The 72089-nt window shown below is 37.0% G+C and overlaps 3 protein-coding genes across 8 annotated transcripts; 2 read left to right on the top strand and 1 right to left on the bottom strand.

Moving 5' to 3' along the window:
- Positions 1-40407: 40407 nt before the first annotated feature.
- Positions 40408-55806, top strand: LOC105045352 (probable inactive purple acid phosphatase 16). Of its 3 annotated transcripts, none has more exons than XM_010923601.4 (5): positions 40408-40763; positions 49897-50121; positions 50829-51102; positions 51199-51373; positions 55091-55806. In XM_010923601.4, exons 1-5 carry the CDS (start codon positions 40466-40468, stop codon positions 55154-55156), a joined length of 1038 nt encoding a protein of 345 aa, XP_010921903.1. In that variant the 5' UTR covers positions 40408-40465; the 3' UTR covers positions 55157-55806. The 3 variants fall into 3 exon arrangements, with proteins under 3 accessions (XP_010921903.1, XP_019706183.1, XP_010921900.1); XM_019850624.3 differs by lacking the exon at positions 55091-55806 and adding an exon at positions 52244-52413; XM_010923598.4 differs by having other exon boundaries at positions 40409-40763; positions 55107-55806.
- A 1764-nt stretch (positions 55807-57570) lies between these two features.
- LOC105045351 (protein IQ-DOMAIN 3) lies at positions 57571-66262 on the top strand. Of its 4 annotated transcripts, none has more exons than XM_010923596.3 (6): positions 57571-57887; positions 59103-59197; positions 59273-59557; positions 61666-61896; positions 65076-65207; positions 65350-66262. In XM_010923596.3, the coding sequence occupies exons 2-6, from the start codon at positions 59123-59125 to the stop codon at positions 66016-66018; spliced, it is 1392 nt and encodes a 463-aa protein (XP_010921898.1). In that variant the 5' UTR covers positions 57571-57887; positions 59103-59122; the 3' UTR covers positions 66019-66262. The 4 variants fall into 4 exon arrangements, with proteins under 4 accessions (XP_010921898.1, XP_010921897.1, XP_029120476.1 ...); XM_010923595.4 differs by having other exon boundaries at positions 57572-57887; positions 59076-59197; XM_029264643.2 differs by lacking the exon at positions 57571-57887 and adding an exon at positions 58334-58924.
- A 1258-nt stretch (positions 66263-67520) lies between these two features.
- LOC105045349 (glucan endo-1,3-beta-glucosidase) lies at positions 67521-69522 on the bottom strand. The gene is made up of 2 exons (XM_010923593.3): positions 69311-69522; positions 67521-68669 (listed from the first exon to the last, which is right to left on the bottom strand). The coding sequence occupies exons 1-2, from the start codon at positions 69381-69383 to the stop codon at positions 67720-67722; spliced, it is 1023 nt and encodes a 340-aa protein (XP_010921895.1). The 5' UTR covers positions 69384-69522; the 3' UTR covers positions 67521-67719.
- Between the last annotated feature and the right edge of the window lie 2567 nt (positions 69523-72089).

The raw sequence follows: 72089 nt of genomic DNA, 5'->3' as shown, positions 1-72089 counted from the left end.
AAACTCTCTTTGTTGTAGTGCATGCAGGGCCAATTTATAAAGGAGCATGCTTTCTCGAGAGATAGAGATAACAATGCCATCAATATTGAAGATCCTTTGAGTGGTAAGCATACCAAATGAAAGTATGGAAACATTAAATATATAAAAGCACATGGCAGAAGCACATAATTTAGGGGAATCGAAAAGGGCACGAGCAGATTGTCGAGGATAGTAATGCTACTTCGATAAATAAGTAAGATTGGTCATCAAATTGAGACAATAATTACAAGTCTTCACTTTATAACTACTGAGAGGATGCTGACATGAACATCTATTAGCTTCTCGACCATTGGCTGATGAGATATTGGTGGCATTGATTATATGTCATATCTCAACAACAAAGGTGGCAACCATGAACAAGTGCAACGTAGACGTAGTCAAGGGATCAGAGTAGATGAAGGTCATGTGATCCCTACTAAATCTAACTTAATTTCTATGATAGTATAATCAGAATGAGTGTTGGAACATTGGTTGAAGGAACAAGACTCAACTATAATGTATTGAAGGCATAGGCCAAGGGATGTTGATTTTATTTTGGAATAAGATTTAACTTGTGATTATGCTGTACATGAAGTGCATAGAATCCTGGAGCAAACTACCAGAACCATTGAAGATTATGGCAAGCCAACATGGATGATTAGAGAAATTTAGTGGTTATTCTATGGTTTTTGTTATAATTAATGGATTGTAATCCAAATAAAAATCTCTTTTTACCTATCAATGAAAATAGTATATTTTTATCATTATCTTTATCTTTAAATTACTTGCTTTTAGTTCTTCAATAAAACTATAAATAACAAAAGTATTTAAAGAACAGATACTTGAACCCATGCTACTTTCATCGTCACCCTTTAATCATCTTATTTCTAGCTAACTACTGCTAGTGGCATGCCTGTGCATCTATACAATCTACCATTAAACTTATCACCTCTCATCTAAATGAGAAGAAGAGGCCAATAGGCAAGCATGATAAGTTCTAGTTTAGGGCTTGTATTACTTAGATACAGTGAATATTGGCAATTGCAAGATTAAGTGGAGTTAAGTTTAGTTATAGTTAGCTAGTTACTATAGTGGATGGATTTCAAAAAATGATCAAGTTCAATAGATATCGTTATATTATTCTCCAATAACATCAGATTGTTAGTTAGTCTAATTACTCATAGCTATAATAAGTACGAGATATTGAATCTTGATTTGATGTTTACTTCTAATGGATTGGCTTTTGTCATTTGTCTAATTGTCATATATGAGTTATCAGCTAGTAATATATACCAAGACCTATAGCAAGCTAGACATATGAACCTTTACTAGTTATTATATTTAGTGGATATGATTTCACTATATTTGAAAATCTAGCATTATTAGCTAGCTATTATTATAGTTGTTAGGATTGTAATTTTGTTCCCTGATAATCTGGTATTATCAATAAGTATAATTGTTGAGGCTTCATATCTAATTCTTGATAATTAAACCAAGATAAAACCAAGTCCTGCATGCCAAGTTCTAGTATGGGACTTTTGTTACTTGGATGGGGTGGATAACAATAATTATAGGTTTTTGTAACGGTAGAGTTGCTCATATTAGCTAATCATCATGGTACAAAGCAAAATATATGTATTTTGATTAGTTATCACATTTAATAGATATCATCATGTTATTAGTTGATAATCTAGGATTGGCTAGTGTAGTTGTTATGGCGAATACTATGTATGAGATGTGTGTTAGATGAGTGCCCTAGAAGCCAATTGTTGGCTGATACATTTTGTAAATTCAGAGCTTAATTTTATACTTATAATATTTTTATTATTAATAAAAGATATTTTTTTATTTCAATTATGTTTATGTGTCCATGATTTATCTTAAAAATTAATAAAGATGAATTTGTATATTCTCAAAGTGTTAAGAATTTGAGACATACATTATTAGTGGTTAGTTTCTATTGGTGCAGAATTTCGCCGATGCCAGAGAAGCTGGAGTTGAGATGACCGCGGCCGCCATCGGGACCTGCAAGAAAAGTCTAAACCGGAGTTGGGGGTGCTCCGGAAAGATCCTCTGACGCTCAAGTCAGTACTCTGCTTCAACAGAAATGGAGCACTCAAATGGGATTTTGGCAGAGTTTCGAGATAGAGTTTAGAGCTTAGAGAAGAACATATCTGGAGGTCCCTTTTTATAGATGGAGACCATAACTAATTGACAGCGACGTCTGTAACCGCCTGGTAGTGGGCCGTTCGGGGTCACGCGGAGTTTGTTACAGAGAGTAGTGGCGTCAGGGGGCCGTTCACGGCCATGTGGAGTTTGTTATGGAGAGTGGAGCGGTGTCCGTTGTCGTGACTTGCCAGAGAGTAGTGGGAATGCATAGAATCAGAGAGTAGTGGGGCCGCGTGGAATAGTAGGACCGCGTGGAATCTGTTACGGAGAGTGGAGTGGGGTAGTGGCCATTGTCGCGACTTGCCTGAGAGTTCGGGCTCAATGGCTGAAGCTCGGTTGGGACGTCTGATGGAGTGGAATGGCTCTCTATTTCTGCAATCTAAGAGAAGCTCGGACGTCTCTGAGGTTGCCGACGAATCCACTGTTGTCGGGTGCCTTGGGTGCCGATTGGACGCTGATGTTGTAGGCGAAAATCATCCGTTGTAGAAGCTCGGACGGAGACTTTCTATTGGAGAAGTCCGGTAAGAGTCCAGTTGCTAGGAGAGTCCATTTGGAATTTGCTTGATGTAGAAGCTCATCTATAGATTGCCCGTCGGAGAGGTCCGGTTTCATGAGGAATCTGGCAGAGGGTCGTCCGACAGTGGAGTTCGGATGGCACTGTGGAGGTTCGTCTGCTGGAGGAGTCTTGAGGACACTGGGGAAGGTCGAATGTTGGAGGAGTCTGAGATTTCAATTCTATCATAGAAGTTCGGATGGAATCCGGCTCTTGTAGGAGGCTGAAAGGAGGCTGCTTATTGTAGAAGCTCGGTTGAAGATCGGTTGTCATGGAAGCTCGGATGGAGATTTTTTATTGTAGAAGCTCGGAGTAGTGACCTGGCTGGCAGAGCCTATCCCATTGTAGAAGCTCGTCTGGGATCCATCCATTGTAGGAGCTCGACTGGGATCCGACTATGAAGAAGCTCAGCTGAAGTCCGCCTGTAATAGAGTTCGAAAGGAATTCATTTACAGTAGAAGCTCAGATGGAATTCGCTTATAGTAAAGATCCAGAGTAGACCGCCTGCAGTAGAAGTTCGGAGTAGACTGCTTGCGGTAGAAGTTCAGCTGAAATTCAGAAGGCGATCGACCACTGTAGAAACTTGGATGGAGTCTGGTTACTGTAGAAGTTCTGCTGCTGAAGAAGCTCGATCATTGACGAAGCCCGAAGGAAGTTCGGAGTAAAGTCATCCGTGGTCAGGAGAAGTCTGGAAGGGATTCGGAGAATAGTCGATCACTGTAGAGAATCGGCTGAAAGTAAAGTTTAGAGAGCGTTTGGAGCAGTCCGATAGATGAATGGAGAAGCTCATTGTCAGAGAAGTCCGGATGGTATTATGGAAGCTTGGATGGTCGGAGGAGTTCGGAAAGATGCCACACAAGGTCGGAAGCCAGAAAAGCCCTAGAAAGGTCGGCCTTTTACAAACTTCGACTGGGGTTATTTTATACCCAACACCAGTCTCCCTACTTCCGAGTTCGGGTTCCAAATGAAGAAAATACAGAAAATTTTCTCAGTCGAAGTTGTCTCTCTTGATTTCCGCACTCGATTGTTTATAGATATTTTGGCGTTTGGCGTGCTGGTGCTAGAGCCTTTTCAAATCAAGGCGATCCAAAAAGATTTTTTCGAAATTTTCGTCGGAGCGTTGCTCTAGGTACGGTGCAATAATGGTTCTGTCAGCTGTCAGCTGCCTACCATCGTGAGTGGGACATGCGGCGAGTGTAGGTCGGCCAGAGGAGATACGCAATCATTACTGCGTCGGGCCCTGTTGCCTATTTAAACCCGCTCCCCTCCTTCATGGATTTCACTTTACCTGAGAGTCCTGTTGGTGCCCTTCTTCTTCCTGAGAGTTCCGTCCTTCCTCAGTATCTTTTTCGACCTTAGGCATTCTTCGAGTCGTCCCCATCTCTGCATCTCTGCATCCTTCAGACTAGCCTAGGTTAGTTCCAGAACTTCTCTCTTTATTTCTTCTCTTGCTGTTCTTCTTCCGTTTTTCTTCTATTACATTCCGCCTGTTCAGTTTTCCATGAGCTCCCCATCTCTTATTTTTTTTTAATTTTTTTAGGATTTTTAAGGTTTTTGGTCGATTCATAATGTCCTCCAGCACTTCCTCCTCTAGCAGTTCTAAGAGTTCGTCCGTCCCAGCTCCCCAAAACCTTAGTTCTATAGATGAACCTCGTTCGATCTTTGTACCAGACACCATCTCTAGCTCTCTGACTCCAGAGAAACTCTCACTGATTAGGATTCAGTATGGGGTTCCTTCGGAGTATGAGCTGGAGCTTTCCGGACCGACTGGTCGGGCCAGCGCTCCTCCCCCTGGCTGCTTCTGTTTATACCATGAAGCTTTCCGCACCAGGCTTCGACTTCTGCTCCCACCTTTTGTCATCGCTTTCTTCCACTTTTTAAATATTTTTTTAGTTTCTGTAGCACCGAACTCCTTTAGATTTCTGATAGGATTTCTTTCCCTCTGTCGTCTAGCCGAAGTCCAGCCAACCCTTTCTTTGTTTAGAAATTTCTATACCTTCAAGCATCACCCTTCGACAAAAGACTGGTGGTACTTTTTTCCTCAGTTCGATAGAAAGGGATTGTCGAAAGGCGCCCACTCTTCTATCCACAACTGGAAGGAGAGGTACTTCTACGTCCGATGCCCGACCTTGGAGCTGGGATTACCCCCTGGGGCTCTTTGAGGGATTCCATCCGTCGGGCTTCTAGCCTGGGAAGGGATGACCTCGAAGCCTCCAATAAGCTCGAGGCCTATCCAGCCCCCCTTCTCTCTGACCTTCTGAAGGAACAACTCTTATTCAACGTCGGTCTGAGCCCTCTTAACCCTGTCGGTACTATCATTATTATATATATATATATATATATTGCTGCTTTTTCTTTCTCTTATTCTATTTCTGAGCCGTGTCGATCTTCCTTTATTGCAGACATGGACACAGGCGTGGCTCGAAGATTAGCCCAGGGTCTCAAGACCCACAAGAGAAAAGGCACCGCGACTTTAGGGTCGGCGAAGAGAGCCAGGATAGAAGAGACGAGCTTGGCCGCACCTGCTCAGGTGGTTGTTGCCATCGATGCCTCCTCTGACGTCGAGCCCGAAGTCCCCCGAGCCTCTTCACGGAGCCCCCCGGTCGAGGTTTCCGCTCCAGAGGCTCATCCCGAGGGGGCACCGGGGGCCGAAAGGAGGAGGAGGAAGAAGACCCTGGCCCGCAAGCGCCACAGCCGCAAGGCTGCCATCGAGGGGGCCGACGGCTCTGAGGAAGATTTGAGAAAAAATTCCTTCAACAATAGGGATTTAATAAAGAGGCTGGTCGAAATGTGCATTCTGCCCGAGGTCGTCCACAGGATCGTCCTTGCTGATCCTGAGTAGCGGGTCTGGGACTCTCTGGGATCCTTTCTCGAGATAGGTCAATTCACTTTTTTCTTCTTCTTGTTTCTTTACTTAGTTTACTCCTTAGCTTTTATATTGACTCTCCGGTCGCTCTTGCAGATTGGACACCAGCTCATCGCCAACATCGAGGCAATGAAGAACGCCAAGAGGGAGGCAGCCCGGGCGGAGGAAGGTCGCCTGGCTGAGGCCGCCCGCCTCAAGGAGAAGATCGTCGAGGTCACAAGTCTCCAGGAGGCACTGCAGAAGGAGGGACAAACCTCGTCCGATCTGAGGGCCGTCTTGGAAGAGGAAACAAAGAAGGCAGAGGCCGAGATCTCCGAACTGAAGGTGCAGGTCTCCGAGCTGAAGGCACGGATCTCGGCCCTAGTCTCGGAGGCAGGGGCCCAAGCAGTGGAGGAGTTCAAGACCTCCTCTGAGATGGAGGATCTGCAGGTCCAGTTCGGCCAGGATGCCTTCATCAAGGGTTTCGAACTCTGCCAAGAGAAGGTGGTCAGAAAGTTTTTCGAACTGGACCTCGACTTTCTGGATGAGGCATCCGACGATGAAGCCGAACCTTTCAAAGCCGCTGCCGGTCCTCCTCCAGTCGGGACCTCTTCGACTGCCGCAGCTGCCACGACCGACCTTCCGGGGGCACCGAGCTCCTCCACTTCTGTCCCAGAGGTTCGAAACCTCTAATTTTATATTTTTTCTTTGTGGCAATTTTTTTTCGTTCTCTTGTACTTAAAAATTATTTAATCAATGAAATTAGATTCTTCTTTACAAAGAGTTCCTTTTTCTTCTTCTGCATTCTTTTCCTTCTCTTTTGTCTTCTTGCACTAATTTGTGTTGTGGCGCTCTTGTCTCCCAACGACAGTGTCCTGCCGAAGCTCTTCCCCTACCGCAGGAGATTCCTTTGAAGTCGATGATCTGGGACCTCAGAAGGAAAGTTCGTCACTTGACGAAGAAATTCAAGAAGCTGGATGACGAACTTCTCCGACTGAGGAAGAGCCATTCGGAAGTCACTGCAGAGGCTACTCGATTTCAGGACCTTCACAAAAAAGGTTTCATGGAATACATCTTGAGGAAGGCCGACTTCGTGACGAAGCTTGAGGAACTCCAAAAATACGCCAGCGATCGATCTTGGACTCAGGCTTCCAAGATCAGCTCTATTGAAGTTGAGCTGGCGGCTGCACGGGAGAAGATCGGCCAGTTGGAAGGAAGCTCGTCCTGGCTCGCAACTCAGGCCGAACACGACCGAGACTGGTCGAAAAAATTCTTCGACCTTCAAAAGCAGCTGCAAGATGCTGAGGCGAACTACAACACCTACTGAGTCGGCTGGTGCGGGCAAGTAGAGGACTACCGAAGGAAGCTCAAGATGGCGACCGACGAAGTTGCCCGCCTTCAGAGGCAGTTGTCTGAGAGAGTCCAGTCTGCCTCCGCACAAGGCTCCGACGAGCTTCGCTCCTTGAGGGGGACCATGGAAGAACTGTCTATGGCCCTTGGGTAGGAGAAGGCCGAACTGCAGCGGCTGAAAATTCAATTGGCCCACGAGCAGCAGGCGATCAAGGATGCCGAGGTGGAGTCCGAGGTCCTGAGGAAGAGGCTTCGGGAGTCAGAGGGTGAAAGCCGGTGGTTCCACCAGATGTACCGGAAGATACTGCTAAGAAAGATGAAACTGGAAGAAGAAGTCAAAATCTTAAAGCAATCCCTAATAATTACTGGAATCGAGAGCTCGAAGTCGGAAGAAGCCGAGCTTCCTTAGAGCTTCTTTTACCTTTCGTCCTTCTACGTATTCTTTTTTTTTTCTTGTCATTTTTCTTTTTTAGCCTTCAAGGCTTTGTAATGTACACTTCACTAATGAAATGAAAAAGAAATTTTTCATTACCTTGTCCATTCTTGCATTAAGTCATCATTTACCGAACTTCTTTTGTCTTTTATCTTGTTCGATGTCGATGTTGTTTGAAGGTTCCTGATCGTCGCCATGTTGATTTGCCTTTTTTGTTCATGATCGTAGGTCTTTTCGAGGCCATTTGAGTTTGACGCTTCCTCCCGATGCTCGAGCTTGGGGGTCCAAACTTTTCGTTACCTTGAGGAAGTCGATTTTTTCTCGGCCTGTGCTCAGTTTTCTCTTAGAGACTGAGGGTTTTTGATAAGAGTCTCCTTCCTCGTTGAGACGAGGTTCCTTGTATCTTTGATGTAGTTTATTTTTTCCTTATCACTGGTGTAGTTCGTCGCTGTTTCTTTTTATCTCCCCTCCTTTTTTTTTTACATTTGGACGAGGATTTTCCCTCTGCTCTTAACGGGGTCGTGGGAGCGTAGAGGAGCCATTGAGGAGGCTTTCCTCCTTGTCTGATCTTGATCGGTCGGGTCTTCGTTTGTGTCAGGATGAGATTCTCCTCCTATTTCCGACACAGTCAATTTTAGCTCATGTTAGGATGAGGTTCTTCTCCGGTTCCTAATAGGGCTGTGGGGGCATGTAAGGACCATTGCAAGGGCCTCTCCCCTCATCCGGTCTCTAGATAATCGAGCCTTCGACTTTGCTCATGTTAAGACGAGGTTCTCCTCCTGTTTCTAATATGGCTGTGGGGGCACATAAGGGCCGTTGTAAGGGCCTCTCCCTCCATCCGGTCTTTAAATAATCGAGCCTTCGACTTTGCTCATGTTAGGACGAGGTTCTCCTCCTGTTCCTAACATGGCTGTGGGGGCACATAAGAGCTATTGTAAGGGCCTCTCTCTCCATCTGATCTTTAAATAATCGAGCCTTCGACTTTGCTCATGTTAAGACGAGGTTCTCCTCCTGTTCCTAACATGACTGTGGGAGCACATAAGGGTCGTTGTAAGGGCCTCTCCCCCCATCTGATCTTTAAATAACTGGGCCTTCGACTTTGCTCGTGTTAGGATGAGGTCCTCCTCCTATTCCTAACACACTTAGTTTTGATTGTCGGAAGGAGCTACTCCCTGTCATTATGAGCTCATGCCAAAAGAAAAGATATGCAAATATGAAAGAAACTTTTATTTAAGACAAAGTTATTGGTAATACATTCGTAGATTTTTCAAATCCCATAGCCGCGGAAGGTCTGCTCCCCATCGGGGTCCTCCAGAGATGGAGTTGATAATCCCAATTGGAGGCTGATCTTCAGGCTGCTCCTCCCTCCTTGGTGGCTTCGGTTGCGGCAGGACCCTCGATCGATCTTTCCTACTTTCAGGTCGACGTCGAATGAATTTGTCAAGCCAACCTCGTCTGATGAGCTCCTCGATCTCATCTCAGAGCTGAATGCACTCCTCCATGTCATGGCCGTGGTCACGATGATAGAGGCAGAACTTGTTAGGGTTGCGCTTTTCGGGGTGTGTGTGTATCCTTTCCGGTCTCGGTAGCTGCTCCCTAACCTCCATCAGTACTTGAGTTTTTGATGTGTTGAGAGGAGCGTAGCTGTGGAATCTTCTTGGGGGAGAGCCCTCCGAACTCTGCGGTCCGGGCTTCTCTGCCTACGAGCCCAGAGAGGAGTCTGGACACGCTTGTATCTGGAGAAAGTTCGAGAATATAGTCGAGCTTCACTCGGCCCTTTTTCAACTGCGGGCTTGCTGGAGTCTCCCGTTTGCCACTCCTTCGCGGCCTCCTCATCCTTCATCTTGAAGGCTTCTTCTGCTCGGGCATATCCTTCGGCCCGAGCCAGCAAATCAGCAAAGTCCCTGGGATACTTCTTTTTCAGGAAAAATAGAAGATCATTCTTTTGAAGATCACCCTTCAGGGCGGCCATCACGACCGATTGGTCCAAGTTTCGGACCTCCAATGCGGCGATGTTAAAATGGTTGACGTAAGCTCGAATGGATTCTTCCTCCTTTTGCTTGATGTTGATGAGAGACTCCGAACCTCTCTGAGGATGCCGGTTGCTAACGAAATGAGCAACAAACTGGTGGCTCATCTAATCAAAGGAGAAGATAGTATCCGATTTCAATGTCGAGTATCAATTTCTTGCTGCTCCCTTCAAAGTAGACAGGAAAGCTCAGCACAAGATGGCGTCTGGTGTGCCATGGAGCAGCATCATTGTTCGGAAGGCCTCTAGGTGGTCAACCGGATCCGAGATCCCGTCGTAGCTCTCAAATTGGGGGAGCTTGAAGTTCGACGGGATTGGCTCCTGCATGATCATTTGAGAGAAAGGAGGATCAGTGTAGATGTCCTCACCATAAGCAGTGGGAGCATGGCGGAGCTCTTCGATCCGTCGGTTCATCTTCCAGAATCTTTAATCCAGGAGGTCCTCTCGACTACGAGTCTCGAGGGTCTTCTGGTGGAACGGAGGTAGGGACTCTCCGGGGGTAGAATCATGATCGGATGGTGGGCTCTCCATCTTCTGCTTCCGCTTTCCTAGGAAGACGGGGTGACTTGCCCAAGTGGCCCGCCCGTTCGTCGGATTCTGAAACTCCGACGATGCTCTTTCCAGCCGCACTAATACCTGCGGCTGCTGTGGCTGTTGCTGCATGGCCTGCACTGCTTCGGTGAGGCCCCTGACCTGCTGAACCAGCAAGTCGAACTGCTCCATGCCGACTATCGTTGTCGGAGGAGGAGGAGCTTGGAAAACTGGAGATGAGGTCGGAGCTTGCGGAGCTCACTGAGATCTGGCTGCGGAGGCCGTGGATCATCTGGTGGATGCCTTTCGGAGAGGCATCAGGTGGAGATTTGGCAGGAGAAGGAGAAGAAGATGTTGGAGAAGATGATCGAAGACAGTCCCGTTGAGTACTCCTTTAAGAATAAGGGTACTGCGAAGACACAGCCCTTCCTCTAGTGCCAATTTTGTTGGTGCAAAATTTCGCCGACGTCGGAGAAGCTGGAGTTGAGATGACCGCGGCCGCCGTCGGGACCTGCAAGGAAAGTCTTAACCGGAGTTGGGGGTGCTCCGGTAAGACCCTCCGACGCTCAAGTCAGTACTCTGCTTCAACAGAAATGGAGCACTCAAATGAGATTTTGGCAAAGTTTCGAGATAGAGTTTAGAGCTTAGAGAAGAATGTATTTGGAGGTCCCTTTTTATAGATGGAGAGCATAACTAATTGACAACGACGTCTATAACCGCTTGGTAGTTGGCCGTTCAGGGCCATGCAGAGTTTGTTACGGAGAGTAGTGGCATCAGGGGGCCGTTCAGGGCCATGTGGAGTTTGTTATGGAGAGTGGAGTGGTGTCCGTTGTCACGACTTGCCAGAGAGTAGTGGGGCCGTATGGAATCAGAGAGTAGTAGGGCCACATGGAATCTGTTACGGAGAGTGGAGTGGGGTAGTGGCCATTGTCGTGACTTGCCAGAGAGTTCGGGCTCAACGACTGAAGCTCGGTTGGGACGTCTGATGGAGCGGAATGGCTCTCTGTTTTTGCAATCTAAGAGAAGCTCTGTTGCCCAGCTATGCAACCCAAGAGGGGGGGTGAATTGGGTTTTTAAAAATTTTATGCTCAATTAATTGCTTATGAAAAGTATTTGTTAAAAGCTTGATGAATGAGAAGAAAGACTTTAAATCAAGATTAATTACCTAAAGCAAGAATGCAAGGATATAATAAAGAAATAAAGAGAAACAATAAAGCACACCACAAACAAAAGGATTTATAGTGGTTCGGTGCCAACCTTGCACCTACATCCACTCCCCAAGCTCCTACTTGGGAAATCCAATCCACTATACTTGTATTCAACCCGAATACAAACGTCGGAAACTCCGACACTAGCTATCCCAAGCTAGTCCACTTGTTTCCCGGGTACAAGCCAATCCAAAACACTCCGATTTCAGGTTCGGATCAACCTACCCTTATTTTGGAAACCCTCCAAAAATAAGAACAATTACTCACAAAGAGTAAGACAGTTTAGAGCACAAATAAGTACAAGAATAGCTCCTTAAATGAGCGAATATAACAATAAAAACACTTTACTCAAATGAAGAATCCCCTTTTTGGATTTTCTCAAGGTGGATGAACGCTTGAGGAGGAGAAGGTGAACTTTGATTGAAGACTTCTTGAAGGCTTTGAAAGAGCTCTTGATCAAGGTTGAACAGTTGGCTTGAAAAACCCTCTCTTTGAATGCTCTTGAATGCCCTTTTGAATGCTTTTGCTTTTCTCTTTCACAATCTCTCGTGTATATTGTAGATTCCTTGTCTCTCTCGAGTATATTGTGGATCTCCTTTTCTTTTTCTCTCGTGTATCTCGTTGATCACTGTCTCTCTCGTGTAGATTTTTGGATCCTCCTTTTTTCTTTCACCTTTTGAAACCTTTTATAGCCTTAAGAAACAAGAAAAAATATTTTAGGCAGAAAAAGAGCCGTTAGAGCATTTTAAGGGAGCATAAAAGGCAATTAAAACAGGCAAAAAACTAGTCGTTGCGGACGATTTCCATCGCAGGGGTCGACTCATGAGTCGACTCATGCTTCAGGAGTCGACTCATGAGTCGACTTCTGTTGCAACAGCAAAACACTTTGATTTCTGGATTTTTTGGCCCAAATCAGCAGAGGTCGACTCATGAGTCGACTCATGCCTTGTGGGTCGACTCATGAGTCGACTCACAGGTCATGCCAAGCCAAAAATCCAGCATGCCAAGGGAAATTTTTGCGTGCCAATCAGCTCATTGTGCCATGAGTTGACTCATGAGTCGACTCATGCACTTCAAACATTCATAACTTCAAAAATATAAGTCCAAAAATAATGAAATTTTTACCAATAGATTACAAATCATTTGTTCTACCAAATGATACTATCAAATCAGGATTTTAGTAAAATTATGATTTTGCCCCTGAAGAGCATAAAGACTTTTTCAAATAAAAATATTTGTATCCCTTCAATCTGCTTTGTAATCATCACAATCAATCTAGGAGCAACAATCTTCCCCTTTTTGATGATGACAAAACACTTGAACAAAAGCATTTATGTGAATGCATTATAGATGCTTGAAAAGAGTATGATTCTTTTGGCATGTAATATAAATGGTCATATACAAAAATAGTTTGTCCATTTTCTTAAAGATTTGAAGATATACTCATTGAATTATGTGATTTTGGTGTTAGAACAGAAAACTTGTTTTTGTTATCAGATCAAGTTGTATTTTGAAAATTTGCTCATTCTCATTTGATTTTAGTTTTAGCATCAGAGCAAAAAATACTTATGTGCTTTAATTGCTTTTGATACAAAAGAAATAATTATGTGTGCCAAAGCATGTTTAAGAGTTGATTTGGAAAGTGTATTAAATCATTTTGAGTTTAAGATGTATCAGAGCAAGAGAAAAATAAATTTTGCAATGTATCAGAGCAAGAAAAATAATTTTACAATGTTATCAGAAAAAAATTTACAATGTATCAGAGAAAATTTTGCAATGTATCAGAGCAAGTTAAAAAAAAATTTTAAGATGTATCAGAGTAAGTTAAATTTCTTAAGATGTATCAAGGTAAATAAAATTTAAAAAAAAATGTATCTGAGCAAGTTGGAATTTTAAAGTATATCAGAGCATATTTAAATTTTTTTTTTAAAGCAAATCAGAGCATATGTAAAGAAGTAATTTAAAAGTTACTTATTTGCATTATATTTAGCATTGTACTTTTGATATTGTTCTTTAAATTTTCCAATTCATTCATTAATTTCTCATAATTTGTAGTTTTGCTTTTGATGGATTGCTTTTTCTTTAATTGCTCATAATTTATGGTTTTGCTTTTGTTGGATTGCTTTTTGTTTAATTTTTGTTTAATTTCTCCCCCTTTTTGACATCATCAAACATGGTTAACTCCTCCTTTTTCTGAAACATTCTTTAATTTCTCCCCCTTTAGAGTTTATCACTGATGTTTGCTCCCCCTTAATACAGCAATTATTAACAGCAAATAACAACAAAGAGAAGACAATATTTCAACAAGGAGAATATATATATAACCAAAATATGATCGTCATCATTACAAAAGGTAGAAATATAAGTAAAAAATGATACCATAAAATCATAATTGTTTCAATACATAGTTCATAATATAAAAGTCAACCAGCTAATTGTCAATAGATGGCCCCAAAATACAGATCCTAGAACAAGACACTGACACCTAGGATCTAGTAATGATCATGAGAAGTCATGGATCGGAGTCATCAGATATGGGTGAGAAGCTGATGGATCAGAAGTGCGTCCTCTACCCCGTCTGCCTCTGGCACGAGCAGGAGAGCGAGATGAACTGGGAGGCTGAGAACGCTGAGAGGCTAAGGACTGAACAGAAAGGGTGAGTCTGATGGAATCAAGTACGTTCAGTGCTCTGGAAACAGACTGAAGTAGAGCAGTGAACTGAGTGGTTGCATGCTCACTCGATCCTCGGATCTCTTTCCTCAGTAACTCATATCCACCCTCTAGTGCTCCTCTGAGCCTGCCAGCCTCTGCAGTGAGGTCTGTGACCTCAATAGTGGACTCCTGTGGCTGAGGATGGGCCAAAGCAAGGACTTGCCCCTGCAAGTCAAGAACTCTGCCAGTCAGTCTCCAGACTGTGTCCTCAAGCTGCTGAATCCGGATGGACTGATCTGATATCATCTGAAACATAGTGGATATATGGGGAGTCATGGTCTGATCAGAAGAAGTGGCTCCAGGTGCAAAAGTAGTACTACTCCACTGACTAGATAGCAAAGAAGCCACACGCTGTGATATCTGTTCGATCTGATCGTCAGCCAGTCTGAACTCTGATTGAGGTGCTCTGCTCTCTGGCTGATACACTGGTGTGGGCATCCTAGTAAACTCTGAAGGGCCAGCCTCTGTATCAGGAATGAACTGGATATTTGGTGATGCTGCCCTGAAGTCATGGACAGGAGATGATGGACCTTCTTCTTCAGCTCTGTCTTCAGTTCTGTCTTCAGCTCTATCTTCAGTTCTCTCCCCAGCTCTCTCCTTAGCTCTCTCCTCAGATCCCTTGATCCAACCACCATCTATCTTTGTAAATCCCATTTGGTGCAGGGTGTGTTGGTTGAAAGTGTCCACATGAGAGAGCTTAGTAGAAGCCTCCCCCTCACAGCTAACTCCAAACCTCCTAAAAACTCGAGTAAGGGCCATACCAAAAGGCAAGTGTGCCTTGGATCTGTTCAAAGTCTTTCTCATGGCCTCTATCATAAGTGCAGGGAGGTTCAGGGGGGTCTGAGTGATGACATGAAACATGATACATACATCTCTGCTGGAAAGTAAATCATGCCTACCACTCCTAGGAAAGAAGAGCTTCGTTACCATCTGATGCAGGATCCTCATCTCAATGGACAAAATCTTTGCTTTCAATTTCTTTAAACTCCCTGAATAAGTTCTCCCTAGAATAACACTGATCCTCTCTTCTTTTACTGGGAGTTCCATATAAGAGTAACCCTCACTAGGCAAATGAAGTATTTCTCCCAATATACTAGAATTCAAGCAAATATCAATACCCTTGACTGTTGAAGTCACTGACCCATTTCCATAATGTAGATTCTGGTAGAATTCTCTAACTAGGTCAACATAGGTGACTTCCTTAAGGGAGCAGTAGAAACCCCATCCTTAGTTTTTAATCTTAGTTGCAAATGTAAAACCCTCTTTTTCAAAGAACCGAAAATCTATATTTTTCCCGGTTTCAACTTTTCTATCAGATAGAGGATTCTTACTGGGGCTTAGGGAGGATTGAGGGGGACCTTGAGTAGATACTGAAGCTGGAGTGGGAGCAGTGGAAGACTGACCAGCTTGCCTTTTCTTTCGGACAATTTTTTCAGGCTCACGGACTGACTTTCTTCTTTGGAGAAGCTTCATCTTCGAAGCCATATTCACTACAGTAGCAGGCAAGGAGACTTGGAGGAACAAGTGAATGAGTGGAGGAGGGATCACAAGAGAGTGAAGAGGGATTTTGGTGAAGAAAAGAAGTGGATTTGGGAAGAACGGTGGAGTGCTAGGGCACGCTCCAACCGTGCCAAACAATGGGAGAAAGCACAAAAAATCCCTTTCCAAGGTGGCGATTTTTGGTGGAGAGGAGGAGGGAGAAGTGCCTCAAATTAGATCCTTGGATTTGGAGCAAAAGGAATTGGAGAAGTCGGCTTTTGGAAGGAGGAAGATGAGAGGATGAGTCGTCTCACGAACAGAATCCCGTATAAAAACAATGAGCCCGTGGGAAGTTTGAGAAAATAACAAGTTTGCCATTGAGTCGACTCATGGGGGTCGACTCATGAAGTTCAGAAATTCAAAAAAAATATGAATAAATTCCAGAAAAATTTGAAATTTTGGGAGAAGGAGTTTTGCTCAAAGATAAGTTTTTAAAATGATAAATTTGAGCTTTTGGGATCAGGATAGATGTTGGAAATTGAGCTCTAAGAATTTTTGACATCAGTTCTTAGAAATTGAGAAAAATTTAGGCATATTGATCTAGAATTCCTAGATTTCTCCTAATTTCACAGAATTTATCCTCACTAAGGGCCTTTGTAAAGATATCAGCTAATTGATTTTCAGTACAAATATATTCAAGAATTATATTTTTATTTTGAACATGTTCTCTTATAAAATGATGTCTTATTTCAATATGTTTGGATCTTGAGTGTTGAATTAGATTTTTAGATAGATTTATGGCACTTGTGTTGTCACATCTTATTGGTATTTCATTAAGTTTGATTCCAAAGTCTTCGAGTTGTTGCTTAATCCACAAGATTTGAGCACAACAACTTCCGGCTGTAATGTATTCGGCCTCAGCCGTAGATAGTGCCACCGAATTTTGTTTCTTGCTAAACCATGAGATTAGGTTAACTCCAAGAAATTGGCAAGTTCCACTTGTGCTTTTTCTATCTAATTTACATCCAGCAAAATCAGCATCTGAATATCCTAATAAATCAATTTGTGAGTCCTTAGAGTACCATAACCCTAGAGTTTGAGTACCATTTAAGTATCTAAGGATTCTTTTAACAGCATTCAAATGAGATTCTTTAGGATTAGATTGATATCTAGCACATAAACAAACACTAAACATGATATCAGGCCTACTTGCAGTTAAATATAATAATGAACCAATCATACCTCTATAGTATTTTAAGTCTACACATTTACCTTCATCATCCTTGTCAAGCTTACATGAGGGACTTATTGGTGTGCCAATTGGTTTGCAGTTCTCCATTCCAAATCTTTTGAGTAGTTCCTTGGTGTACTTGCTTTGGGTGATGGAGATTCCCTCTTTTGATTGTTTGATTTGGAATCCGAGGAAGAAGGTGAGTTCTCCCATCATGCTCATCTCGAACTCTCCCTGTATAAGCTTAGCAAAGTCTTGACAAAGGGATTCATTAGTAGACCCAAAAATTATGTCATCAACATAAATTTGTATAACTAGCATATCATTTTGATTTCTTTTAATAAAGAGGGTTGTATCTACATTACCTCTTGAAAAACCATTATTTAGTAAAAATTTGCTTAGCCTATCATACCATGCTCTAGGTGCTTGTTTTAATCCATATAAAGCTTTATTTAATCTAAAGACATGATTAGGAAAAGCATGATTTTCAAATCCAGGGGGTTGTTCTACATATACTTCTTCAGCAATATATCCATTTAAAAATACACTTTTAACATCCATTTGAAATAATTTGAATTTCATAAAGCAAGCATATGCAAGTAGAAGTCTAATAGCTTCTAATCTAGCAACAGGTGCAAAGGTTTCATCAAAATCAATTCCTTCTTCTTGATTATATCCCTTAGCAACCAGTCTTGCTTTATTTCTAATTACATTTCCATGCTCATCTAATTTGTTTCTAAAGACCCATTTTGTGCCAATTATTGAATAATTTTTAGGTCTTGATACTAAGGTCCAAACATTATTTCTTTCAAATTGATTAAGTTCCTCTTACATTGCATTAATCCAATTATGATCATTTTCAGCTTCCTCAAAAGTTTTAGGTTCAAGATGAGATACAAAAGCACAATGATTAACTACATCTCTAAGTGAAGAACGGGTTTTTACCCCATGCATAGGATCACCAATAATTAACTCCTTAGGGTGGTTGTGAACATACCTCCATTCCTTGGGTAGGTCATTTGTACCTTGAGATTGTTCTTGAATTTCTTCACCTCTCTCATCTTGTTTGTCTTCTTGATCTTTGTCTTCTGAAGTTGCTGAATCTTTCAGAGTGATCTCCTTCATACCTTCTATTAGTGGATCTGCATCATCAACACCCTCATTCTTCCTTGAAGGAAGATCGTTAGATTTATCAAAAACAACATGTATGGACTCCTCAACTACTAAAGTTCTTTTGTTGAAAACTCTAAATGCTTTACTAGTGGAGGAGTAACCTAGAAAGATTGCTTCATCTGATTTTGCATCAAATTTACCAAGTTTTTCTTTGCCATTATTTAATACAAAACATCGGCAACCAAAAATATGAAAATATGCAATATTTGGTTTTCTTCCTTTCCAAAGTTCATAGGGGGTTTTCTTTAAAAATTGTCTAATCAAAGCACGATTTAAAATGTAACATGCTGTGTTAATTGCTTCCACCCAAAAATATCTTGGAAGGTTGCTTTCACAAAGCATGGTACGGGTCATTTCTTCTAAGGTTCTGTTTTTCCTTTCAACTACCCCATTCTGTTGGGGTGTCCTAGGAGCAGAGAAGTTATGGCCAATTCCATTTTCATCACAAAAATTTTCAAAGTCTTGATTTTTAAATTCAGTTCCATGATCACTTCTAATATTTTGAATTGAAAACCCTTTTTCATTAGTGACTTTTCGGTGAAATTTAGTGAAAATATGAAAAGTTTCATCTTTGTGTGCCAAAAAGAAAACCCAAGTAAAACGAGAGTAATCATCTATAATTACAAAACCATATCGTTTTCCTCCTAGACTAGTGGTTCTAGATGATCCAAACAAGTCCATATGCAAGAGCTCTAAAGGTCTAGAAGTTGAAACAATATTTTTGGATTTAAATGAAACTCTAGTTTGTTTACCTAATTGGCATGCATCACAAATTCTATCCTTTTCAAAATTCAGTTTTGGCAAATCAAGAACTAATTCTTTCTTAATTAATTTTGAAAGAGAATGCATGCTAATATGTGCAAGTCTACGATGCCACAGCCAACTAGTCTCATTAACTTTAGCATTCAAGGATACTAGGCATTGCATGTCTAATTTGGCTAAATCATTCAAATCTACCATATAAACATTGCCATGCCTATGTCCTATAAATTTAATACCATCGTTAATAGGACTAGTCACAATGCAAACAGATGATTCAAAAATAACTTTATACCCTTTATCATAAAATTGACTAATGCTAAGTAAGTTATGCTTTAAACCTTTAACTAACAAAACATTTTCAATGTATTTGGAGGGAGTGATACCAATGTTACCTATCCCGATGATCTTTTCTTTGCCATTATCTCCAAAGGTGACCATCCCTCCATCCTTAGCATCAAGCGTGATGAATTGTGATTCATCACCAGTCATGTGTCTCGAGCATCCACTGTCAAGATACCATTTCCTGTTTCCTCCTTGGGATGCTAGACACACCTCATTTTCGTGTGCCATAAGGCACAGGTTGGCTTGTTCTGTTGAGGTTTCCTCATCGGAGCTTGAGTCATCACTCGCACTCCAAGTCGCCATCATTGCTTTCTTTTTGAACTTTTTGGGACCTTTCTTCAGTTGTGGACATTCGGATCTGAAATGTCCCGGCTTCTTGCACTCGTAGCATATAAGGGGTTGATCTTTCTCTTTTTCTTTGCTTTGTTCCCCTTTTGTGAATGACTTCTTTCTCATCCCCTGTTTTCTTTTTCTTAGAAACTTCTTAAATCTCCGGGTGATGAGTGCCATCTCTTCATCCTGTTCTTCATCTTCAGTGTCATCCGTTTCATCATCAGGTAAAGCTGTGGATTTGAGGGCAATGGTTCTTTTCTTTTTGACTTCATCCTCTTGATGTTGCTTCATGCTAAGTTCATGAGTCATCAAGGATCCAAGAAGCTCTTCTAGAGGTAGAGTGTTCAAGTCCTTTGCTTCTTGGATGGCAGTCACCTTGGCTTCCCAAGTTCTTGGCAATGACCTGAGAATCTTCCTTACAAGCTCACTGTTAGTATAAGATTTGCCAAGACTCTTCAAACCATTAATTATATCAGTAAAACGAGTAAACATAGCAGTTATGGACTCATCATGCTCCATTTTAAACAATTCATATTTATGCACAAGCATGTTTATTTTAGACTCTTTTACTTGATTTGTTCCCTCATGGGTTACTTCTAACCTATCCCATATTTCTTTAGCAGATGCACAAGTAGAAATGCGATTAAATTCATTTGCATCAAGTGCACAATAAAGAACATTCATAGCTTTAGCATTTAATTGTGCCAATTTCTTATCAACCTCATCCCATTCTTTCTCGGGTTTGGTTGACTCCTCACCATCTATAATCTTGGTGGGTGTGTGAGGACCGTTCACTATGATACTCCACATATCATAGTCGAGTGCTTGTATGAATATCTTCATCCGAGCTTTCCAATAGGTATAATTAGACCCATTGAAAAGTAGAGGTCGGTTGGTAGATTGCCCCTCGGCTAGAGAAGTTCCGACATGGGTTGCCATAGATCTTTGGCTCTTTGATTGTTAGATCAAAGAAGGGCTAGAGCACCGGGCTCTGATACCACTTGTTGCCCAGCTATGCAACCCAAAAGGGGGGGTGAATTGGGTTTTTAAAAATTTTATGCTCAATTAATTGCTTATGAAAAGTATTTGTTAAAAGCTTGATGAATGAGAAGAAAGACTTTAAATCAAGATTAATTACCTAAAGCAAGAATGCAAGGATATAATAAAGAAATAAAGAGAAACAATAAAGCACACTACAAACACAAGGATTTATAGTGGTTCGGTGCCAACCTTGCACCTACATCCACTCCCCAAGCTCCTACTTGGGAAATCCAATCCACTATACTTGTATTCAACCCGAATACAAACGTCGGAAACTCCGACACTAGCTATCCCAAGCTAGTCCACTTGTTTTCCGGGTACAAGCCAACCCAAAATACTCCAATTTCAGGTTCGGATCAACCTACCCTTGTTTTAGAAACCCTCCAAAAATAAGAACAATTACTCACAAAGAGTAAGACAGTTTAGAGCACAAATAAGTACAAGAATAGCTCCTTAAATGAGCGAATATAATAATAAAAATACTTTACTCAAATGAAGAATTTCCTTTTTGGATTTTCTCAAGGTGGATGAATGCTTGAGGAGGAGAAGGTGAACTTTGATTGAAGACTTCTTGAAGGCTTTGAAAGAGCTCTTGATCAAGGTTGAACAGTTGGCTTGAAAAACCCTCTCTTTGAATGCTCTTGAATGCCCTTTTGAACGCTCTTGCTTTTCTCTTTCACAATCTCTCGTGTATATTGTAGATTCCTTGTCTCTCTCGAGTATATTGTGGATCCCCTTTTCTTTTTCTCTCGTGTATCTCGTTGATCACTGTCTCTCTCGTGTAGATTTTTGGATCCTCCTTTTTTCTTTCACCTTTTGAAACCTTTTATAGCCTTAAGAAACAAGGGAAAATATTTTAGGCAGAAAAAGAGCCGTTAGAGCATTTTAAGGGAGCATAAAAGGCAATTAAAATCGGCAAAAAACTAGCCGTTGCAGATGATTTTCGTCGCAGGGGTCGACTCATGAGTCGACTCATGCTTCAGGAGTCGACTCATGAGTCGACTTCTGTTGCAACAGCCAGATACTTTGATTTCTGGATTTTTTGGCCCAAATCAGCAGAGGTCGACTCATGAGTCGACTCATGCCTTGTGGGTCGACTCATGAGTTGACTCACAGGTCGTGCCAAGCCAAAAATCCAGCGTGCCAAGGGAAATTTTTGCATGCCAATCAGCTCATTGTGCCATGAGTTGACTCATGAGTCGACTCATGCACTTCAAACATTCATAACTTCAAAAATATAAGTCCAAAAATAATGAAATTTTTATCAATAGATTACAAATCATTTGTTCTACCAAATGATACTATCAAATCAGGATTTTAGTAAAATTATGATTTTGCCCCTGAAGAGCATAAAAACTTTTTCAAATAAAAATATTTGTATCCCTTCAATCTGCTTTGTAATTATCAAAATTAATCTAGGAGCAACAAGCTCGGACATCTCTGAGGTTGCCGACGAATCCACTGTTGTCGGGTGCCTTGGGCGCCGATTGGACGCTGATGTTGCAGGTGGAAATCTTCCGCTGTAGAAGCTCGGATGGAGACTTTCTGTTGGAGAAGTCCGGTAAGAGTCCAGTTGCTAGGAGAGTCCGTCTGAAATTTGCCTGATGTAGAAGCTCGTCTGTAGATTGCCCGTCGGAGAGGTTCGGTTTCATGAGGAATCTGGCAGAGGGTCGTCCGACAGTGGAGTTCGGATGGCGCTGTGGAGGTTCGTCCGCTGGAGGAGTCTTGAGGACACTGGGGAAGGTCGAACGTTGGAGGAGTCTGAGATTTCAATTCTATCGTAGAAGTTTGGACAGAGTTCGGCTCTTGTAGGAGGCTGAAAGGAGGCCGCTTATTGTAGAAGCTCGATCGAAGATCGGTTATCGTGGAAGCTCGGATGAAGATTTCTTATTGTAGAAGCTCGGAGTAGTGACCTGGCTGGCGGAGCCTGTCCCGTTGTAGAAGCTCGTTTGGGATCCATCCACTGTAGGAGCTCGGCTGGGATCCGGCTATGAAGAAGCTCAGCTGAAGTCCGTCTGTAATAAAAGTTCGAAAGGAATTCATTTACAGTAGAAGCTCGGATGGAATTCGCTTACAGTAGAGATCCGGAGTAGACCGCCTACAGTAGAAGTTCGGAGTAGACTGCTTGCGGTAGAAGTTCGGCTGAAATTCGAAAGGCGATCTACCATCGTAGAAACTTGGATGGAGTCTGGTTACTATAGAAGTCCTACTGTTGAAGAAGCTCGATCATTGACGAAGCTCGGAGGAAGTTTGGAGTAAAGTCATCCGTGGCCGGGAGAAGTCTGGAAGGGATTCAAAGAATAGTCGACCACTGTAGAGAATCAGCTGAAAGTGAAGTTTAGAGAGCGTTTGGAGCAGTCTGGTAGATGAATGGAGAAGCTCATTGTCGGAGAAGTCCGGATGGTATTATGGAAGCTCGGACGGTCGGGAGAGTTCGAAAAGATGCCACATAAGGTCGGAAGCCAGAAAAGCCCTAGAAAGGTCGGCCTTTTACAAACTTCGGCTGGGGTCATTTTATACCCAACAGTTTCTAAATACTTTCGATCAATGGATCGTCACAGAGGACAGTGATCAATCTATTTAAGATTGATCAGATTACCTCTCTTCTGGATAGATGAGTCTTGGATCTGTAGTGTAAGGATACTAGGGTGAGAGTGACAGTGGTTGTTAGAGAATAACTTGCACTGAGGTGACCAACACGAAAAATTACTTGGATGTCTACTTACTAGTAAGTGGTTATCTCGATGCTGTAGTGGTATGAGTGGTCCTTTGACCTATGGTGTTGTCGGTTATTCACAGCGATGCTACTGAGTTTGACTGCATATTCTCTTAGTCTTTAGCCATTCGGATCCTTACGTGTATGTTGGCTACAGTATGTTAAGATTTACTATTAGGAGTAGGATACACCTAGATGAATCTATCAACCTTGGTAAAAAAGGAGAAGTCCTATGTGATTTGCGAGATTGAGTTCAGAAAATTTTTGGTCAAAGCAAGTGTGAATACTGAAAAAAAGTTTTCACTGGATTCATAAGTGAACTCGAGTCGAGCCAATCTAGCATATGACTGACGATGAGATCTGACGAGTTCTTCATGACCTTCGTCAAGTCAGAACTCATGATAAAAAGACTGAATCATATGTTAACTGCACCTAGGGGTTCATACTTTCATTCTATTGGATTACCATTACATATTGCTAGGTATCACTGATGGATTGTGGGACTCATCATATGTCATCTTGATGATCGACGACCCTTGAAGGGCAAAGTTAAAATTATTCCAATCCATCGAAAGTAGTTTTGATGATATTATGATAAAGATCACAATATATCTCACTATCAGATAGAATGAAATCTATGGGGTCACATATTAAGAAATTTAATCTTGAATTAACTAATTGGACTTGTGAAGTTACAATTGGATTAGAATTTAGTGAAATCCTATTGAATTTAGGAGAACCATGCTAGTATATGATTAAACCTAATTTTTTTCTAGACTTGCATTCCTTACTAGATAAAGATTGGATCAAGTCCATAGTCTTGAACTAAATTTAGATCCACTTTGATTTGGATTTAGAGGGACACCTATTTTAGGATCCAAAAGTATTAGATCAAGCCAATTAGTTGGCAAATAAATCTCCTTATTTTCTTTCTTAAATTTTTTTTTTTTGGCATGAATCATTTTTTAGAAAGAGACGAGGAGAGGAGGCACATGCCTCCTTTTTTTTTTTGGAATGTCCAATGGGTGCACGCCCCTTTGGGGTTGGCGTGGAGAGAAAGAGAGAGGGACTACACCCCCTCTCTTGTGCGCACAAAAATCCTAAGGGGTGCCAAAGGTTGGCACCCCCTCTACTTACCTTATAGGATAAGGGGTGCCCTCTCATCTTGCCTTATAAGATGTGGGCACCCTCTTTACTTATCATATAAGGTGTGGCCCTTTCTAATTGGGTTTGATTTTTTTTAGAAGAAAATCAAATTAAAAGACAAGGGACCTTATGAGATAAGGATAAATCTTTTTAGCCTGATTGGAGATTGATTTGAAATCAAAAAAATATCTATTTAAAAGATGGTCTCCTAGGGTTTGTGAAATTATTGAATTATGAATTCAGATCTAAACCTCCTCCCATCTCCATGCCATCCTCTCCTTCTCCTCTCTCTTCAACAACCAAGGGTTGAGAATCCCATCTTCCCATATGTCTAAGTGTTGGGCGATCTCTTCTACATAAAAAAAAAAGAGATAGGCTACAATTCAAGTGTTGACATCATGGACAAAGATCAATGGTTGATCAAAGATCCAAAAGGCTGAGATTCATCTTGGAGAAAATGGATCAAAAATAAGAAGAAAAGTTCAAGATTGATCCCGATGGATACCTGTAGAGGTCGGATGCATGTGCGGCTCAAGAACCTTCAAATCTACGATCATCAGTTATGGTGTATTTCAACCCATACAAGGTATTGAGATATGATCTCGATTATTTTATTTTATTTTCAGATTATATGCACGACGTAGATTCAAGACTCGAGTAGATATAAATTAGATCTATTGCATGTGGGTTAAAAATTTAATCTAGATCCGTTTTCACTACTATTTCAAAATTATTTGAAATCTATGCATGCTAGTGTATCCATTTTCTAACAATGTGAATCTTGATCAATGTTGCTTCATATTGGATGTGATTTGTAATATTTAATTATTGTACATGCACAATCAACAAATAATATTCATTACATGCAGCTAACAATAAATTAGGCATGTGAATCGAATTATCATAGTAGGTTGATATGATTATGTTAGTATTCGATAATCAAGTATTGGTCACTAATACTGGTTTGTCAGTGCTAGTAATAGGTGGAATATGGGATCTTTAATCAGCTATCATATTAGTAACAACTAGTGAAGGTCTTTTGGGGCTATAAAAAGTATGTTAGGTGAACCTTGGTTTGTCATTTTTAAGGATGCTATTCTTTTTTTATTTGATAGTTAGACATCATTGACTAATAAAGGTTTGTTGAGGTGAATAATAGGCATGAGTGGAGAATCTTGATTTATTGTTATAGTTATTGCTGAGTAGTAAAGGTTTGTTAAGGTCTATAATAAGGAAAACACTGAACGTTGATTGATTGCCATATTTAATAGATGTGATTCTACTATATTACTTGATAATTTGATGTGTTATTGTCAAGTAAAAATTTGTTGATAATAATACTAAGCATAATAGTTTAGTATTATTATGACATAGTAATAATACTAAACTATTATTAAGATATGATGCAATATTTTATCAATTGGAAATCCATGTTTGAAAAAATAGTCCTACATTATATAATAAAAGAAAGGTGAAGAGGTTGATATACTAGTTAGGTCCAAAAACCTAATGATATAAGCTTTTGGATCAACTTAGGTTCCAACATATATGTCAAAGTTTCTTAGATGTTATACTTAGTGAAACTCTCACTACTTTTTTTAATCCAACAACTATATGGTATTAGTTGATGAGGGTTTATCAAGAAATAACAAGCTTAAATAATGTTGTTTTATCTTTATTGATCACTTTAATATATATCGTGTTATTATTACGCAATAGTTAGGCAATGTTAAATATTAAACATTCGTTAGACTTATACTGGTGCAACAAGGGGACCTAAACTAGATATGGTTGTCCAGAAACATTCATTGAGGCACATCATGAATATTGACTAATAATTATATTTGATATTGTTGTATGATTACAATATATTTTGACTAGCTAGAAATGGTTATGTGCTACGAATAACAAACAATGTGATAAGTGATTTTTTATGGAATGTTGCTAATAATGGATATAATTTAATCATTGTATGGACAAGTAAATACCATTAAGTGGTGAAGATTCATTAGTGACATAAGTTAGAGATAGATTTTTTTTTTTTTTATAAAAAGAGATGGATTAATTAAAGGTTCATGCAACCTTGGCAAAAAATTAAGTGGATGGATATGCCAACATGAAAATTAAAGGATTTTTGGCTAGTATTACTTCTATTAAAGGAAAAGTAAGATTGGATCTAGATCAAAATTTTGTTCATTGTCAGTATTATTTCTAACATATCAAATAGTCAAAAACAAAAAATTGTTTCTCCCATTACTTACTTCCTCGTAAATTCACTTTCTAAGTTTCTATACTTCTTACACTTAAAAATATAACAAAATGAAAACAAAAACAATAATAAAAGAAACCTTTTATTCAATCACATGATCCACCAATTATCATAACCAAAATTATTAGGACTTTGTCAAAACCCTTATATCATTCCATTTTGAATTTATAACTCATAAATGAATTTTCATTTTAGGACCCCTTATTGAATGTTAGTTTGAACCAATTAATTACATAAAGAAATCAAAAGAGTGATTGCTTGTACCGAGTTCTCTTATATCTCTCACATGCACTAGATGAGTATGGCTAAAAAAGAAAAGCGCAAAAATAAAGTGCATTAAAGAAGTACTATTAACATTCAACCACCTCCATTATTTTTGTAATGCATATTATTATAACTCATCATCTCTTGTCCCTAATTCTCGATCACTCACAAAATGTAATTATCTATCTATGAGATGCTCTATACATTTTGCTTTCCTAGTGAAATATACTCCATGATTTTCTATAAGAGAGAGCAAAAAAGAGTGGACTAATTACATATGAAAGTGTATCAATGTTCCACTTGTATGATGAGAACTAAAATGTGCCTCTAATGCACCATGAGCAAGACAGAAAAAGAAAAAAATTCTAGAATTGAAAATAAATGAAAAAAGAGAAAAGTATAAACATAAATTTTTAATGTTAAAAATCATATATTATAAACAAGTTGATAAGTAGAATTTTAAGCAAAAATCCTTAAAGCCAAAACAAGAATTTCAAAAAGTGATGAAAGATTCTAATAAATTAACGTGATAATCTATATTTACATACATTGATATATAACAGAGACAGTTGTGGTGAATTTATATGGTCATGGTGTTTTGCTTGGCTTGCAATCTTTTTCATAATTTAATAATCCATGTATTACCTATCCTTTATTTCTATGTCATTGATTAAAGTATTGTAAAGAGCTATGAAGTTACATAAAGGATTTGACACTAAATATATGAGATAGTTGCAAAAAATATATGGGACTTGTGTGAGAGTGTATCAACCTATTTTCATGCCAAATTGGATTGTGATTGAAGGATTAGGTGACTTGAAGTGACCATTTCATTGGAGTGACCTCAACTCCCATCGGCCAAAGTCACTTTGAGTCATTTTTCCTAATTATGGGTCATTTTGAAACTATCTCCAACACACATTAGGCTAATCAAAACTCTCGAAGTGGGTTCTTGCTGATGCTAACTTTATATGCTTAGTTAGGGCAACCAAATAGTTCTTATGATGGGGCTTTCAAACAACATAAGACAAGTGAGTTTGTTATATTTCAAATCTTTAGCAGACCTAATTCTTGTTTAGATTATACTTTCAAAGTTTCTAACATTACATGATTTGAAACCTAAAATGCCTTATTGGCCATCAAATTCCTTGCTAAGGTGGGAAGGATGAGTGGCATGCACATCCTTTGGCATGCATAAGCATGCCACATATGTGAATAATCGAAAAGAAGATAAGGTGTAGGATTGGCAAAGCAGATCTTGGTGCATTGACCTTTAAAGATTTTTAATGTTATGATATCACCTACCCGAAGGAAGAGGTAGGATGTGGCTAGGTCTACGATTCTATACTGATAGCCATGAATAAACTAGTCTAAAATAAGGTAAGTAAAGTAAGAAAATTAGAAATGAATGCAATGATAAAATAAAGGTAAAGATAAAAAGAAGTATTTGATTGGCCACAGGATTTTTGCTTCAAATTACATCTCCTTATTTATACAATATGAATCTAAACCATCGAGTAGCCACTTGTTTCCAATAGTTATAATTGCCCATATCGGTTCACCACATATCTCCGATAGTTCTGGTAGTTACATTCCATGATGTTATTTATTCAAATACTTAATTACATACTTCTCACACTATGTAACCATAAGCCAAAGATTAGTTTTTAGTCATTATTAGAATCAGTTAGCTCATCAAAGTCATAGCGTCACTCAATCTATGCTTCTATGCCTCTCATGGTCATTTGGCCTACCATAGCTGAGCTCCATTGGCCTAACAAAAATCATGGGGCAACTCTACTCTAACTTGTCTTAGTCCTTAGATTTGTCCATATGGCAGCCACTCGAGGCAATTGCTCAAGTTATTGGGATGAGATGAAAATATGTATTTTATAAAATACGAACTCCTTTAGCCTTCCAAGTTTTAATTTCATTTGAACTTGACCTAATTCAGCTTAGTTTGAATATTGTATAGATTCAAAATTTGGGACATGGTTTGGGTTCTGGCTTTTTGAGTCAAGTTGGTGGTTAGGTCATTTATTGTTATATTGCATATTTTATTGATCTAGCTAGGTTAGGCTAGCCTTGATTTGCTTAAGTCCCAAATAACACCTCTAGAAAGAACAAAACTCTAGTTTGAATAAGAGGAATATTTTTTCTCAATTATTTTCTCTAGATTGTTGTTGGATCTCAGATAGATGCTCTTGAACAAGAAAAAGGAGGAATTATATATTTTCTAAAAAAAATTAATTTATTCTAACTCAGGGAATAAGGAGGTGTTTCTCTCATACTTTTGTTAAAAATAGTATCTCTCATACATAAATAGTATGCTTGATTTTGGACTTACGTTTGGCCTTACAAGGATTTTCAAGTTTATGGATTAGATTAGATTAATAAATTTTATAAGCTTATATAGGGGTTTTGTATTCTTGTATGCTTGAAATCAGATTAGATACTAGTATATCCATATCCATATTTATTTTATTTGATAAATATAGATACGGACATAGATGTTATTCATATGCAAAACTTCATCGATATCCATTTTAAATGGATATGAATACAAATCCCATATAAGAAGTGTGGATATAAATTAGATAATTAAATTATATGACTATAGAATTCAATATATTACTAAGTAGATGATAAATCAAATTAATAACATATTAAAGTGGTCATTTATTTTTTTTAAAAGTTTATGAGTGCTATATAAAATTAAATAGGTTTACAAATGGAATCGGATATTTAGATATGAATAAGATAATTATCTATCCATATGTGTATTTATTTTTAATTGATAGATATGGATACAGATATGGATATTAATTAGATGCTTAAATTTCTATCCATATCTCGATAAGTTTAGATACGAAAATATATCTAAATACATATTACACTATAAGAAAAGAATATTTTAGCAATGAAATTATTTATGATGAAAATATTTTCATCATAAAAATATATATTAATGACATAATAAAATTTACATTGCAAATAATGAATTATTTAGAACAAAAAATCTTTTTCATCATAAATAATTTATTATTTATTATGCAAAAGAAATTTACATCATAAATATTAAATTATTTATAACATAAAATTTATGTCATAAATAATTGATAAAAAATTAAAAATTAAAAAAAAATAATAGATTATTTATGATAAAAATTTTTCATCATAAATAATTTTATTTATAATGTAAATTAAATTTGCATCATGAATAATCAATTATTTATGATGTAAAATTTTTATCATAAATAATTGATAAAAAATTAAAAATTTTAAAAAAAATGAATGATAAATTATTTGTGATGAAAATTTTACATCATAAATAATTGATTATTTATGATAAAAATTAAATTTGCATCATAAATAATTACTATTTACAATATAAAATTTTTGTTGCAAACAATCGATGAAAAATAAAAAAAATTTTTAAAAATAAATGACAGATTATTTATGATGAAAACTTTGCATTGCAAATAATCAATAATTTATGACACAAATTGAATTTTTATCATAAATAATTTTTTATTTGCGATGTAAAATGTTCATCCTAAATAATTGATAAAAAATTAAAAATTTTTTAAAAAATAAATAGTAGATTATTTATGATAAAAATAATTTATAAATTTAAAAAATAATTTAAATATTTTATGATCAATTTTTTGATCATAAATTTTTTAATATTTTATAATCAAAAAATTGATCACAAATATATTTTACTAACGAATATAATTTTTTTTTTATTTTTTTGAATATGATATAATTTTAAAATTTAAAGTCTATCTTCACTGTTCATTATCTAAATAATTATCATTAGAGTATCGTTACAAAAGACTACCTCGATCTAATAGCCCTAGCTATGTTGATCAATAAAATTTAATTTCGATGGTCACAAATGGTCGCATGATGATCTAATAGATAGAGATCACCGATGGATTCAAAAACTTATAATGATGATCTCAGTGATATTTGTAGTATACTATCAAAATTTTATTTCAATCGGACATTATTATCATGATGAATTTAGTATGAAATTATGTAGATCGTTAAATAAAAAATGAATGATCAAAAGATCAAACGACGTCTGATTATAAGATAATTTTTTAGATAAATGATCTTTGTTACTACTTTAATCATCTATATAATGATGATCATAAAATTTAAACTACGCATATATGAACCATCCATGCTAAGTAGAACTTACAAAAGTATTTAAGTATAATTACTTAAGGACATTAAGAATGAGTATCAAGAGACATATAGTTTTGGATAGTTCATATATGTGCGGTTTGAATTTTATGATCACCACCATATAAATGATCAAAATAGTAGTAAAGATTATTGATCTAAAAAAATTACCTTATAATCAAACGTCGTTTGGCCATTTGATCATTCATTTTTTATTTAACGGCTCAAATTATCTTATGCTAAATTGATCGTGATAATGATATCTGATTAAAATAAAATTTTGATATTATATTATAAATATCATCAAGATCATTATTACAAGTTTTCAGATCCATCCATGGTCTCTATCTATCAGATCATCATATGATCGTTTGTGATCATCGAAATCAAATTTTATTGATCGACATAGCTAGACCTATCGAAATGAGGTGGTCCTTTATGAAGATATTCTAACGATAATTATTTAGATAATAAATAGTGAAGATGAGATTTAAATTTTAAAATTATATCATATTCAGAGAAAAATAAAAAAAAAATATACTATAAAAAAATAAGATTTTTGCGACGGAAGTATTTGTTATGAAAATTACCATCACAAATAATTCATATTTATGATGGAAACAAATCTTGCATCATGAATATTAAATTATTTGTGACGCAAAATTTTCATCATAAAATAATCGATGAAAAATCAAAAAAAAATTTAAAAAATAAATGAGTCAATTATTATCAATGCAAAAATTACATCGCAAATAAGTATTATTTACAATGCAAATATGTTTTACCTCATAAATATTAAATTATTTGTAATGCAAAATTTTTATCATAAATAATTAATAAAAAATTTAAAAAATAAAGAACAAATTATTTACGATGTAAATTTTATCTGCATTGTGAATAACTATTATTAGTAATGAAAATTCTAATTTTCATTACAAATTATTTTTTGAGAATTTTTTTTTGGTTAAATTTTTTTAGAGGAAAAAATTTTTAGGGAAAAAAATTTGACAAGAATTATTAGTGACAGAAAAAAAATTTTCAACACTGATAATTATTTTAGCGATGGAAATATTACATCGCTAAAAGTTCTATTAAAATTGTGCCCGCCACTTCTGTTTGTCCGTCACTTCCCGCGAAACCCTCTCCCTCTCTCGTGCGAAACCCTCTCCCCCTCGGGCTTCCATCGACCGATGAGCGAGCCCTCATCATCACCACCATCACTGTCATCACCATTGGTCTTTCTCTCGGTCGCCACTACTGCCATCACTGCGAGGTAAACCCTTTTTTTTTGCTCCTTGGGAAATGGAAGAGCAGGGGGTGGGGGGCACGAGTGAAGCGGGCCAGGGGGTGGTGGTGACGTGGGGTGGGGCGAAGGATGGGGGTTGGGGTGGGGGCCGCAGGGGGTGGGGGGCACGAGTAGAGCAGGCCACGGGGTGGGGTTGATGCAGGTGGGGTGGAGGATGGGGGGGTGGGGGCCACGAGCGATGGGGGGTGCTAGAGGAGCGAGCCAAGGGTGAGGGTGATACGGGGTGGGGCGGAGGATGGGGGTGGGGGCTGCGAGGGGTGGGGGGTGTGAGCGGAGTGGGCTAGGGGGTGGGGGTGATGCAGCATGGGGTAGAGGATGGAGGGGTAAGGGCCACGAGTGGAGTGGGCCATGGGGTGAGGTGGAGGATGGGGGGTTGTGGGGGCTGCGAGTGGGGTGGGACAGGGGGTGGGGGTGATGTGGGGTGGGCGGAGGACAGGGGGGGCCACAGTGGGTGGGGGGTGGAGGGGCACCGTGGCGTGTGGGGGGCAGTGGTGACGGGCCAGGGAGCTGCGATGGTGGGGGGCATTGTGGCGTGCGGGAGAAGAAAAGGGAAAAAATAAAAAAATTATTTTTAAAAAAATAATAATTTATTAATAATAATAATAAGTATTAAAAATTAATAATGATAAATAAAATAGAATATTTAAAAATATTTAAAAATATATATTATTTTTTGTAATAAAAATAGTTATATTTTTTAAATAATGATAAAATATTATTTTTTAAAAAATAATTTAATACTTTTGCTTGTTATAATTTAATACTTTTGCTTATTTAGTCTCTGTGTTTCATTGTGATTATGATTTAATATTTTAACTAGGATTAGTTGAATACAGGATTCAGTCCGAGATCCAATCCAGATTCGATCTGATTCAACTCAGATCCGGTCCAAGATTCGAATCGGATCCAGATTGAGATCTGGGTCAGGATTCAATCCAGGATCTGGGTCACGATCCAGATTGGATCGAGGTTAGGATCCAGATCAAAAATCAGTTCAGATCCGGATTGAGATTCAAGTCGGATCCAGGTACATCTCTCTATTTTTATAGAGATATATATGGTAGTGATTTAATGTATGCATTGATGTAATCTTAGACTCCCGTTCAAGAGTTAGTCTCAAAGTCTCCAAAATGGGCTTTGTGAACGGCTCTTGAATGTCCTAATTTGGACAGTTCAGAAATACATCAACTTTTTATTGTTGTCATGACGTTTTTTGTTCTATTGTCGGAAATTCCACTACATGTATGAAGACCCAGCATATCAGGTTAAGCATCTAATTTTTTTTTTAGAGTTTAATAATTGAATCATTTATTCTTAAATTTAGTTAGTTACTTACTAATTTGACTGCTAACTGTACAGGATCGATGTTCTTAAAATATCGCGAATCGGGCGAGACAGACCATCTCGCACTGTGGGGGATCGAGGCCATTCACTCGCCATATGGAGTAGATAGTAAGTAATTTTTATTTAGCATATTTTAACTCTTTAACTATTTAAAATTTTTTTTATAAATTATTCTTAAATTACAGAGAGATATAGAGAGTGACGAGCTTCCTGGTAGGATCGAGATCTACCGTGGATCCACCAGTGATGGTCAGGGAAGTGGTGTTAGATGTATGTTTTAGAAGCCAATTATTGACTGACATATTGTTGATTCTATGACACAAATTTATACTTAAAACTATTGATTTGATCAATAAAAGATAATTTTTTTTTTCATTCAAGTGTTATATGTCCTTGAATCATCCTTGAAATTGATGTTATGATACATATTCTTAACTATTGAGAATTAGAGCCATGTATGATCGATTCTTAAATTGCTCTCCATCATAGGATAGTCATGGGGATGATGATCCATTCAAATAGATCAGTGCACGATTCGCTTCCTTCAGGATAGATGAGTCTCTAATCTACAGGATAGAGATATTGAGCGGCAAGTACGGATAGTTGTTAGAGAATAACTAGTACTGAGCATGACCATACGAGAGATCACATAAATTTCTATTCAATCATTAGTAATCATCTCGATACTGTAATTGTGTGACTGATCCTTTAACCTACCGTGTCACAGTTGCTCACAATAAGACAGCTGTAGTTTGACAACACATAAGCATTGACTCAATTTTAAATTTTTATAGTAGATATTGGCTTCAGTTGGTTGAGCTGTGGGAGCAAAGTATGCATCTAGATAGGATCTATCGATCTTGATAGAGAGTAGTCTTATGAGATTTGAAAAGCTGAGTCCACAAGTCTATGGCCATAGCAGTGTCTTAATGAAAAAGAGTTTCTATTTGAAATCATTATTGGACTTGAGTTGATCGGATCTATCATACGACTGATGTTGAAGTTTGACGATTTATCCACTTTCTTGGTGTCAAGGGTTGGTGCCAAGGTTCTTGGTTTCTTCTTCCTCCTTTCAAGTTTGTCGGGAGGTTGTTACAACCACTTCTTGATAGTAGTTCTTCTTGGTTAGTTGAGGAAACAAGAAAGGTTCTTGGTTTCTTCAATAATCAAGAAAGAAAGATCAAAAAGAGTTCAAGGGTTGATCCCTATCCAGGCTTGGTTCAAGTCTATTTAGGCCTTCGGTTCAAGCAAGCAGGATTCAATAGAAAATAATTCAGATTGATCCTGTGGATATCCGTAGAGGTAGGATATCTGTGCTACTGATTCAGAACCTGCCCAACCTCAGATTCAGAGATTGAATTGGATTCAACCTCAATTACAGATTTGAGGTAAAAGAAAAGCGATTCAAGTATGCAACTTGATCACAGGTTTTTATTTCTTTCTACTAAAATCAGTTTATGTTAATTTCGGTATATGAACTAGATCTATAAGTGATTTTATATGATGAATGCATGCTTAGATTAAAATTATTTTAATTTAATTTTTTACTATATTTTAGATTTAAAAAATTATTTTTGAAATCCACATGCACTAGTACCTGTAGAAATCCAACAAGTAGATGGTCGGGAGTTAGGAGCTTTATGTAAGTTTTTTCAACTACTTTTTTTATTAGCATTTTGATTTTCAGTACAAACTTAGAATAGCTATAACTTTAACTTTCAGGATCGTATGATAGAGATGCGATCTCAGTCTACTCTTGAGGGCTCGACCGCATCCATAGATGACGAGATCTGTGATCAGGTATTTAGTATGAGATCCTATTATGTTAGGAGGTTAGGATATGGAATCGGAGCTCTCCTATCCTCACACTCATCCAAGGCTGACGTCCATATTGCCTGCGATGTCTGACTGATGGACATACAGAGACAGGCTGTTGAGGATCAACAGTGGTCTGCTAAGGATCGACAGCGAGCTGATGAGGTGGCTGCATGCGTCGATTCTTACCAATCATTTCAGAGACAGATGATGGAGCGGATGGCACAGATGGTGCAAATGATGGAGTTGATGAGGCAGCAGCAGGCCGATCCATCGTGCTCCGCCCATTTTTCTTCTCTAGATGCTGATACTTGATTGTCAGCAGTTTGTTTCTGTATTTTTTATTTTTATTTTGGATCTCTTGTAATTATTAAATTTATTTTTTTATAATTATATTTTAATATAATCAAATGATTAAATTTATTTATGGATTTATTGTGTAAATTTTTTATTTTAATTTTATAGATTATAAATATAAAATATCAAAAATATAAATTAAAAAGTATATTTATAAATTATTTTTTTAAAAATATTATATTTTAATTAGCTATGGAATTACTTGTGATGGAATATCTGTTGCAAATAAACTTATTTGCGATGAAAATCTTCTATCGTAAATAATTTATTTTTTAATTTAAAAATTATTTTTAAAATTATTTGTGATGGAATATTTTCATGACAAATTTATCTATTGACAACATAATTGTTCCATCATAAATAATTTAAAAAATAAAAAAAATTATGACTAAAAAATTTATTGTAAAAAAATAATTATTAGCGATGAAATTATTTTTTCATCACAAAATATTATCTGTGATCCCATTTTTAGTGATGAATTATTAGCAATGGAAGTTCGATCATAAATAATTATTTACGATAAAAATTTATTATTTGCGATGCTTTGTTTGCATCGCAAATACCCTTTTCTATTGTAGTGTTATCTTATCCATTTTTTACTCTTAAAAATGTTGCTAATCACACAAGGTTTGGGTTGCTTTTAGCATCATTCCTAGTTTTTAGTTCTTATAAAAATTAAAATCAATTCTTTTTTTTTTGAAAATAAAATACAGAGCTTTTCTGATAGCTATTTGGATTTTATTTGACAATGATGATAGTGTTAAAGGAGGTATGGTGAAGGTAACAGCAACTATAGTAGTGATGATGGTGGTGGAGAATATAGTAGTTAATGTCAACTAGTGATGATTAACAAGGATGGTAGCAATAAAGATAGTCACGGTGATAATAGAAGGTTTTGATTTTCAAAAAATATAAAAATCAGATTTTTTAATTTCCACAGATTCTATAAACCAAGGTTTTTCCAAAAAAAAAATGAAATTAGATTTCAAGATGCCTAATTTTGTCTTGAATTTTGTATTTTCAAAAGAAAAACTAAAGTATAGAATAGGCCTAGTAAATTGAATATACACAATCCAATATGATATATTTATCAAAAAAAATGTCATGCCTCAGGCATATCACCTATGCTAACACATGATATAGTCGTATGTTCCTCAAAGTATAGTTCTACGAAATATGCAAGGTTTGCTAAATGAATAAAAATTTTTACAAATAACTCATCATATTCATAATAGAATAATTCAAATACAATTTAAGAGCATCCAGTGGTGTAGAAATATTTATTTCCTTCCACCACTCTCTAGTGTACCTCAACTTCAGTCGAATATTATATCTTGTAATTTTAAAAAGAGAATTAGAAAGCTGACACATGCTAAAGAAGCTTTGTGAAAATCTCTAGACACATATACCAATATAAGTGATGAAGCAATATATAATGATAAATATAATTGTTAAAATCTTTATCCAAGAGAATATAGTAGCCATAACATGCATATTCTACAATAGTATTTAAAATTTGGTCTTAATACATCGATTGTATGCCATCAATAAAAATTTATCTCAATAATGATTAATATAAGTATCTTATTAGCATCCCATTAGCAATATTTGATGTTTTCGAGCTTGCATAACCAAAACTTTGAATTATCTTATAAATTTGGGCTAACCACATGCTTGCTTCAACCTGTGACTAGCAAATTATGATACCATATTCTTATCTATAATGAATTATCAAAAATAGGGTCACATTCCAGTCCATGACAAAGTTATCTATAATATCACATTTCTACCAGTGATGAGGCTATCTATAATGTCACACTCCTACTTGTGATGAGGCTATCCATATTAACTTGGCTAGCTTAGTAACCCCATTATTAATCACTTGATGTTATGCCATATTTTAATTCACTTCAACCAATTGCACTCATTATGCTTGTCACATTAAAATATAATCATGTTATGATCCATAAAAAATCAAAACAATTAATATCATCATAATACATGTGGTTAAAATAATTTATACAGAATATATTCATGTATATCAATAATTACAACTAATTGGTGCACATAGAAAGGGATTTTATCCTAATCGACAACAAGTCCTATAGGGCACCTACTAATCCAAGTACACTGCTAACAACTTTGAATCAATTCAATCTTAATACTTAACATGATTAAAGAAACTAACTATCCAATGAAATTGACTCTAACCCATGTGTTTCCCTAATCTTCCCTAATTCTAATTAATTAATCCAAAATTAGTTAAATAAAGAGATTAGAATTTTACCATAATTCAAGGGTTCAAGTGTCAAACCCATGCTTTATTATTTTTTGTTCAGACATTTGCACCTCTACAAAGACTAAAGTCATTGGACAAGGAAGGAAATAAAATAGAGGAGAAGAAGAAGGGATGAGACTGGCTAGGCGCCAGTGTGGGGCATCCTAAAATATATTTAGATATGAGTGACAATTAACTAGATTAAGGATGTGGGTTCAATTTGAGCACGGATAGCATGGATAGGGCTATCAATGGCTAATCTATTAAGGCTAGATGGTTATTTGGTAGAATGGCCATAAGTAATAGAAGTGACATCAGAGGGAGTAGAGAGAGGGAGAAAGAGAGAGCCATCAATTGTGTTTTAGGAGGGAGGAAGATAATATCAAAGAGAAACATAAGGAGGTCAGAGAAGCCCATTGTAAGGGATTTGATGAGATTATTGGAACTCGGCAACTGAGTAGCGATGATGTGACTGAGTGGTGCATGGTGAAGAGAATAAAGAGAGAAGTGCTAGGATCTTGGCATTGGATGGTCTTGGGTTGACAAATCAATGACTAAGCTTGGTGTTTGGTCTCCTAAGAAGTGTATTAAGGCTCGATACCCAATTAAAGAGAGGAGGAAGAGATAGGGGAATAGAAGAAGAAGGTTCAATGGTTAAGACTCAATCGATCAACAACCTAGTGGAAGGATTTGGCTACCACACTAATGAGCAACTAAGGAGAAGGGAAAGCAGCCTGTGAGAGACTAAATGTTGAAATAAGCACTTGATCTCAAAAATAAGGGAGACAATTCTTGTAGAAATAGGGCTCAATCGACTATTTGGTAGGGAGGTGAGGCTGGTAAGGTGTCAATAGTTCAAGTGGTAGTAAAGGGAGAAAGAAAGATCAGAGAAAGAGGTCGATTAGGCTCATACTTTTAAAACAAGAGATGCCCTATCTTCAAGTAGGATTATTAAGCTCAACTTAGGATACATTGCTAGCTAAGTAGAAGGATCTAGTGAGCATATCAGCACCTCAACCAACCTTAAGGAGGGAAAAAGAGGCTAAAGGGATAAGAGAGGTGAGGAATTCGACAAGATTACTTAGCCTTTGAAATAGGTTTGAGGTAGGTTCATCTTGATCATTGCTTGCCCTACAAGATTAGCAACAAGAAAGTTTCAATGCACACTTGGAAGCTTAGGAGGAGCAAAGGGGATAGTGGATTGGAGGATGGTCCTAGTGATGGAGGACAATTGAGAGAGGGAATGAGAGGAAAACAAAGAAAAGGGAGATGAGAGTTTTAGGCATTTTCATATGCCATTGTCGACTGTCACGCATGGTGGCTCACTTAAGATCCTCCTGAAGATTGTAGATACAGCTACTTCATATAAGTGAGGCTTCGGCCTACCTAGCCTGATGAAGCATTGATCTCGCTCAGTTAAGCATCCAAGCTCTAGCTAAGTGAGTTTGCTGGTCTAACTCAACCAATCTAATTGAGTTGGGGCCTAGTTGGACCAAATCTCACATCTCTAATATGAGAACTCATGTGGGTGTATATTTAATTTCATATGGACTATATATTGAATAGATCTTGAGCCCTTTTATAGGATCAAAAAAATTCAAATAACACCTTTTAGTTAACTTTTTGAGAGATCTCAGCTGTACAAATGGAATTAAAGTAGACTTGACCTATGATTCATATGAATTAGAGGATACTATAGCATGAGCCTATTCATGTTGACCACGGATCGATCGTAGTATTTGTAATTAAACTTGTACTACTTATAATTGGATTTGAATGGATGTAGATCATTTGCTTGATGAGAAAGTCAGAGCGTAAAAGGAAAAAGCATGTGAGGATCAATATATATGTTTAATCTCATATTGATTATACATTGAATATTTCTTGGATACTTAAACAAGATCTAGAGATCCAAATAATACCTTCTAATTAGTCTTTTTTGATAAGACCCTTGATTGTTACAAAATACTTACATAAAATAGGAGAAAGGGTGATTTTTTAAGTTAAGAAATCTCTTTCGTGAATTATAACATCTCTCCTGTCCATTTCATAAATAAGAAACTAGAGATGCATAGATAATAGATAAGAATATATAAAAAAATGACTGTAAGATTAGACAAATAGATAGAGCAATAGCTTGGTTTTTTTCAGTAAACATAAAGCAATAGCTTGTTAACATAGGAAGCCAAGCTCTTCCTAGATTCGGATTCCATGAAATATTCTTACCCACAGTCTCGGAAGAGTCTCCGAAAATGGAACGCTGGCATATCCTCCGACTATTCAATCAGGTGCCTAAAGAATATCCCATATTCTTTACCAAAAAGACAAAAAGAATATCCCATACTTTATACTAAAACAATATCCGGCAAAAAAAGTATTTTACTAGAAAAACACATATCTTATACTAAATCTAGCAAAAAAGTATTTTACTAGAAAAACACTGCACTAGTTACGCTTCCACATTTATTTTATTTTTTTAAGAGAGGAATCGTTAATTAGAAATGTCCGTACCGCCGAAGTCAGACAACTAACCACCAACTAATCCTCACCTCACCTCTCCTTCAGCCATGGCGGGGACTCCTCTTTTTCCATCGTCAGTCTCCTTCCGTCCAAGACTGATGTCCCCAATTACTCGCCTCCTCCTTTTCCTCCAGCTCATCACTCTAATCTTTACTTCGAATTGCCGAGACTACGACCCCATGCTTCTCCGTGAAAAAACCCTCTTCTTCTCCAATAAGTCGGCGTTCAAGATCGCACTGTTCGCCGATCTCCACTACGGCGAGAACGCCTGGACCGACTGGGGTCCCGCACAGGACGTCAATTCCGATCGGGTCATGTCAACGGTGCTCGATCAAGAGACGCCAGGTATTGCTTCATTGCATCAATCAATCTTGTAGCCAAAGATATATTTTTTTGTACAGAAGATCATGATCATGAGTAAATAGTTGAGCAATTGTATATGAATATTGGAGAGTTGATAAGAATTATAAACTGGAAATGAATTCATTCATACAACTTGATTTAATGGCATCTGATATAAGCGGATGCCAATTGTGGGCACTTGCATTTGTTTTGTTAATTAAAGATTGGATTGGTAAATATTTTCTTGGTTTGGCTCCGGTGGTATAGATTTGACACTTGCATTTGTTTTTAATTAATTGCAGACTCTTGGAAGTCCTAAGCGGGTATTGGATTGCTGACATTTGCATTTGTGTTTCGTAATCTAGTCCATTTTTATCAGACATGCATTAAATCTAGTCCATTTGTTCTGCTGATATTATTAGGTTTGCTTTTAGAAAGAATACTGGGAGATTCATGATTCTTTTGGTTATTAACTTCTTTACTGAGGAGCATTATAATCATTTTGTTTATACTCTTTTCATGCTTGAATTTGGAGGGGGATTTGATCTATGCTATTTGTAGAAGATATAGTGTTAAGGTTATTTAGAATTTGATAGAATGGTTTGGAGAGTAAGGATCTAGAATTAACTGATTTGAAGCAAAAGAACAACGATATACGGAATGCAGTTTTATCAGAATTCTTAGGTAGTACCTAAATTTAAGTACTGATGAGAAGGGATAATAAGAATCTAATGATGAGGAGGTGGGTTTAGGAAATAGAAGACCTATAGTGAATGATCAAGCATGTGAATAGAAGACCTATATCAAATAGAAGACCTATGTGAAAATGTAATACTATAGTTTAGGAGATGATCAAGCATGTACAACTTGAATGATGTAAATAAATTTGTGAAGTACACAAAAGAAGCAGAAAATCCACACTCATCAATCACTATCAAGGCTACAAGAATCTGAAAGACTATTATCACGAGGATATCATGTCCGGTAAAACCCTCACAGGGGGAGGAGATATTTGTAACAAAGCAATGTATAACTCTAAATTTGCAATGCCTGTGAACCCAATTAAGACTGCCATAGAAACTCATCCCAGTGCAGGGGGTTGAAGGGGCAAGGTTGATGAAACATGTAAGGCAGTGGGATACTCATTCTGGTTCAGGACCAGCAAGAGATGGATTGATGCCTCTGTGGGGGCTCGATGATAAGATTGAAGGGGCTCTTTGATTACCGTAATTAAAGGAGAATGGAAAAATTGAAATTAATTCTGTAGTAATATGCTTGTTTTGGAAGTTTACTCTTGATGGATACTTATAAGGCTGGTTTGGACTTTTTGAGCATTTTAAACATCACTTGCACCCAATTTGAGTTCTCAAGACTACTCTTTATATGTTAGAATGTTTTGTAGGGTATAAATTGACTAATGCAGATATAATTATTTTGTTTGGTGTTGCTTTTGTTTTCTATCTTTGTTTTAAAAATCGAAGAAGAAAATTGAACTAGACTGAACAAGTATATAAGAAGAAACCCTTTTTAAAAAAAAAAAAAAAAAATTTGTTGGTACAATCTTTAGAGCTTTTGGCAGCAAAGACTTGTTATTCTCAGAAAGTGTGAAAACAAAAGCAAGGACTGGTAGAAGTTCCATGCAAATGCTACCTCCAGCATTAAGTTTCATGTGGTATTTCACTTGTAGGGAAACAAAAACACAAAAACAACAAATATACCAAACAGGCCTGAAATATTTTGTTTTTAGTTTCTAAGTTGCAGGGGAAACTTTGAATCATGCTCTCCATCAATATAATTTTAAGTAGAACAACTAGTTGTTTCTATTTTCTTAGCAAACTTTTAGTAGATTTATGAGTATGAGAATAGAAGAGAAATTGATGGGGTTTCACATGTAAAGAATGAAGCAATGGAGCATTGATTAAGATTCTAAGAGAGTGTACAATGGAGATATTAAGGGGCTTAAGGATTGTCACTTCATGTGGAAGGATGCAGGAAAAGATGGAGAAGACCTAACTGACATGGATGGGGTTTGTGAGAAAAAGGTATGAAAAAGCTTGAAATAACATAAGTGATGGTCCCAAATAGAAATGTTTGGCGAACAAGGGTCAATGAAGCTGAACCCATAGTGGGGTTGGTTCATTTTTTATTGTTATGATAATGAGGAAGCTTTAAATACTATTTGAGGAAAAATATAATCTTGTTTTATTTCCTCTAAGTATGAGTCAATATTTAAATACAATGAGCCACAAAAAATGGTAAGTATGACTATACAAAAATGGTAAATGTGGCTATACAAAAATAATAAATAAATATAGAATATATACAATAAGATAAGAGAAATCAGAGGAGAATATTCAAAGATAGTACCGCTGGTTATGACAAATTCTCTTGATAGATTTTTTTGTTTGTTGAGATCATAATTGAGCCTTGATTGTCGAGATCTTGGCTTGATTCTATCCTTCTTGGATTGATTCTATGAGATCAATATGATTTTAGCTTATTTTATCAGATTTGCTTGAAATTCGTGGGATTCTAACACTACCCTTTAAACTGGTGAATAGATGTCTTCCATTCCTAGGTTGTTAGTAATTTTCTAAAATCTTGTCGTAGGTGGTCTCTTAGTTAAAACATCGGTCAGCTGACTATCTGATGGCATATAAGGAGTACTAATCAAGCCACTCTCCAACTTCTCTTTTATGAAATATTTGTCTATTTCAATGTGCTTAGTTCTATCATATTGAACAGGATTATGTGCAATGTTGATAGCAGATTTATTGTCACAATACAATCTCATAGTTCCTTCTCTCTTATTTCTGAGATCATCCAGAATTATCTTCAACCATAAAAGTTCACAAATTCTATGAGAAATAGCTCTAAATTTGGCTTCAGCATTGGACCTTGCAACTACATTCTGTTTTTTACTTCTCCATATCATTAAATTATCTCTTAGAAAAGTGTAATAGTCGGATGTCGATCTTCTATCCATTTGAGATCCTGTATAGTCTGCATCTGTGTAGGCTTCTAAAGTCAGTTTTTTTTTTCTGAAATAAAATCTCCTTTCTTGGTATGGCTTTGAGACTGTGAAGAATTTTATAAATTGCTTGCAAATGATCCTCCTTCAAATCATACATGAATTGACTTACCATACTCACTGAGTAAGCTATATCCAGTCTTGTATGGGAGAGATAAATTAATCTTCCAAAAAGTCTTTGATATCTTCTTTTATCAACCACACTGCTTCCTTCTGTCCCACCTATTCTATGGTTCGGATCAATAGGAGTGCTTGCTGCCTTGCTGCCGAGATTTTCTGTTTCTTTAAGAAGGTCTAGCACATATTTTCTTTGATATATGAAAATGTCCTTTCTAGAGTATGCCACTTCAATACCTAGAAAGTACTTCAGCTTCTCTAGTTTTTTGATTTCAAACTCTTGAGTCAGATGTTTTCGAAGAATTTTTTTTCCAGCTACATCATTTTCGATTGCAATGATATCATCTACATACACCAATAGAACTATAACTTCACCTTTAATTGAATGTTTGATAAATAATGTGTGGCCTCCTTGGCTTTGTTTGTATTTCATTCTTAACATAGCCTTTGTAAATCTTTCAAACCATGATCTAGGAGACTGTTTCAAGCCATACAGTGCTTTTTTCAACCGATATAACTTATCTGCTCCAAAATTTCTATTAAATCCGGATGGTGGCTCCATGAAAACCTCCTCCTCCAAGTCTCCATGTAGAAATGTATTTTTAATATCAAATTATTGTAGACACTAACCAAATATAGCAGCAAGGGATAGTAATATCCGTACAGTATTCATCTTTGCCACAGGGGCAAAGATTTCTTGATAATTCACCCCATAGATTTGAGTATATCCTTTTGTCATTAATCTAGCTTTGTACCTCTCAAGAGACCTATCGGCTTTATATTTCAATGTGTAAACCCAGTTGCATCCTACTAATTGTTTTCCTTTAGGTAGAGTAATAACCTCACACGTCTTTTTCTTCTCTAATGCATTCATTTCCTCTTTCATAGCTTGTACCTAATTTCTATCCTTTAATGCCTCTCGTATGGTCTTAGGGATGTCAATCAAATTTAGGATAGTGAGGAAGCTTCTGTGCTATGGGGATAGTCTATGGAAGGACATAAATTGTGAAATTGGATGTTGGATGCATTTTCTAATGGCTTTTCTTAAAGCAATTGATGGATCCAAATCTTGAGAGGTAGATTCCTTAGGATTAGACTCGTTGATAAAGGAAGAAGGGGGAATAGTTTCTTTACCTGATTCTAGTTCAAACTCATAGACTTGTATCAATTCTGGAATGGGCTTCTTCCTTCTTGAATACGATAGTAGTTCAAAGGTTTGGTTGCTGCTAGTGCCCTTCCTGGATAGTGATGTCAGATTTTGATGCAGGTTGGCAAGAAACAGAGGACGGCTAAGATGATGTAGGTTGGCAAGAAATAGAGGACGGTTGAGATGATGTCTGAGGCAAAAAAGAAGAAGGCAACTGAGCACCACCAAAATCACCAAGGAGAAATCCTTCGCATTCCATATCTTCTTTTGAACTCTCTCCCTAAAGATAGAAATGTAGAGGTTGACAAAATGATTTAGTTCCACTAAAGGTGACATCCATGAAGATAAACATCTTTTGGATTGAAGAATGATAACATTTGTAGCCCTTTTTGGTATTTGAGTACCCATAAACATACACTTTCAAGCTCTAGGATGGAGTTTGCCCCTATTTTGTTGGTGAACATGGATATAGGAGACACATTTGAAAATTTTAAGTGGTATGTTATTGAAAAAATAAAACTCAAGATGAAGTTCTGATAATATCTGAATAGGACTTTTATTGCCTAGGAGGCGAGAGGATACCCTATTTATCAAGCAAGTTGCTGTTAGGACTGTCTGTCCCAAATTTTTTTTTGAAATATTAGACTGAAATAGAAGTGTTCAGGTAACATTGAGCAAGTGTCTATTTTTCTGCTCAGCCATCCTATTTTATTGGGATGTGTCAACATAAGTCTCATGGATAATTTCTTCTTTCTGAAAGAAAGTAGAGAGAGTGTGATTAAAGTAATCCTTTGCATTATCAGATCTAACTCGTTTTATAAAGACCTCGAATTGAGTTTTTATCATATTGTGAAAAATGAAAAAGATATTGCTTACTTTAGACTTCTTCATTGGATATAGCCATGTAGTTTTAGTGCAATCATCAATTAAAGATACAAACCACTTAGCCCCAGTGAAGTTAAAAATTTTACACGGGCCCCAAATATCAGTATGCACTAAGAAAAAAGGTTGAAAGATTTTTGTATTACTCAAAGAAAATGGCACACAATTGTGTTTAGCAATTTTATAAGTGTCACAATGGAAACTTTCAATAGCAACATTTTTAAGAAGTAAAAAAAAATGATCTTGAGCAGCTAAAAAGGTGGATGACGGAGACGAAAGTGATGAAGCTAAATTTCAGATTTGTTTGAGGAGCTAGAATTAATGGAAGAAGCACTTCGTGAAGAGTAGGAGAGGGTTAACCAAGTACCTTTATCTATAGAACTACTGACTTCTTCAAGATAGTAGAGCCCATTCTGTTCTTTAACAAATCCAATCATCTTCTCTATAACCTGATCCTGAAAGACACAATGAGTGGGGAAAAAGGTTATTCGGTAGTTTAAGTCTTTGGTAAGTTGATGAATGAAAATAAGATTGGTAGATAGTATAGGAACATGTAGCACATATTGTAGAGAGAGGAAAAGAGTCAAATTTATGGTGCCTTGGCCCGCAATAGTTATAGGAGAACCATCAGCAACAGTAATTTTCTTGTTCCCTGGACATAGTTTATAAATTTCAAATTTAGTGGAGTTATGTGTCATATGATTGGTGGCTCTGGAGTCTATGACCCAAGAGTCAAAGTGGGTGGAGTTCTCAGCATTAAAGATTTCAGAAATAAGGTACTTATCAAATTGAGCCAATGAACATGAGCTAGATGAATTAGAGTGGGATTTAAGAAAACCTCATAGTTTTTCAATCTCTTCCTTGTTGAATTCATTACCATCAGGGATTGGTTTTTCTTGAGAGATATCTTCTTTGTTCGTGAAGTTGGCCAGACTTCTCTACTGTCCTTTAAATTTTCTTGAGAGATATCTTCTTTGTTCGTGAAGTTGGCCAGACTTCTCTACTGTCCTTTAAATCCTTCATTCCTGCTAAGAACTTGTGTTTTCCTATGAAGCTTGAAATAGTTTTCTTTTGTATGTCGGGGCTTTTTACAATATATGCACTAGAGTCCATCTCGATTGGACTGTTTAGAGGAATTATCAATTGTTTTGTCATCCTATTCTTATCCAAAGTTATTAGACTTCCTCCATCGCAGCCTTCATAAAAACCATAGCTGAGCCTTCGAAAGTTTGTGATTCCAGCATGACAGTCTGCTGAATTTCCTCAGCACGTATGATGGAGAATGCTTCATTCAGTGATGGCAGCCATTTTTTCCCAAGAATCTGAACCCTAACTTGATCAAACTCCAAATTAAGTCCTGTAAGAAATTCAGAAATCTGATCTCGTTCCACCAAACTCAAAAGGGCTTTGGTATCCTCACTGCATAGCATCTTAATATCTTGATAATGGTCTAATTCAAGCCAAAAACTATTTATTAAGTTATAATATTCTGTAACCGAAAAAGTATCTTGCTTGATGATTGAAATCTTCATTTTGATCTCATAGATTACAGCAACATCCTACATCTTGGAGTATGTTTGATGAATTGTTTTCCATATATCTCTAGTAGTAGGAAAAAACATACAATTCTTATTGATAGCGGGTTGCATTGAATTCCATAGCCAGGACATGATCGTCGAGTCTTCCTCATCCCATGTGGGAAACTTTGGATCATCATCATTAGGTCCAGCCCCATTCAAATGACAAAATTTTCCTCTCCCCTTGAGGAATGTCTTAACAATCTGTGATCATTGGAGATAATTCTTCTCATCAAGTCGATAGGAAGGATTCATGTTTTGAAGCTCTCCATTTGGTCCATACGGTAAAGATCCAAAAGTTGGTCTAATAGAATTACTGGCCACAGTTTCAAAGATTTTCGATATTTTCAGAAGATTGAAGAAACAAAAAAATTAAGAGAAAAAACAACCGGATGTGAATAGCAAAGGTAGAGGTAACTGAGGAAGATTTGATCGGCAATAAACACTTGACTAGGAACAATCAGTGATGAAGACCGATAACTTAGCAATGAAGGTCGATAAAGAAGAAAAGGCCCAGGGATGAGAGCTCTAATACCATGAGGAAAAATATAATCTTGTTTTATTTTCTCCAAGTATGGGTCAATATTTAAATGCAATGGGCCACAAAAAATAGTAAGTATAACTATACAAAAGTAGTAAGTGTGGCTGTACAAAAATAATAAACAACTATAGAATATATACAATAAGAGGAGAGAAATCAGAGGAGAATATTTAAAGATAGTATTGCTAGTTGTGACAAATTCTTTTGATAGATTTTTTTGTTTGCCAAGATCATAGTTGACCTATGATTATCGAGATCTTGGCTTGATTCTATCCTTCTTGAATTGATTCTATGAGACCAATATAGTTTTGGCTTATTCTATCAGATTTGCTTGAGATTCGTGGGATTCTAACACATTGATCTTTATACATCAGATATTTGCAATCTTAATCAACTTGGTTAGTGAGATTGTACAATTTGAGATGCAAACTAGTGGGTGTAAGAAAAATTAGAGTTGCAAATGGTTATTTTGATAGAGTAAAGTAAATTTTAGCTCTGATGAGATTAATGTGTCTTCTTTTGTGTTAGCTTTAAATATTAGCCTTAAGATCTTCAAAGAAAGCATTGTCAGATTTTCTATATAATTGTGGATGATGAAATTATTATTTGGTTGGATTACAAGAAAAAAACTGGTATTTAAGTCTGAAGAAAGACTTTTGACAATTGGGGTTTAGAATGAATTGGATGGAAACCAAGCACATGGCATCCCATGATAATGGCTGCAAAATGAGAATAAATGGCAATGAAGCATTTGCTGAAACTATAGGAGAAAGAATTTCAAAGGTTATATGCATATTTTTTGAGGATTTTTTTTCAGTGAAATGAAGATATTTAGTGACATTATGACCTGTGGATGCAACGAAGGATATATTTTAGAACATTTTTTGATTATTGCGTGCTATTCAAGGGTGTTTAGATGATGGAAGCACGATACCATTTCTTAGACATAATTACCTCAAAACCAACCAAGGAAAAGAATGCCTCATCTCCAAGATTTGCTGAAAATTTGATATAGAAGTACGAGACCAGTTGTATATGACTTGTATTCATTCACCCCTTTTTAATCAACAAAGAACATGTGCCAAATCATCAGGGGAGCCTGAAGTATTTGAATAAGTCCATACATGTACAATTTCCATTGATAAGGAATGTAATTATGGTTAGTAAGTAGATTTCATCCTAAGAATGTCAGGAAATTAAGAGGCTTCAGAAGCATCTTACTTGTATTGCTAAGATTAGACCAGTGTGGTGCAGAATTGAATGAGGTGGTAGGGTCTTCTATAATAAGAACCAAAGGGCATTGTTGATGGAGGGCAATTGTACTTTGAGGGTAGGAAAAGATCTAAATGAAATAATTTGTGTAAAGGATCTTTTTAAGATTTTCTTTTACAAATCATGCTACTTTCTAATATGTTTCTGAACTTGCTTTTTGAAAGTTTTTCCTTGTGCTTGTCTAAGGAATTTGGCAGCATGATGAATATGTGGGAATTCTCTGTGCAGACTAGTGTTTTTACCTTGCATGAGCATGAAGACGTCACATAGTTACTGTATTGTAAATTGAACGATCGGTACTGCATTTTGTAGTCAAAAGTATGGTGAATATTTATTCTTTTATAGTTTGTATGGTACTATTTTTTGGTTTTGTTGGTGAGTCATGTTTGTACTAATGACCACAAAGTTGTACTTTAAGATATGGAAGTTTTATTTAATCGCTAAAAAAAAAAATTCATGATCTTTAAATTTATATGTGAAAAAGTAGGCCAACTTCATTAATGTTTTTGTCTAACTTAAAGATATTTTGGTTGATGACTTTTACTGTTAGTCGAAATTTGTTATTGCAGATTTTGTGGTCTATCTTGGCGACGTTATTACTGCAAACAATCTTCCAATTCCTAATGCAAGCTTATACTGGGACCGGGCTATTTCTCCTACAAAAAGCCGAGGAATTCCTTGGGCTACAGTATTTGGAAACCATGATGACGCACAATTTGAGTGGCCATCTGAATGGTTTTCTGCCACTGGAATTCCAGAGGTGCAATGTCCACAAGAAAACATCTCAATTTCAGGTAAAAACGGAAAGAAATAGTAAAACTAAATTTATGTATATTTTCATTTAAAAAGTGTGCCATAATATGTTGGGGCTAATTTCATATTTATGTTGTAATTTTTTATTTTCTAGTTGACTGAATCAAAATACAATCTCGAGGAATATTAACCTTGGTAAAAATTTAGGTGGTGTTGTGAAGCTATTCATTGATGTTTATTGATACACTGCAAGTGTCTTTCTGTATGATTACTGCAAATCTTGATCTGTTGTTGTCCCTGTCTAAAGAATACTTTCATAAATAGCTTTAGCGGTATAAGTGTTATGATTTCTTAACTTCTATTGTCAGATAAAGGAAATTTTTTTTTTGAGAAACTGACATCAAACCTTTTTCCTAAAGTTTCTATGTTATTGTAAAATATTTCTCTTGAAAAGTTCTGGAACAATCTATTGGTGTTTTCTTCATAGCTAATCTTGTGTTTTCCTCTTATATATGGGTGCAAATTAGTAAATGATGTAGACTTTGAATTATTCTTTAGCATTTATGCTGCTCACTGATTTACCTAATTTATAGTCTTTTTCAATAGTATCTGTATAATTTATTACTTTAGATGTTCTTGTGCATGTATGTCCTTTCTGAAGTGGTACTGGTAATGTAAAGTATATAAGTCAATGAAACATGTCTATTTCATCAAGCATCTTAGGGATATATAATCATATCCATGGCAGGAGAAGAATGTACTTTTAGAGGGACAACACGTGTTGAATTGATGAAGAAGGAAATTAGCAGCAATAGGCTATCTTATTCAATGAATGGTCCTAGGGAACTTTGGCCTGGTGTTTCCAACTATGTATTGCAACTATCTTCATCCAAGGACCCAGATTCACCAGGTGTATTTCTGTATTTCCTTGATTCTGGTGGTGGTTCCTATCCAGAAGTCATATCTAGTGCTCAGGCTAAATGGTTCCAGAAGCAATCACAGGCGATTAACCCTGATGCAAGGTTGAAAGTCTACAAATATTGTTATTCCTTGTCTTTTAATTTTACTTCCATTCCAGAGAACACAATTTCAATTATGGAATTTCTTTGGTTCCACAGGATCCATGAGATTATCTTTTGGCATATACCAAGTACAGCATACAAGAAAATAGCTCCTCTTCCTATTTTTGGAATACACAAACCATGTGTTGGTTCTATCAACAAAGAAAGAGTAGCTTCCCAAGAACATGAATGGGGGATTATGGACATTCTTGTACATAGGCCTTCTGTTAAGGTAAGGAAAAATTTATAACTGATGCAGACCTTTTTTTAGTTTACATACAACTGCATATTTCATGATAGATAGATGTCTATGCTGTAAACTAGCTTTCTGATAGATCTCCATTATAGTTCCTTTTTTTTTTTTTTTTTTTTGTCTTTTTCTTTTTTGTGCTGGTCTCAAGAAGTAGTGATTTTGTGGCAAAAGAACAAAAGGCAAGGCAAGTGGATGAGGGCAACTTATCTGTATCTTGATACCTTTCTTGCCCATCTCACGATTCATTAACTTAACAAGATTCTTGATTTTATTTTCTTCCTTCTGTATGGTTTCGTTTTGTTCTTCTGAACAGCCAAATAGAGCCTTATTGGAGCATCCTTGAGATCCTATTCTTTTATTTCATATCCTTAAATTATTTCTGAAGGTCCCATATAAAAAAGTGGACCATTTATGTGTCTGTGTGTGATTGAGGGAGGGTGCTACTATTTTGCAAATGTCTTGCAACCTCTCCCAAGTCTATGTAATAGTCTCAGTGGAATAGAAAATGCCTTGAATTTCAAATGGAACCAGCATAGTGTTCTCTCCCAAAAGTGGATGCATATAAGTATCGATGTGCCAACTTCTATAGGAGTTCATGGAATCAACTTTCTTCATCTGTCTCTGAGAACATTTGTACTTTTCCTCTCTATTAATGAAATGACAACAAAATTGTATGCTTCATTTTGTCATGCTGAAGTAGATATGTGGCTATGTTCTTGTCACAATTGAGATTTCTGGACCTAATACAGCCAATTGTAAACTGAAGGAAAACAAATTCTAGAGTAGTGCATATTACTCTTTCTGACATGTATATCTACTAATTTATGCATTTCCTCTTGTCACTGCAAGCTGCTTATTGCCCTTAAGAGTCAAGGAGCAGGGTGAGCAGGAACCATGCAATCAAGTCTAGAACTGCCGAGGCTCTATTGTATGTTATGTGCATACGATATGTGTACAATAATGTTTATTTTTTGTTGAGAAAGTACATATACAACAATGTATAAAATGGAGATGAGGCAAAGGGAGACCTGGAGAGGGGTGGGATGGGGAAAAGAAGAGGAGAGAAAGACGAGGAAGAGGAGTGAAGGGAAGGTAAGGGAATGGGGTGGGGGTAGGGAGGGATGGAGGGGTAGGGAGGGAGGGAGGGAGAAGTATGAACTAGGCCTGGTGGGTTAGGTTTCGGACAAGTACCTGAACTTAGCTTGAAAATTAATTAGGCCCTGTTTAAATGGCCCAAGCCCAGTCTGAACCAAAGCTGGCCCTGGCCTAAAGCCCGACCCAAAGCTGGCCTGGCTGGGGCCTAGTTCCAACACTATGTTTTGATGATTCCAGTGGTCATGACCTCTCATTGTATTTGTCAATTGTCCTAGCTTATTTTTCAGATTTGAGCATATCCCATTTCTTATATAGTCCTTCCATATATTTATTATTATCATACCTCTCTTCCTTGTTTCTTGTTGTCAGTTCTCTAATATGGCTTGTGTAAAGCAACTACTGGCGTATGATCACCCTTCAAATCTTAGAAGTGCATTAGAAAGTACCATAGCATTGTATATATATGGATACAAACATATTTAGTAGGATGCAATCTTTCTATGCATTTCAGAACACAGATTGAAGATTATAATACATCAGTTTTGACTGCGCAACCTCATTGTCATGCCCTACAAATATGGTTGTCTTTTGTAATCAAATATTTTCCATTTAAAATGTATAAGCAAATAAAAGATACTTTGTGAAACTTATGATCCTATTCTCAAAACTTGCAAACCTCTCATGCATTCCTAGCTGATCTTTTTTGATTTGATGGTTATTTCTGCTCTGACACATGAAAAGCATATTTGGATCTGTCGCCCACCTTGAACATATAGACCAATGTGATGGATAACTTGGTTCAAGATTTTTGATCATACAACAAAATACTAGGTCCAGGAAAAGCCTTCATCCTACAAAGATGCAGCCTTTTGTTAAGCCTACAATTGAAGTCTAAACAGTGTCATTGATATTTCCAAGTTCTATGGAGCCACAAATACTTGATGATGCAAACAAGATTCATCATGAAGGACTAGAATTCTTTGAAACCCACACTGGTATCAAGTGTAATGCAGTCAGAATTATTAGATATGACTAGTAGCTGATTTTGACTTCCTTGAAGGTTCAATCCTTTGGTGAACAGCCTTTCTAGAAGTAGGAGAGCACATGCCCACCATGAGCCTGGCAGCCTTTCAAGGTGCAATCAGAACAACAAGTCATGTTCTAGATAGATATAGAACCATTAAAGTCTGTGCTCTAGTACAAATCTATTTGACAGGTTAAAATTAGTACATGAAAACAAAACTAGAATGGCACAAACCAACTGATCTTGATGGAAAAATGAGTTGGTGGATCTCGTGCCTGGTCCATATGATCACAGGTCAGGTTTTGGTCCATATGTCCTGACATAATCCAGGGTAACTTTATATGGCCACTTTGGAATCCAGCCCATGTGCACCGCCCTGTGGATTTAACTTTGGAAGTCCTTAGTGAGTATGGTTGAAAGTGACATGTCAGTCTGTCTCCATCTCTTGTCCAAGATGTATCAGCTCTCTTTTATTGAGTTCACAGCTAACTATGAGGCACTAATTAGTGCTTCAAAAACTTGGATAAAATGATAAACATTGTTACATTGCCTTGGCCACGACACCAAGGACTTGTTTGATTTGTGGGAAGAATTTTTATCTCACTAAAATGTATTTTCTAGAAGCTAATATTTGAATATATCATATCTCAAGAAGTGGTTTTCACATATTTGGTTGATTATACGAAAGTGGCATAGGAAGCATACTTTTCAAAGTGATTTATATTTGATTAAACATCTATTTTTTTTAAAAAAATTGTGTAAAATACCTGATATATCTTTAATAAATTGGGTACATATACAAGATTTAAAAAAAAAAAAAAAAAAAAAAAAAAAAAAAAAAAAAAAAAAAAAAAAAAGGACATAAGCTACTCGGATCAAGGGTATATTTTGAAAAAAAAAAAGGACTTTATCTTGATTCCTAGCCCATGAAAAAGTGAGTTTCCGTGTCCCACATAGGTTTCTATTTCCCATGACAGGGGGGAAACCTATTGCCGTAGGAAGGCTACTTTCCCATCTCTTTCATTTTCCCACGGACAACACTTTTCCCTCCTCTTTCCACGGACAAAACGAGTCCCGAGGATTGTTACTTTTCCCTACCATGCATAATATTCAGCACAGCCTTTATGAGGCGGACACAAAGGGACAATTAATTGATCTACAAGCTTGCATTTCGTAATTAAATATCCTTATTAGTTCCTTTTTGCTTGGTACTAAAAAGGATACTGACTGATTCCAACTTTCCATTACGTACAAAACCAACAATCTAGTAGATCCAACATGTAGCTAGTGAATTCTTTTAGCAGACATAAATATAATAAGTCCAATCCCATCAGTCTGTTGCCTATATGAAGATTGATGGTCAAAGTTTGGAATGATTAATCATGGTAGTACAGTCAACAACTTTCCAATTTGCTTTGAATCCCAAAGAGCTTGCACAGTCTATCACATGGATCTTAATCATTAAGTGATATAACTATTATTTGTGCATTATAGATGGTAGTCATTGGTGAGAATAGTACATCCATGTGCTTTACATGGATCCATGGAAAAGTGACTTTTCCTTTTTGTCATCCTAGTATGTAATTTTTGCAGGCAGTCTTTGTTGGCCACAACCATGGGTTAGATTGGTGCTGCCCCTATAAGAATCTTTGGCTGTGCTTTGCTCGCCATACCGGCTATGGTGGTTATGGAGACTGGCCCCGAGGTGCAAGAATTATTCAGATGACCGAACAGCCATTTACACTCAAGTCTTGGATAAGGATGGAGGATGGGTCTGAGCATAGCGAGGTCATCTTGAGCTCAGAAAGCACCTGCAGCTGTTAAATAAAAGAGAGAAAATAATGTAAATTAATTGTATAGCAGAATTTCATTAGTCTCTCATGTGTCACATATACATATTTTACATTACCATATCATCATTCTTATGTTTGCTGCTGAGTGAAAAGTTCTGAATTCTCACATGAGGTCCATGTGATTGGGACCATCAAATTAGTATGTTTCCCAAGGTGAAAATAGCAGAAGGGACAGTCTCTGATCTTCTTCTATTGTGGAATAGATATTGACAAGTGGTGCAGTGAGTGAATTATGGTGGGATGTGAAGAGAAGGTACGGGAATGTGGGCATGGGGGGGCAAAAAATGGAATGAATTGAGTCCAATGTGGATTCATGGCTGTAAACACCGCGGAGACAGTTGTTAAGAGTCCCCACTGGGTTACACAGGTTACGACAGCTCTCCACTGCCCAAAACTCAAATCCTTGTAATTTTCTACGAAGTTGACCACTCTTTCACTCTTGTCCTCGAGCACCCTCCTCGGAAGCACATGTCCTTGTCTACGATTGCTCCCCTTCCTGATGCTACTTCTGACGTAAAACAGTCACAGACTACCGACTTGTGAATGTCCGTAAAAATTACGGATTTCATGTGAATCACACCCTTCCCCACGTAACATGGGTGTGTGCCCCTTACTTTGGGTACAAATGCATGTGGATCCGGCACATTCTTTTTGGTTGGGTGCCATCATGATTGAGTGTGATTTGATAGGGGTGAAGGATGAAAAATCTGCTCTCTATGATTTTAGATGTGATGGATTGGTCAAATTTAGCTTGCGTTTTATCTCTTTTTGGGAAATGGACCTACTAGTTTTCTATCTTGGGTTTGGTCATCTTTCGGCCCTAAATGCCCTTGGAATAGGTTATTTCCTTTTTGATCTTCTCTATTCTTGAGCTAGAGTGATTAGTCTTCTTAATTTCTATCAGAGCAAGTTGCAAAGTCCAATTTTGCATGGAAAATTAATCCTCAAGATAAAATGGGCCGTCTTCTTCCATCTAATTTTTGTTTGGATAAATTGAATCCTTTGCAACTAAATTTTATTACTAATCAAATTGATTATAAACTATCGGGTATAAGCCCATCGACGCATGAAGATTAGACCAAAGTTAGTAATATCCAATCCATGGTAATTCTACCAACTAAGAATTTGTTTGGATGTTTCTACAATATTGGACTGAAAATCATGTAGAATTCATGAATTGGAATGCTCACTTAACCATGACCCCATATCAACTAAACACTATCCAGATTAAATCTTATGGGGAAAAAAAAAAATCTATAGGAATCTTTTTTTTTTTTTCTTTCGACTGTTAAAAAAAGGTTAGGATCTAAGTTGGATTTCATCATGCTCTTAGAAAGTACAAGTTAGATAGACCGGTATTTCTATACATTTTTCAACCTATCTAGGCTCCAAATCTGATGGGCAATCTCAAAAGACTGATCAGCTCTTCAACTTTGCAAATGATTCAAAAGGAATCTATGATGCACAAATGAGAGAGAAATCATTCTCCCAAAACAAAAGGTTTATATAGAGCTGAATTTAGATCAGACACTAGCATATCAATATCTATATTTGATTTGTCTGAGAATATAAATATGAAAATAAATATTATTCGGATGCAAAAATTCATATCCATATTTATTTTAAATGGATATGAATACAATTTGGATATTAGAACTATCGATATAATGATGGATATAACTTAGATAATTAAACTTTATGACTGAAAAGTCAAGAATATTACTAAATAGATAATAAATCAACTTAATAACATGTTTATATAGTTAAATATTTTTCTTAAAAATTAATAAGTATTATATAAAATTATATAGGATTATATATAGATTCGAATATTCGGATATAAATCGGATAGTTGTCTATTCATATTTATATCTATTTTTGTTAATAGATATAAATATGAATATAGATATTAATTAAATTTTTAAATTTTTATTTATATTTAAATTGATTCAAATATAAAAATAAATTTGAACGAATAACATTCATATTATTTTTATCTCTGAGCCTACGTTCCTAGCCTTCAGACCCGCAATCAGTATTACCAAATAGGAACGAGGGTGTATGGGTAAATTTCCGATTGGATGTTTGCCGTTTGGCCTCCCCTGCCTGCCCTCTTAACAGTCGTTTCTGTGAAAGCGGCTTGGCTTGTTTTCGAGGATGAAAAGTAAAGTGCGCTAACCGGCATGTGAATAGTAGCACTGTGGCCAAAACATGGACCTCAAAACAGGCAGCCTGGCCTTTTCCTGTCAGTCTTTCCCCCACCCTCTCCACCTGCCGAAGTGAAGCAACCAGAAGAAAAGCAAGGGGAAAAAAAGTAACGTAAGGACAAAAGTAAAGCAAGGGGAGGTCGGTGAATAGCTTTTCTCCCTTCAATGGTCAAGTTCTGGAGTTGGACTCTCAAATGGCAATCTTGGTTGCTATTATTAGATCAGGCTCTTTGAGGACTATGTGAAGAGATCCTTCAAATATATCCCTTGAGAAGTTAAAGGGCCTTGAACCATTGCGGTCAAATTGTGGAAAGGTATACAATAATCCCTTGTTTATTAGATATAAATTCACAGTATCTTCTTCTAAGAGATCTGTCAAGGAGATTTATTGGGTTTTAAGCAATTCAGGCACCTCTGCCTTTAGATTTGATGGTAGGTAAACTGGTGTCACCTTATATGAGCTATTGTTGGTCGGTTCTGAACTCTGTACAACTGTCCATGGGAAGGGAAAAGGAATGAGCTGTAGCTCTTTAGCCATGATTTCCAATTCGAGGCGATTTTTACTTGGTCATGCACTGTCGTTATAGGTGGCTGCAGGAAAAATCATGATTCATCATCCAATTGGCATGATAAATGTTATGATGTCAGTCCTTTGGTTGGCTAATCCAGAAAGAAATTGTAATAACTTCCATAAACATATTATTATCACTGTTTCCTTTTCCCTATATTTTATTTCTCTCTTTTCATTTTGGTTATGTGTGGGGAGTCAATTATTTAGGCATTGCTTAGATTTCAGTACTATTTTGATTTGATGTAAATTTGACTAGATATCTGTATTTGGGTATGATTGTTTGCGAACAGTTTGTGTTTTTACCGATTGTGTTTCTGCAAGAAGATGTTTGAAGATTTCTTGCGTTTTAGTTGATAAAACAACCCCAATGTGTCGAAACTTTTCTTCTGTGGGTTTGATGGCAAACATAATGGATTTCCTCCAAGTAGTTGTAGGTCCATCATTTTGGTTGGACATTGCCGACTGAATCACCTTTGAAAGTGAATTGACAAGAGATATGTCTGTAAATATCTCATCACAGTTTCCAAAGAAAGGCATTTAATCTGTAGATAAAGCCAGACTGTGCTTGTCGGAGACCTCTTTCTCGGCACAAGCTGTGATAATGCTAAGTTGAATATATCAATGCATGTTATATCCTTCCTAAACTATAAAATTTGGAATATTTCTCCTCAAAAAATCCAAACTTCAATTTTGTTATAGGCTTCCATAATATCTCCTTCACTCCCGAACAGATGGCAATCACAGAATTTATGTGCTTTTTTCTTTTCCTCAGTGGACATGGTATGAAGTTCTAATAAACTATGTAATGTTATGATCTATCTCTTTTTTCTTCTCTTAATTTATTATCAAACTTTTCTGTATATGTTTTGATTGTATTACTAGTTCCCCCTTCTATGGTAGGATCTAATAAGTTACTTGTAATGCAAATAAGGTGGCATTCATGTTTGAAATTTCTCAGTACCTTGCAATAATTATCCAATGGCAAGAAGGAAGAGTTGGTTTGAACGTGTGAAGAGGTTCTTTAGCTCTGAGACCAAATCACAACCAGAAAGTGTAAGAGTTTGCACATCATTTGGGGGCTTTACAACACTTTGATTAGATTGGATGTCATGTTTGCCTCTGTTTCAGACTGAGAGGAGAAGAAGATGGCTTGTTGGAAGGCTTAAATCCAAATGCTCGCCTGCTCTTCAGGCTCCATCATCATCAAAGGCACCATCACTCAGAGAAGCAGAAGAAGAGCAGAGCAAGCATGCAGTGGCTGTTGCTGTTGCAACTGCAGCAGCTGCTGAGGCTGCTGTTGCTGCTGCTCAGGCAGCTGCTGCGGTTGTCCGCCTCACAGGAACTCCTTCATCTTATCATAGGAGCAGAGAAATTGCAGCCATCAAAATTCAGACTGCCTTCCGTGGCTATCTTGTAAGCCCTGTGTTACTGTTTATTTTTTAAGCAAACTTAGTTACTGTTCATGGGATACTGGATATTCTATAGATTGCCATTTTTTCTCCATCACAACGATCTCGCCTATGGTGCAATTTGCTCAGTGCATGCCAACCCATACATACAATGAAAAATTCCATAAGCTTGTCAGTTCTGCTATTGTTTTCATGGACTTGAATGTCCTATGGAAGCCTATAGCTTGAAATCGTAATAGAGCATTCAGATCTTTTGGTATGTTAAATTTAAGTTTGCAGCACCAGGGGATAATATCACAAGGATTTCTTTACTCTCTTTCATACAGTTTTAACTTTCAAAGTTTCCCATGTTCTCTTTATCCCACGATGCATGTGTACCTTGGGACCAACCAAGTTGTTCTTTACTAAATCATTTTTTTCCCCTGAAGGATATATCATAAATGTTCATTTGTTTCGTAAGCTATTATTTCTCTCAACCATTATGCAACCTTATTAGTTACACCATTTGTCTTTCAAGAATGACTTGGGCTCTTTTGCCTGCATTTGACTGTGGAAAAAACCTAAATAACTTCTTGGTGCTGGTTTATCATGCTAAATTCAGTCAACTTAATATTGTACTGGTTTCTCTTTCCCACTTTTTCACTTTTTGATCCCAATTTTTACTTATTCCATTAATTTTTTTCATCTCTATTCCTGTCACTATCACCCAGGTTGTAACCAAACAATTTTTTCCTGTGAACAAAGGATAAGCACCTTTTTGGACGAATAATGAGACAGAGGGATAGCTACCCCCGTCCAACAAAATCAACCTATATTTAGTATTGTATTTTTATTGTATTAAGATTTGGCCATGGTTTAGCTATTCTATAGAATATTTTATATTTATTATCTCCATATTAACATTTTCAGAACTGAACTAGACTGTTGCACTTTTTTTTCAAGAAATACTTTAATGTGATATAATGATATAAGGAGATCAATAAGTGTTGGAGAGCAATGCTCTAGTGTGAGCCAATATATTATGCAAATTCCAAGAAGCAGTTATTCTTCTATGTGAAATAATATAATCCTAAAAACATATTCCAAAATGAACTGTAAAACCAAGATTCTATTAATAAATTGATCGATGCACAATATTTTGTGACAGCTAAACTCAACTTTTAGTATGTCAATTTTACCATGCTTTATATCCTAGAGTTCTTTAAGTGATGTTGTCTTATCACATTTTTCTCTCTTTTTTTTTTTAATTATTTACCTTCTTATTGCAATGCACATCAAAATTCTTTCTTTTCAAGGGACAGAAATAAAAATACAGCTTATATGTAGGCTCCGTTCTGGTTCACATGATAAATAAAAGAGTGGCAAATATGATTTATTTTTGGTCAAATTGATATCATTCACAGCATGGTCTTATTGGCTGAGGTCTTCCTAATAGCTTTTAGTTAAACTTTTGCTGGGCTGAAGCAAAATTATTCTTTCAGATTATAAGCATCTTAATTGTCTTGACATGTTTTTGCAAAGATTTGAACTATATGTATACTGGTCAAAATAGCAGACAATTTCAGTTTTGTTTCAGAAGATATCAACTTGGAGAGTGATTGATAGTGATCCATACTTGTATCTCAGCCTAGTTCATAAAAGTCTAGACCAAGGTTTGCCTTCTTGGTACCAGATCCCATATTGGTATCATGCTGGTACAGTGTTGGTATGCCTTGTACGGGGGTCGGTTTGCATACTGAGACTTAGTACATCCTGTATACCAAGTCTTGGTTTGGTATCGATATTGTATATGCCTGGTATATGGCAGTACACACTGGTGTAGTTAAGCATTATAGAAAGATTTACTTTTCTCCCCATCTTCCCTGCGGACTATTACATTTATCCATACATACTTAAATCACAGGTTTTTCATGTCGAACTTGTATGTACCCACATGATGTACCAGCTTTTCTCAAATTGTGCTTTCTCCTGCATAGGAATCTTGTATGAGGATGGAAAACTTAATTCACTACAGCTTTTAAAGAAAGCCTTTGTTATTTACTGAATCTTCAAGAGTTTATTAGTATGACAGGCATTACATTTGTGTTTGGTTTGGGTACAAATTCTTTGTAGGCAAGGAGAGCTTTGCGAGCACTGAAAGGCCTGGTTAGGCTTCAAGCTCTGGTTCGTGGTCAATCAGTGAGGCGTCAGACAGCCATTACTCTCAAAGGTTTGCAGTCTCTTATGAAGATTCAATCACTGGCTCGTGCTAGCAGAGTGAGAATTGCCGAGGATAATCCAGCTTGTGATGGCAAAGACCTTATCCATGGGAAATCAAAGGATAAGGAAGATATAAAGACAATTGTAAGTTCCTAAATCTCATTGCTTACTGAATTTGGTACCTCATCCCTTATTGCTTCATGTTCAACAATATCAACTCATCGATTCAAAGCATTTTATTCAATATTCTATTCAACATATAATTTAAATTATAATAGCAAGCCAGAACTGATTACCTGATGCCACTTCAGAAGAAGCTAGAATTGACTTCTGTTTGAAAAGGTTAGGCCACTAGTTTTTGGCTTATGTTGTAGTTCAAGAAGTATATAACACTTCCACTGTGGTTTCTTTTAGTTAAAATTCACTAGCAGCACAAAAACAATCAGAGAAGTGCACTTGACAACTATACTTCTATTACTTGATCTCTTCTGATCTGCAATTAGTATTTGCTTTCTTCTTCCTCTTTGATTAGATAGTTAATCAAAGCATTGCTTCTTGCAAGAAGAATTTGTATATCAGTGTTAGAGGTGTCAGAACTGACAGAGTAAGTTTGTAGACATTCCTTGACCAGTTGCCCAGTTGTTGCAGAGCTCTGGTAGCTATGTCTGACCCTCTCAGATTTATTACCTTCAAGGACATATTTTAGTTACAGAAAACCGTTTATTGTTACTAACAAGCTAAGCCTCAAGAAACATTTTTGTATGCCACTGCTTAGGAATCATCCAAACCTCTGTTCACTACCTTATTTGTTTAAACCAGTTTCCTGTGGTAGGACTCATATAAGCAAGTTGTTGGAGCCAGGTGTAGCTTTGATGCTATACATGCCTTTCCTAAGGAGTACATGTTGGCAAAGTATTTGTCAGTATTGCATAGCATTTGGTGTAACTGTCAGCACTCTATGGGCCACTATGTTTCCAGCATGCCATTACAAATCAGTACCTTTAGTAACTAGACTGGTCAATTTTATTTTTTAAACTAATTTCTTTCTGAAATATTGTGTCTTGATGCTAGAATATTTAATATGGCTTATAATTTTTCCAGCGATATTTATCAAAAACAACTATGCGTTTCCATTAAGATTCAATTTATACAATATGTTATTAAAAATCAGTAGGTGGTTTAATGATTGTATTGTAGCATCCCTTATTCTAAATTAATCCTTAACTGAGTTGTAATTTTTTGTGCCAATTCATGCTTGGTATCAATGCTATGCAATATAGTACGCTAATCATGCTAACAAAATTGATGTGGACTTGATCTCTAGATGGAGTTACTGGTGTTTATTAGTATTTATGATGGATGACTTTCCAAAGAAGGTTTTAAGTTACTGGTCTCACTGTCTCCTTTGAAGTAGTGGCCTATGTCAACCATCATCAACCCTTACCTTTAAATCATGAGGTCGGAATAGCTAATATCACATTAGTGAGTGCCTCTAGAGATGATGATTGATTAAATTGTCAAACACCTATTATATGGTTTTGTGTAACTGTTTCATGTCTTGGCTTTTCAAATTTGCCAACTAATATGAGCTAGTGTTGATTTTCTAAGTGGAAATATGTTCAAGAAAGGATGACATTGTCCAATCTGTGCACATGTACCCCATAACTTTACAATGCCTCTCCACTGAGGAAGGACTGTGGAGATTTCTTTATTTTCTTATATAGCAACCTTAGCATGTCTCTCCTTGACATGGTAAAGGCTATTGACGTTGCTTGCTGAGTCCATGAACATGATCTTGGGAACTCATATACCTTTAAGCTAGACTTTCCTTATTTGGATCTGATCACTTTAAAAATGTGAACTTTCTAATTGATTAATGGCTTGTTTTGCTAGCAGAGTTTGATTGATCTGTCCCATTTGGTAGATAAGGAAGCCGGAAATACTTGGTTTCACTCTAATGGTTGTACTGGCATTTGATTTCCAAGTCGCAGCTAAACAATTTAAACAATTGCAATTTGACTTTGAGAGTCTATATCACACTGAGGTTTTGAATTGACTTGGCAGCTGTAGGAAATTGATTTGGTGCCACTTTTTCTCATTAAACAAAATCTTGCACTGCAGATGTCAACAGATTCTCCTTAATCTACAAATGATTGCTGTAAGTCTATCTTTATAGTCATATGTTGCCTTAAGATGTCAAAGTCACAGATTCTCCTTTAATTAACAAAAGATTAATGAAAGTATATGCTTATAATCACAAGTTTCATCAAGATATATCCAGGACTATCTGAGAATTGGACACCGTGTGGTTCAAATATGGCTTTATGTATTCATGATAAATCTTTAAGAAATATATAAAGTGGATTTATTTGGTGCAAAAGTTGACCTGATATCTTGTAAATCCCTTTAGTAGGTTTAAATTGGTATAGTTCAGACATAGCCACTTGAAGATGCATAGTATAACTGTGCAGTTGTGATTCTGTTCCTCTTGCTTGAATCTTAATAGTTATCCACTTCAGCATAAATGATGGCTAGTTGAGGATCACTTGTTTCTAAACTAGTAAAAAAGGAGGCACAGGTTCAGCTTCCAGATGCAGCCCTGTTGTAGATGAAGACTGCTTTTGGGGTTGATGTATTGATATGCAGGTGCTATTTTGCCAGTTAAGAAAACATACAATTGCAGGAGATATCATCACCAGACAGTCAAGTCTTTTCCTGTATCATATACAAGAGGACAGTAAGAGAGCATGAAATCCTCAAGAATATACATAGGATTTTCATGTCGAGAATATCTGCTCACCATAACTTCTGTGGCTGTCAATTTATAGCCAGATGCTTTCTTGATTATTTCTCATCCAGGGTTTGTCCAAAGAGCTCATTAGGACTTTTCAAGCTTTCTATTATTTATCTGACACTAGCACACTTTAGCAAGGGCTTCCTCATCTTCATCATCATTCTTGAATTCCAGAAAAAAATACTCAGGAGGTCCACACATTGCTGTGGCCTAGGTGCGTGATGTGCCAACTGCTGGTACTTGGGGTTAATTCTCTTCATGTAGAAGATTTTCATCATCTTCTGTTACATCCAATAACCAGCATTATTTGTTGTCAAACCATTTTCGTATCCAGTTTCACCCAGTATTATTTAACCAGTGTATTCTATCTTTCCAAGAATACAAGTGGTTTTGATCATCTGAAAAATATAGAAAAGCTACAACATTGCCTGATTTGTGATAAAATTATCTACTACTGTAAAACTTTGCCTGCAGCAGTATAAGTTACTATTATAAAATTTGCAGATTTATTTGTTATTTGCTTGTGCAGCTTCAAGAAGGCAATGAGAGAGGGTGGGATGGGAGCACATTATCTAAGGAAGAGATTGATGCCATAGTGAAAAGCAGGCGGGAGGCTGCGCTAAAGCGAGAGAGAGCAATGGAATATGCATCAGCCCATCAGGTAAGATGTCTGGCGATCACATTACTCTCTTCTTTACTGCAGCCCTAACAGTGGTGTTTCAGTGAGTCTAGTTCCCAGTTTGATTAGTACCCATCCATGACTTACTTGCCACCATGCCTTCTGCTCTTTTTTCTTTCATCAGGAGAGGAGAAATGCAAGAAAGGCAACAACTCCATCATGTAAAGAAGTAGACTTAGATGATCTGAACAATAGATGGAGCTGGCTAGAGCAATGGGTTGGCTCACAGCCATTGGATAAGGACATTCCTGAAGTTCATCCGAGTCTAAACATTCCTGAAGTTCATCCGAGTCTAAGTCCAGAGGGAGAACTCCATCATCAGGAGCTTCGTGCTTCAGATTCACTTATCTGTTTGGATTCTGACAACAAAGACGAGGCAGAAGAAACTCAACTCAGATATTTAGCCAGGAGATCATTTAACCAGTCAAGACGAACTTCCACAAGGGATGACAATTCCTTCTCGCCCTCCCCTTCATTTCCAAACTACATGGCATCAACAGCATCAACTAAGGCAAGGTTTAGATCATTGAGCACACCAAAACAGCGGGTGGGAATGACTGACATTTGTTCTGATCAGTATTCCCCCTATACGAATAGACTACTCTCACCATTCCCTTCCATCATCAGTGATGCAAGCCCCAGCAAAACCAGCAAACCTTCGGTGTTTAGTCAGAGATCACCACACTTGAAAGGTCAGACAGGTTCCATTAAAGTTCAGAGGTCCTCTAACTACCTTAACTTTGACTCTGAATGCTCATTGCTGAATTGGGATCGAGGAGATGCCTTTAGGTGAACTTCTTGTGAGAGTGCAGCATATAAGAAGTTTTCAGTTTTCTTCTTGTAATGCAGTTTGGGATTTTATACTACAGGAGTGGATCAGAATTCTCTCTTGAAAATTTCTTTATAGTGTTGCATGGGTGTGGTTTGAAATTATAGCTATATAGACTGCAACCAACGTTTGCAGCAATGCTCATAGCAGTGGATAATGTTTACAAAGTATCTGAGAATAAAAGTCTTAAATTTGAATTGTTTCACTATGTTATTGGTTACCTATTCCTAAACCCTTCTGTGAAAAGGAAATTTTTCATCATTGGCCAAAGTCACTAATTGGTTGTTAGATGTTTACCTCATATATTCTCTGCATAAACTTGCTTGGTATCATATATCTATGATCTTTAAAATGGAGATCCTCTAGTAGAGGATAGCATTATGAAGCAAAAGGTGAATGGCTTTGGTTGAATACATGACTCCTTTAACAGTAGCAACAAGGGATGATTACCCAGCTAGTCAGGTGGTACACTAACAATGGGGAAGATAAGTCTCTGACCTTCAATATTTTTTATTGAAGATAAAACACTTAGTATGGTAGGCTTTGGTCGAAGAGGACCACCTTGGTTATTATAAACTTTGTCCACCTAAGTCAAAGGGATTTAACTTTTGGTCAGTCTAAGACTTAGATAAGGCCAATCTTTTATTTTCTTTGTCTTGGTTCATTTTCTTGGAATAATTCAAAGTTTTAAATATGCTCCACCTGTGTCTACCCCTTAAATTACTTTTTTGAATGCCTAGTCTAAGTTTTCGAAAAATGGAATAATGACATGAGTTTTGCAGTTGTAAAGGCACCACTTGGTCAAGATCTAGTTGCAAAGTCTTGAATGGAATGATGTTACAGAGAAATCCTACACATGGCAAAAGTTTCCATATAGGTTGTCCACTGGTTAATCTTGTGTTTCTTATTGGATTTGAAAAATAATATAGAAGCTCAAAAATGGTTGAAGATATTCAGATATGAGTTTGCATTTGCATGTGACTAAGTTGAATGATCTTTTGTTCCATGGGCATCCTTATCTCCTTATTTATAGTAGATGTAGTTGTTTGACAGGAGCTGGGTTGGATGAAACCCCTGTCAGTTCTAGTATATCTTGGGTGAACTGTGAATGTCAACCGTGGTGCCTGGCCAAGAACTCCTAGTGTTAGATGGTGTTAGATGGTGTTTCTATTTTGTTTGTTGTCTTCTTTCCTTCACCTCTTCTTGTTTCTTGCAGGACATATACTAGCAGCCAATCTTAACCCAAGCCTTTATTCAATTTTTTCAGTTCTAGAATTTAAGCTGGACGTGGTTCATGTAACATGATGGATATCTGTCTCAACAATCATATACATTAGCTTGTCCTTATATTTCCTTTTTTTCTCTATCTTTTCTATTTTTAAATGAATTTCTAGGAAGTGGTTCTTGTCACGGAGAGAGAGAGAGACACACACACGCCCAAATATCAAGAAATAACGAGAAAAAAATGCCAAGAAACTAAAATGACCAATTAAAGTGTAGAAGAATCTCTTTGGCAGTGTCATTGCAACCACCAAGTTACATGAAGAAATTTTATTATAAAAGCTTTATTCAAGCAGACAGGAAATTGTCCATTCCTTCTGATTGTTATTCCAGAAGGTGTTTCTTTACCTATGATTAATTTTTGTTGTAATCCTCTCTCATCTTTTAATGAAACTGAATTGGGTAGACAGGTTGCTCATTTGGATAGAATAGCCCCCAGTGTTGCTCTACCCCTGCTGGCTTTTGGTTCTCATTGAACATGGCAAATATATAAGCCTCTATAGCTTTTCCAGGTCTCTTTGGTGTCCCTTTACTGACATGATTAATCAAATTTTGATTGTATGTCTGCGCATTACCGATCGTTGCTGAATCACCACCGGCCGATGGCCAACCGCTCTCGGACACTACAATCTCCACAGCAGAACCTCCTATCTGCTCTAAGGCCGAGTACAGTGCATCCATGTATGCATCGAAGAGGTTCTGGTAGCTATACTGCCCATCCTTTACAACGGTCCATGAGGAAGTGAACAAGGCATAAGAAATGTTTGTAATGTCTTGTTTGTTGTAAATGTAAACGAAATAGGGATACACATTCACAAGGAGTGGGGCTCCATTCTTCAGTAAGAACTGTACTACTGGCTCCAAGTTCTGTTTTGCAACAGGAGAGAAGTCACCATGTGAGGGAGGAAATGTTAACCCAAGGACCTCTTGTGAAACTGATGTTGAGACTTTGATTTGATCTTGCAGTCCTCCTGAGGATAGAGCAGAGTATATATTCTGCATGGCAGGGAGCACATACTGGGCTTTATCTCCTCTCATAACCTCATTGCCGACTGCGATGTATCGAAATGAAACATCCGGCCAATAGGCAGTCACATTTGTTTGGACCCAGTAGCTTGCTGCCGATGGATCAGAGGCTAATAATTGAAGGTCTTCATTAGGGACATCTAGTAAGAGTTTGATGTTGGATCCTCTTAGGGCCTGGAGAGCATCTGGGATTGGATAGTAGAGCCTCATCAGCTCAATGTTGTTGGATTTGTAGAGCTCCACTACCTCACTAGATGGGGGTAGGTTGTTTGCAAGTGTTCCATAACAAACACCAATGGGCTGGACACCTGAATGAAAGCAAGTTACTTCTCAAAGTTCTAGATGTTTGAATAATATTTAAACCATGTATGCATTTCAACCAAGCTATAATAATTATGCCTACTTTACAATTTAACAGAGTTTGAGGTGGCTTAGGCTGCATCAAGTTAGCCTGATCTGCCCATAAAAAAATAAACTAGAACCTGATGGACTTGTGTTTGGGTGATTCATCGTTTCCCTTTTAATTGATTGTGCCCCTCAATCATATTGAGTTTAGCAATAATATAAAGATCAGTAAATGAGAAATAGGCTTAGGTTCAATAAATCATGCTGCAAGCAAAGAGAACAACATATACAAAACATAAGTATTATTTGCAGAACAGTTTCTTTATCAGATTTATAAACATTCAGCTTAAAATCATCGTCAACAAATGGTAAACAGAGAAAAGTATGAGTTTTAAATGCATTAGGCTATTCCCTCAAAAAAAAAAAAAAAACATTAGGCTATTTTGTCGGCAAAATTTATTTGAAAGGATTTATAAAAAATCTATAATGAACTAGCTCCAAAAAGAATATTTGTTTGATTGGCATAATAAGATTTGTTTTGTCAAAACTGAGAGGTCCTAAATTTGAAAAATGAGTCTCAGAGAGAGAGAGAGAGAGAGAGTACTTGTAGGGAACGCCATGAGGGCTCCAAGGAGCAATGCGATGCAAGCCATGGAAACAATACTCTGGCATGCCATGAGATTTATCCCTGGAGCACCTTGGACATGGCATACATGAACAGGTTCACCCCTTGTATAGCGGCTTCGGAGAAAACTGTGTGTCTTTTGGTCAATTTTTCCATAGAAATTTTGGTTCCGTGATTGGACCGGCTTAAAGATGGCATGCATGTGATACAACGAAAGAATCGATGTCCAACCACCAGGTTTTCCACCTATCAAGGCTGGTTTCGTGAAGCTCTAAATATCTGATAGTCAAAAATGGCCTATGTCCAAGATTCCCCAACCCATTCCTGCTGTCAAAAAATCAGTGTCAAAGACTTCATAAATCGCGGTAATGCAAGCTAGAATTTCAGAATGCCTTCACCACCTTACTGCAATGCTAGAACGCATTCAACTTATTGAAGAGAGTGATAATAGAAATTGAAAATGGAGTCACAATAGCCGAAAATTCTTAGTTAAGTCCTGTTATTATTTCTTCATGAATGGAGGTATCAAATCCAGCATCAGAATCTCTCTATGGAAAATTTCCATCCTAAAGAAGGTCAAAATTTTTAACTGGTTAAGCTACTCCAATAAGGTGCCAATTGCTGATAATTTGAGAAGATAGGGAGTTAGGGTCAATAGCATCTGCACTCTCTGCGGAGAACAAGAAGAATCAATTAATCATCATCTTCTTCAATGCAAATATTCATAATCATTTTGGAGACACTTAGGAACCTTCGGATTCAGACTTTGCCGATCAATCTGAATGCGCTTTGGCATGAGTGGAGGGAATACTTCCCGAACAAAAGTATCAGAACAGCAACATACACTCTAATTCTAATAGGGATTTGGAACATTTGGAAGGAAAAAAATGGAAGGACATTTAGATACGAAGTATACTCATTTGTAGAAGTTAGCAACAAAACAAGATTTCTTTAACAGGATTGGATTTCTGCAGAAACGTCGAAACCCTTCACTAATATAAGAGATACCATCTGCAATGAAACGTAAAAGAAGGTAGACAGATTTCTAGTGCCATTTTTCATGTACAATGAGGTCTGCTTATCACGCTTCAAATTCGGGACATAATATGGCCATGCTACCGAGGGATAGAGCCCACAATAACATGAAGCCAATCCATCATAATCATCTAAAATCTATCAAATAAAAAGATTCAATTCTATTATTCATCAAATAATCGAATCAATATTGGTTCAGAGCATCTAAATCCAAGAGCAAGTACTAACCCGAATTTCAACATTCATAAATAACTACAAATCCATGATTATAAAATAAATTAAACTTCTGCTGTCAAATTTTCAAGCTTGCTATGCAGATCTTCAAGTCTGGATTCCTTTTGCCAATCCTAACCTTATTCCTCTGTTCAAACAAAAAGAAAACAAAAAGAATATGAGCTACACTAGTCCAGTAAGTAGAACTTGCACTATCGGATCAAGCATAAGTTTTTCATGATAATGCAATATTTAGAAAATAACAGATAATACAAAATAAAGTATTTCATAGAGCATATAACAAAACAAGTTATAAACTCATCATGCATGCATAAATCATGTATATTTCACAATCATGAATCGTAAATCATTTTCATCATGTATTCATGTCATGTTTCAAAATATTGCTCACAGATATCATGCTAAAGTCACTATTATACCCATGACAGGGCCATGTTTCTTAATCGACAGAGTTCTTAATTCATGTGCCAACTTTATACCTGCTGGCAGGACCATGTTTCGTGTGGATGCTAGCTCTGGATATCGACCTTTCCGAAGAGATTCATTCATAGCCATCTGAGAGCCTTTGAAATCATTATATCTTTTTCTTAAAGTATACATATACATAGATGGAAAAACAATGAAATTCATACTTCATAATCATGCTATTTTCATAAGACATATTCATGAAATCAATGCTCATAATAAAACATGCTTTTTCATATCACATATATCGATCATTATTTTATGAAAAATTATGATTTCATCAATAGCAATTCTTTGCATAAAAATATGATCATTTAAAAATAAATAAGGAGTATAAGATCTACTTACCTCGTTCATCTTAGATCTTCAGACTTCGTTAGAAGAATCAGCTAATCCTATTTAAAATATCAAATCATTATCAAATTCTATTCCATAAATATAATAAGATTAAATCATAAGGAAAGATGACTGTTGTCCGGATGTGTCGGACCATTCAGATACCAGGGCAATTCAGGATCTCTGATCTGAAGGTCAGATTTAAGTGACTTGATTAAGAAATCGTGAAGCACATATCGAATTAAGGTCAAGATTAATCAATAGGGTTCTTTAATAATGAGTTTGAAAGATCCTTGATATGATCAAATGAGGTTGACATACAGTACGGATATCATAGCAACTTCAGATCATCTTGTTAGAGTCAATATGAACCCCTAAAAGATGAAGGCAGGATTTGGTACAAGATTCATAGACCTTCTTAGAGAGAGAAAGTCAATCATGAGAGAGAAAGTAGAGAGAGAAAGTGGAGAGAGAATCTTCGTATCCTTCAAAAGTGGCAATCATGATTGAGATCATCAGAGGTTATATCAGGGTGACTTAATATGGATTAATCATGATCGATGTTATCAATTTCGAAGAAGGATCGGATCAGGATCTGATCTACTGCACGAATTTTGGAGCAGTCTCAGATTATCATATTTTCATCTCAAGTTTATCCTAGGGTCTGTGATACAATCAGAGAGAGAGA

The sequence above is a fragment of the Elaeis guineensis genome, chromosome 5 (assembly GCF_000442705.2).
Source record: "Elaeis guineensis isolate ETL-2024a chromosome 5, EG11, whole genome shotgun sequence".
In the NCBI taxonomy this organism is placed as follows: domain Eukaryota; kingdom Viridiplantae; phylum Streptophyta; class Magnoliopsida; order Arecales; family Arecaceae; genus Elaeis; species Elaeis guineensis.
Note: the sequence above shows the minus strand (reverse complement) of the source record. Positions and strands in the feature narration are given on the sequence as shown.

Coding starts and splice junctions, on each gene's coding strand:
- LOC105045352 (XM_010923598.4), top strand. CDS start 40,466: ATGGCGGGGACTCCTCTTTTTCCATCGTCAGTCTCCTTCCGTCCAAGA. Junction 50,122..50,828: donor AGAAAACATCTCAATTTCAG/GTAAAAACGGAA, acceptor TATCCATGGCAG/GAGAAGAATGTACTTTTAGA. Junction 51,374..55,106: donor TACATAGGCCTTCTGTTAAG/GTAAGGAAAAAT, acceptor TAATTTTTGCAG/GCAGTCTTTGTTGGCCACAA.
- LOC105045351 (XM_029264643.2), top strand. CDS start 58,876: ATGGCAATCACAGAATTTATGTGCTTTTTTCTTTTCCTCAGTGGACAT. Junction 59,198..59,272: donor CCAAATCACAACCAGAAAGT/GTAAGAGTTTGC, acceptor CCTCTGTTTCAG/ACTGAGAGGAGAAGAAGATG. Junction 65,208..65,349: donor AATATGCATCAGCCCATCAG/GTAAGATGTCTG, acceptor TTCTTTCATCAG/GAGAGGAGAAATGCAAGAAA.
- LOC105045349 (XM_010923593.3), bottom strand. CDS start 69,383: ATGGCATGCCAGAGTATTGTTTCCATGGCTTGCATCGCATTGCTCCTT. Junction 68,670..69,310: donor CCTCATGGCGTTCCCTACAA/GTACTCTCTCTC, acceptor GCTTTCATTCAG/GTGTCCAGCCCATTGGTGTT.